This window comes from Rhyacophila brunnea, unplaced genomic scaffold, assembly GCF_057557595.1.
Source record: "Rhyacophila brunnea isolate RB1 unplaced genomic scaffold, BYU_Rbru_1.0 scaffold_23, whole genome shotgun sequence".
NCBI lineage: Eukaryota > Metazoa > Arthropoda > Insecta > Trichoptera > Rhyacophilidae > Rhyacophila > Rhyacophila brunnea.
Window position 1 is genome coordinate 12,059,448 of NW_028232893.1, and position 70,851 is coordinate 12,130,298.

At 34.2% G+C, this 70,851-nt stretch overlaps 3 protein-coding genes and 1 pseudogene across 3 annotated transcripts; all 4 read right to left on the reverse strand.

Annotated features, from left to right (window-relative positions):
• Positions 1 to 14,824: 14,824 nt before the first annotated feature.
• Positions 14,825 to 21,447, reverse strand: LOC147069499 (glucose dehydrogenase [FAD, quinone]-like). The gene is made up of 4 exons (XM_085950819.1): positions 21,294 to 21,447; positions 17,209 to 17,342; positions 15,556 to 16,411; positions 14,825 to 15,144 (listed from the first exon to the last, which is right to left on the reverse strand). Exons 1-4 carry the CDS (start codon positions 21,445 to 21,447, stop codon positions 14,825 to 14,827), a joined length of 1,464 nt encoding a protein of 487 aa, XP_085806945.1.
• Positions 21,448 to 35,442: 13,995 nt separating this feature from the next.
• Positions 35,443 to 42,407, reverse strand: LOC147069500 (glucose dehydrogenase [FAD, quinone]-like). Its single transcript, XM_085950275.1, has 4 exons — positions 42,341 to 42,407; positions 40,620 to 40,857; positions 38,701 to 38,834; positions 35,443 to 37,101 (listed from the first exon to the last, which is right to left on the reverse strand). Exons 2-4 carry the CDS (start codon positions 40,771 to 40,773, stop codon positions 35,515 to 35,517), a joined length of 1,875 nt encoding a protein of 624 aa, XP_085806401.1. The 5' UTR covers positions 40,774 to 40,857; positions 42,341 to 42,407; the 3' UTR covers positions 35,443 to 35,514.
• An 8,854-nt stretch (positions 42,408 to 51,261) lies between these two features.
• LOC147069501 (glucose dehydrogenase [FAD, quinone]-like) lies at positions 51,262 to 56,596 on the reverse strand. Its single transcript, XM_085950820.1, has 4 exons — positions 56,363 to 56,596; positions 54,748 to 54,881; positions 52,002 to 52,857; positions 51,262 to 51,455 (listed from the first exon to the last, which is right to left on the reverse strand). Exons 1-4 carry the CDS (start codon positions 56,514 to 56,516, stop codon positions 51,262 to 51,264), a joined length of 1,338 nt encoding a protein of 445 aa, XP_085806946.1. The 5' UTR covers positions 56,517 to 56,596.
• Positions 56,597 to 66,127: 9,531 nt separating this feature from the next.
• LOC147069502 (glucose dehydrogenase [FAD, quinone] pseudogene) lies at positions 66,128 to 70,537 on the reverse strand (annotated as a pseudogene).
• Positions 70,538 to 70,851: the final 314 nt, after the last annotated feature.

The window sequence follows — 70,851 nt, forward strand, 5'->3', positions numbered from 1 at the left end:
TGCAACTTTACAGGAGAGCCAAAAATCGTTATTTTAGATTCTTGTAACTCAACAAGGGAAATGTTTATTTAAACCTAATGTTAATATTTTATAATTTATTGTGTATTGTACATTTATCGTGCTTATGATGATGCTAAAATTTATAGGGATAGTTTTTAAAAAATATGAAAAGAAGGGTAACTTATGTAGCTAGCGTTAAACTTTACTGACGATTTAATAAGAAATTAGAAAAGATTGACATAACGTTGTTTGACTATCATGTAGCCGTAAATGTAAAATAACGTTATCTCAAAAAAAAAAAAAACACTTTTTTGTAGATAACGTTGTCTGACTTTAAGCACTCGATATTAGAGATGGTGTTGGTTAGTTTTTTTTAAATTGATTAAGCCCTAGTTAAACCGAACCATAATTGATAATAAATAATATTCTACCTATAAAATATCCAAAGTTATATATGGTTTAATTGCATATTTTTAGATATTTTATAGATTGACGAGTATTTTTTGACTATTATTTATTATGGCTTGGTTTTGCAGGGTTTTATTGAATTTTAAAAACGAACAAACACTATCTACACACTGTAATCTTAGTTCAATGAAAACCAATACGTGAGACTGAAAAAGTTTAGTGTTCCCTAATTATGTTGGATATTAACAGCCCACCTCTACCCTTCGCCATTGTATACTAGTATTACCTCACTCTCAGTTGTTGGATTCCCGCCAGCCTCCACCAGAAGAACTTTCCACTCGTCCACATCCGTTAGTCTGTTCGCTATCACAGAACCCGCTGAGCCAGCTCCAACTACCACAAAATCAAACTCTTGAAGCCCTGGAAGAATTTAAATATACTTTTTATTATTTGGGTAAAATAATTTGTATTGTTGCATCTAAGAAGCATTCAATCCTATATCGATTTGTCAAAATTACAAGCGACTTAACGGCCCACATGCTCAGCGTACGTCAAAATGGAGCTTTTATGCTATTTACAAAGCACGATCCTGGACATTCCTTAAACGCTGTAGATAATCTATTTACATAATTTTGAAGCCTTGTTATCATTTATATTTATTTTAAACATTTGATGACTGCATAAAGTATTTTTATTACATAAAATAGTATTCTTTTAAACCTCTCGCTCTAATGTTTTAGAATATAGTCATATTTCAGTACGTCCATGTGAAGTGGTGTTAAGATTTTTTTATATTTATTATTTTTTAAAAGCATTTATAAAACCATTAGTAAAATTCATGTCGACGTTATTATAGTGAAATATTTACAATAAAAAATTAAATTGATAATCTCTGTGACCCCAAATTTGACAAGAATTAGGCATTATATTATTAAAAAAATGGGCAAGATTTACACATTTAAAGATACTGATTATAAGCTATGTCTTTGACTATTCAAATGTTATAAACATCATACGAATAATGTTAGCTTTATAATAATTATTGACTTCAGAATAAGGTAGTATTTTTTTGAAATACGCCATTTCTATTGGCATTTCCCAGTGGCTAAGCTACAACATACGGCCGTAGCCATAAATTGACAATCGATTCACTCACACGTCATTTGACAAGATCATGGTAACGCGCGTGTTTTACGTACTGAAATATGACTATATTCTAAAACATTAGAGCGAGAGGTTTAAAAGAATACTATTTTATGTAATAAAAATACTTTATGCAGTCATCAAATGCTTAAAATTAATATAAAGCATAATAAGCCTTCAAAATTATGTAAATAGATTATCTACAACGTTTAAGGAATGTCCAGGATCATGCTTTGAAAATAGCATAAAAGCTCCATTTTGACGTACGCTGAGCATGTCCCCCCTTTTCTTATCCTGTTGTATCTATATCAAGATTCAACTGTTCGGTAGACATTTAACATTGTCTTCAAACAGTTTGAAAGTTGTATCAATATAATAATTATTTATGAGCATTTAACATATTCCGATAATATAATTGTGTATGTATTTTTATTTTCTGACGATGCCGTAAAACATTTTCGCGTAACAGATCAGTGTGGATTACATGAATAAACTTTATCGACATTCTGTCTCATTCTCTTTACCTTTCCCAATATATTATTCAAACTATCTAAACGAGGGGTTGACAAGGCTTGGCATACGGGCCGCATTAATTTTACCACGTTTTTCTTAGCTCGTATTCTTGTTTGTCCGGTGGTTGTTTATCCAGTACAAATCTTGCAATCGATTTTTAACTAACTTCCCGACTAGCTAGACATTTGAAACATTTAGAATATATCAGAACACGATGCCATAGCATTCTTTTAATACTTGTAGCCATATTTAAGTAGAATTGAATTCATTTTTAGTTAATTCTGTTTTGTATGAAAATTTATTTCGGAAGAAATCCGTAATCCAATCCACTATTATTGGTTGCTAAGAGGGTGGTCCCAGCAACTAAATTATTAATATATACGTGCGTTACTATTGAAATCAAAATGACATTTCTGTATTCTATATTTGTTTTTTAGTTGCAAAATACTAAAAAAAAATTTTTGTTGACAATTGCCTTTTTGTCCTAAATTATTAATACATAGAATTGTCAAGTTTATAATATGATTCAAAGAATATTTAAAAACGTGGTATATAAAAAGGTCTTTTTATCTTGTAATTATTTGTATTAATTAATAATAGGGCTGCTGATATTTATGAGAAGACAGAAACTTTAAAACAATACATAACATTTTGTAATTAGTTAGTATTAATATACAGATATAATTTATAAAAACAAAACCGAATGAAAAATATTATTTTTTAAAAACAAAACGGTAGATTAAATTATTATTAGTCCGGACATTACCGCCCAGGCATTGCCGCCAAAACAATTTAGAAATGAGACATTTTTTTTATATATCTAATATATTTAAGATACATACACAAATAAAAAGAAAACATAGGAACAAAGATAATATAAAAAAAATATTAATTATTTAAAATTTAATTTCAATATTGTGTGCTAACCTTTTTAAATATTCTAAATTAGAAATACATACTACCATACAAAGGCATTAACTAAGTGTTGAAAGCTGATGATTTTAAGTTATTACTCTACTAACAACTGCAACGGATTACATCTCAAATTACACTATTATCGTAAGTATGTAAATTTCTATCGATTCGCAATAAAATTCTAAAAACTAAAAAAGCGCTTGTTTTATACATTTTTGAATTTTTGCGGGCGGTTTTGTCAAGACGGATTTGTCCGGGCGATATTGACGAGCACTGGTACGGGCGCATTTGGTTTGGCGGCAATTCCGGGTGGTTTTGTCGGGTTTACTTGTCTAATAATTGCACTATTCAATTGTTTGCGATGATATTTATTTTAAGATAATATAATATGATCGAAAACTGTTTATTTATTATAATAGTAACACAGCGTATCCTATGGATTAATAAACTAATCGTCAATGCAATCGAATTGTTAGCTGAATCGTTACGTGTAATTGGTATTTAGGACTTAGTAGTCGGAACGTGTAATTGCTGATTTAGTATTACCGTCTCCGAGAAGCTGGTTAGTGTAATCCTCCGGCCACTTATCCGGGTTGAGGATGTCGCACTGCGCCGCGAGGAGTGCGCTGAACGTCGTCATCATCATCGAGGAGAATGCTCCAGGTGCTGCACAGGATCCAGCCAAAGTCACCACGTTCATTTTAACTTAGTTTCCTTAGTAAGATGTCTGCAATATTGATGTTTAATTATTTTTTACGTGTATTTCTTGGCGTGCAGTGAAGTTTCGTGATATTATATCTTCTCAATCGCGATTTACGAAAAAGGACGGCAGTGGTGCTCGAGTTCTGGGAGCGGGGGTGTTTCCTGTATATAAATATTCCACATAACTGTTCTACATAACTTGTTACTTAGTAACATGTAGGTACCCTCACAAAGATGAATTTATACGAATAATAAAAGTATGTATTTATGATTTCGAATTCGATTTTATTTACTTACACGATACCTAATTTGTTTTTAAAAAAAACCATGCTTTTGCTTTTTCGTACAAGGATCACTATTGATTTAACTTATAATCTCATGGTGCTGATCTGTCCTGCCATTGGTAATGCCATTTTGAACAATAACTCAAATGAACCAAATCGCTTCAGATGATGACACATTCCATCTACATGAGCATGGGTATTTATAGGTGGATATTATTTGATATTTTTTGTTAAATAAGGTGTACTTAGCTCAATCGGTGTTTACTTGTATCTATTTTCTTTATTTATTTTTTACTCTTTCTACTGTTTAATTACTTAATACTGCATCTATTTGTTTTATATAAATTATACTGTTTTAATACAATTTCTTTGTTTTTAAATACCATGTTGTGAACTCCTTAAATTTCACTAATTATGGAAAATAATTAAAATTTGATTTGATCGACTACGACTACATTATTCCTACAATAATCTTGATATCGAAAATAATATACTTGCAACAAACAATTCATCCCGAGTAGTTAAAGTGATGACATTATAGCAACGGTTGAGTGGTTAGGTGAGATGCGAATATACGGGTCCGCGCCTATATTCAAGCGTTGCCGACCGCGTTGGGTCGGTAGAGCTCTCAGTTAATAAAAATCAGTCTATATTATCTTTATTGTGTATACTTTGTGTTTCCATATTTCACGCGGACCAAGTCGTGGGCGATCGCTACACGATCATAAAATACAATATTTTAAAATAATTAACGCTTTACAGCATTTTATAATATTATATAATTGGAATATGCCAATAATTTTTTACATATTTTAGACGGTTGCCCACAATAGACGGATCAATGACATTAATATGGACGAAGCATCTGGAAAAAATAATGACACTCACTTTTTTGTCGGGTCTGCCGAATGGCATAATCAGTTCTAACGCCATTACAATAAAGGTGATATTGCTATAAATTCCCAATACTTGTCGGGTCTGCCGAATGGTTCGGTTCGAACGGGTTCGCTCAAATGAACATTGACACTAGAAACACTGTTCTAACGCCATTACAATAAAGGTGATATTGCTATAAATTCCCGAAGCGTGATATCGCATAATGGAAATTGCGTCACGTCTACTTAAACATGTGCGAATATCAATATGCACGAATTTACTTGCTAGCTACTGTATTGAGCGCGTTGTCCATTAATAATGTCATTGAAACGGATATCATGGCGGGCCGCGTGTTGTGCACCACTGATCTAAAACAAAGTTTCAATTCAATATACCAAGAAAAATTCCAATTTGCATTACAAGTATTTTATTGATTTTAAATGTATAACATTACATATAATAATATAACCACTGCAATTGGTTTTACAGATTAATTTTCTATTGAAATGCAGTAATAAAATAGAGATTTTATAACAGTTTTAATTATATTTTTTTTATTCAAACGTTAAATATATTTATTTTTATTATTAAAAGAGTTATAATTATTATTATAATAAAGTATACTGCCATCTTCGGGCGAAGTGCACTACTACTGTAGATTCACTGACGGCATCTAGTGACAACATACGAAAGATGTTATTTAACACAATTGATAAAAAAAATCGTCATGCCGTATTGAAAAACATTTTATTTATGGGTTATTTTTATTATTCCATTCTCTTTAATGTGTTACCTACATAGATTTTTGATAATTCATTGTTTTAATTTAACGCTACCGGAGAGGTAACGTGTCGGTTTATAATAATGTAGCTCGAATTCTGGGCCTGGAAAATTCATGTTTTTTTCAATGTTTCTTTGGACCCAGTGTATAATTACTATTGATATAAGTAATAGGTTATCAAGAAGTGGCTAACATTCATTTTTCGTATGTGTTTTTTTCTGTCAAAAATATCTAGCCTCACGCTAACCTGGTATTTTAAACACTTAACAATGAAAATGGCCAGGACACAAATCGTAAACGTCCGAAAGTTTGAGATCTAAATCAGTGCTTTCCAAACTCATGTGTCACGGCCAATGACATATTGTCACGGCGCAGGGATTCTACGGGGGCTGCGAAATGTTTCAGTAGAACTGCAAGTATTTTTTATAAATATTTTTTACAATACGTAGTTACTTAGTAACTAAAAGTAATATTATCAAAGGCATAATTGAATGCATGGAATGCGGCTCTCGTGGTGAAGTGCGTAAGGCGCAGGCCTTTCACCCAAGAACTCCGGGTTCGACCTGGTGAGGTCACAATTCACAATATATTTATGTGATTTTCTCAAAACCTACATGTTTGTAATTATTTCCCTTCTATTCTTAAATACATTACTGTTTCACTATACTACTGTCATTGGACCTCTTGATCTGTTGTAGTGTTATGTAATATATCGATACCTACCCCATTTCAATAATAAACAACTCAAATTTTTGAGTTAATAATGCCATTCAATGTAGAACGGTCTTCTCTTTACAATTCAGCAAAAAAAATTCAATATTTTCTTTAATGTGTTATAAAATCGACAAACGCTTTCTGAGATTAATTTTTAATTCAGTTATATACTGGAATTTCTTGGTTAATTCTTTATTAAATTGTAAAATTTCATTCTGCAATGCTGAACTCCACTACACTAAATATTAAAAAAAAACATACATTTTCCCCAAAATCCAGGCTTTAAAATGGAAAATTCAAACGCCATTATCTTGGAACAAGGTTTTTTGAGTTGTTAGGAAATAAGTATGTACATAAGTAATAATTTAAAAAAAAATGTCAAAATTAAGAGTCAATTAATATTTAGGATTAAACAGAGTGAGATCTTTGCAATTCATCTACATGAATCTACTGATATTACACATGTGCACATAATATTTATAAAGATTTTTATAAGATATCAGTATGACTTTATGACGATTTGCTTTTCTGTAGGATTATTTTTTTTCGAGATTCCAAAATGTTTGAGAATACGAACATGATTCTGAAGTTCTTTGAAACACAACGCACAGAGCCGAGATGAATGGAATCTGCTCGAAGATCGAAGCTACTTCATGCAGTAGTGTATTAATAGAAAAACTGATAAGTGATAATACTTACATTATTGTATTTTGTTTGTTATGTTATAACACTATTATTTTTGGTCACGTTTTTCACTTGTAAGATAATAATTAAAATATTAGATTTACTTATAATTGATAATTAGATTGATAATCCTTTTTTCGCACAATCAATACCACTGCAGACTATCCTGAAGTATCTGAAATTGGTGCGATACAATATGTGCTTATATATTAAAATATACGGAAATAATTGCTTAGTTTTATGTGGCGTATACGTTATGTTAATTTTATACCTACTTTATTTTTTAATAAGAAGGGTTCATGGAATATACGAGGATAATGCTCTTTCAATTCTTTTAATATCAAAAAATATTGAGAGGTTAACCACCTGCGATCCATTAGTTCTGTAGCTTGTCTGATTTGATTATTAACTTCTCGATTCTGACGGAGAATTTCATTTAAGTGTAATCTGTTGCGGCTGCCATGGAACAAACAAGTCCTCATGCGACCCGTGTCCGGAAACTTGTACGTATGCAGTTTGCCGTATCACACTTCACCGTGAAAATTTGTATCGAAAATATATGGCCGTATATTAAACACCGTCCAGGCTCAAGGTCGTATAGTTCTGACTAGGGATTGCAATACCGGTATTTCAAAACCGGTATTCCATTATTTATCAATACCGAAATACCGGTTTTAAAAATCCAAAATACCGGAATTTTAGGTATTAAGAAAGCATAATCGTTTATGTTTTTGATAATGAATAATAAGTTATGTGCTGCTAAAATGAAAATATATTCAGTAAATCCAACAAGGGTGAAAAATAAAAAAACGAATGTCATCAAATATATTTATACTAGTATTTGTCGCGATGACTTATCATAATATTATTTCGAAATAAAAAACATCCGTGACAAAAATGTGCAATTATTCTATAATTATTGATGCCTGTACAAGCGTTGAATTTAACAAGCTTTTCCTGCAGCCGGACTTATTTGCACTTAATGAAGTTTTGAGGGCTTTTGTTAAAATTATCAAATTATTCAAATTATCTGTAAAAAATCACTAGTTCTACAATTATGATCAATACATATTTTTTAATGTCAACATAATAAATGTAGGTACTTGTGTAGGTTTTTGCTATATAATAATATTTTAAAAAGATTTTAAAAACTATTTTTTTAATGATAAGCACCTACCTCTGTTTTTTTAATGTTTAATAAATACCGGCATTAATACCGGTATTCTATAAGAAATACCGAAAAACCGGTATTGAAATTTTCATTCGTTATTGCAATCCCTAGTTCTGACATAAAATTCACGTCTAAATAAAATACTGTTCTAGTCGTTTTAAAGGAAGCCAGCAGCAAACAAATTTTGAAAATAGCTGATATACTAGATTATTTTTTAGGTGTGGTCGGGTTAGATTAGGTTAGGTTAGGTTACGTTTTCATTCTTGAATTCATGAATTTTTCCAAAATCAGCTATGAAAATTGAATTAATTTTCATTTTGAATCAAAACAAAATTGGAGACCGTTTTCTATCTTTCCGACAGAAAGCTCACGGTGAAATGTTTTACGTACAATTTACATGTAACCCACGCGACCATGCTCCAGTTCAGTGTCATAATAAATGTTGCACAACCAAGACAAAAAAAATATTCCTATACGTTTATCTATTTCCCCCTATACGCTGGTGTGGAGGCTGCTTTTTCACTAAAGAAAAATTAATTTGGGGCGGGTTCATTTTGAAAAATTGTCCAAAATATTTTTTTATTGATTTTTAAGGCGGGGGGAGGTGGCGGAAAATCTAGCATATGCCACTGACTTCCACATTGACCCGCCTACTACTTATAGATTATGGTCTCTTCAACCACGGAATACTGCACTTTTCCATGTATATTCATCATACTCAGACACTCCACATTTTAAGTGTAGCTATGAACACCTGACTTGCAGGTATATTTAAGGGTGTTATTGCGAGCTGTCACAGCCACTGATGTTGTCAGACACAGAATTTGAAACCGGGACCCACGACATTATAGGCCGAGCCGTCCAGCTGCTCGACTATCGCAATATCGCCGACGAAAATAATAAAAGTATTTATACTTATACCTACATTATTTTCTTTAACATTGACCACTAAATAAAAAATTTGAACTTTTGTGACAATGAAAACCTGTATTTGCAAGGTTGGTATCTAAAAGTTCAACGGCGTATTGCAAAAGTCAATCAATTGATTTGATCAGCGATTTTCAAAATGTACGCCTCTATATCCAAGCTCTTCATCACTACATCAAGCCTATTGTATCACTGTCGGCCCTATTCGACTATGCCTTGTTTCATGCCATAACCATAGAACCTAGATCTTGTGATAGAAAAATCTCATCTCATGAATTCTCATTTCTTGAATTTTAAACGGTAAAACAAAGCAACCGAATTTCAAATGAAATGGAAATTCTTCAATTCCATAACAATCTAATTTATTAAAAAGTTCTCGAATTTTAGCTCAAATGGATTTAATCGGTAGAAAATTTAGGCAAAATGACTTTAAAAAATAGATACCTATATCTCGAGAAATCAATTAACCTACGCCTGAAAATAAAAATTAATTCGAGAATTGTCGACTCTCGAGAAACGATAAAAGTCTAGAAATCACAAGCTGAACCTCACGGTAATGTTATTTTATTCAAGTTGCAAGCATGGGATCCTTGACATCATTAGCACCACGAGATGCGACCAAGCAAATCTATTTTTGACTAATATGACCCAATTATGCGCCCAACCCACAACAACCGCGCCTCACCGTTTCCACCACATACTACGGACTGCATTTTCATACTGTTTGTATATGACGTTCGACAGTGGCGAAGGGTGGAGGTAGGCTGTTAATATCTGATATAAATAGTGTACACTAAACTTTGTCAGTAAATCCCATTTGTTTTCATTAAAATAAGAGTATAATTTGTTTAAATAGTGTTTGTTAGTTTTTAAATTTCTATTAAATCCTGCTTAATCGAAGCCGTAGTAGATAATAGTCAAAAACTACTCTTTTATCTATAAAATATCTAAAATTATACCAATGAACCATACCTAATTTTAGATATTTTATAGATAGAAGTATATTTTTTAATTAATTCCACGAAAACAATTAATTATGACTGAAAAAGTGTGCACTGTTTTTATCGGATCGTCCGGAGCATACCTAAACTATTATGATTTGATTTATTCCACTTACGTGAAGATGAGTATGGTTGAGTGTAATATGTAGATCATATATCATCCTGATGCGGGCCCCCCACCTATCGCTTAAGATAATGGCAGTTTGACGCTCTGCAGTAGCGTTTTCCAAATAGTGTACGCGGTAAAATTATTGTATATATTTAGTGTTTTTTTGTATATTTTAATACATCCATTTGAATTATAGAGTTATACACAATTAAAAATTGTATTGTACAACCACATAATTTTAAATAATAACATTAAAGAAAGAAAATAGCACCGCAGGCGACTTTTTTAACTATTAGAGAAAATTTGTAAAACGTGTATCTGGTCGACTCTTCACGCCGGGCCCATCGTAAGGCCGTGCCCCCAGGCTAGAGCCCTGCCAGCCCCAACCCTTTGTGGGTGCCATATATTTCTATCCAAATATACTCACCTATAATGCTTTACTCGAATCATTCAACTATGGCACCTTGTGCGATTCGCAGGTGTATTCAGTGCACATGTGCAACAATCCTGGCACCTAGAATTTTCATTGAGTTAGCGTATTTTGATTTGTTTTTGAAATATTTATAATAGTAAATTTACCCCCTTAATATTAGCACAAACTGTTTAGAGACTCTTCAGGACTGCGAACTCAAAAAAGGGGAAAAGGTTGTGCGTACTAGAACCCCTATTTTAATAAATATAATAACCCATTTTGTAAAAATTCTACGAGTTTTAAGCAAGTTCTCGAAGAAAATAACCCTATCCTTGGAACATAGTACATACATGCCGTAGAAATATTAGTAGTCATTGATATAGTATATAATTTGACAAAGTTAATATAACGATGTACAGTAGCCATATTTTATTCTTGGCGTTGTCGACGCTGTTTATATGAGGCGTGCGGCACTTAATCAATTACTTCTGTCTCTCTTCTTTTACTGTCGAACAAGAACGTCTTGTCCACGTGTTAAAACCTTGAACTAACAATCCCCGCCAGTTAATCGAACTACCGTTTTCAAATGAGGAACGCCCCAATTTATCATTTCATTTTTCGTTGGTGTACGGATCTATGAATTTACGTTATTTGAAGCTTTTTCTTATAAAACTATGTCAAAACGATCAGGAGTGATGTTAGATTTTTTATTAGTATTTTTGTTAGTTTATTGCGAAAAAAAGGAGTCCCATTTAAAAAGAGAGCCATTATATTATTTAAATACGCATCTTGAGTGCGTTGCCGCCATGACAGGTACGTCACTAAAAGTCATATACGTACGATAATCAGTGTAATGAGTTAATGCCTTTATATAGTAGTATTTCTAATTTCTAATATTCAAGAAGGTTAGCACATACTATTAAAATTTAATTTTAAATAATTTATATTTTTTACAACGTTTTTATTAGCTCGTATTCTTGTTTGTCCGGTGGTTGTTTGTCTAGTGCAAATCTTGCAATCGATTTTTAACTAACTTCCCGACTAGCTAGACATTTGAAACTTTTAGAATATATCAGAACACGATGCCAATGCATTCTTTTAATACTTTTAGCCATCTTTAAGCAGAATTGATTTCATTTTCAGTTAGGTACTTAATTCTGTTTTGTATGAAAAGTTATTTCGGAAGTAGTCCGTAATCCAATCCACTATTATTGGTTGCTAAGACGGTGGACTAGCAACTAAAATATTAATATTGACGTGCATTACTATGGAAATCAAAATGACATTTCAGTATTCTATATTTATTTTGTTTGTTGCAAAATAGTAAAAAAATGATTTGTTGACAATTGCCTCATCTGTCCTAAATTAATAATACATAGAATTGTCAAGTTTGTATGATTCAACAGAAAATTTAAAAATGTGGTAAGTATAAAAAGTTCTTTTTGTCTTGTATTGTTTTGTTTTTCTATTTTGATTTTGGAAGATATTGTTCATATGCAGACTTTCTTGGTCATGACTAAAAGCAAGAAGCTGCAATATTTTGTCAGTGTAAACTAAATGTATGTATCTCTGTATATTAAAAGGGATATATAAAGCGTCAATTACATTGAGCTACTTTACGAGCTGTTTGTTGGCGAATTTACAATCTGCCTATAAAGTCCCCCAAGTGTAATCACCGAGCAAGCTAACAAGCAAATTGTAAACACTACCGAGAAAAGTTGAAAGCCGGTCAACTTTACACGCTACACGCCGGCGTGTGGGGCTTACTGCGTCTGCGCAGTAGAGCGCAGTAGCAACCTCCCGGTAAAAAAACGAACTACGTTCTGTCAAAATAGTCGCTGGCTTGTGGCTTCTCAGCGAATGGAAAGTTTTGTGTGTCATCATCATAATCGCAGTAGCTGAATCGCCCGCTATTAAATTCGCCAACAAACAGCTCGTAAAGTAGCTCAATGTAATTGACGCTTAAGACACGGCCCATTCCCGTATTGCGGGATTGTGTGCGATACAGTTCCGCCACTGATTACTAGTTAAGAGCATACATAAGTAAAACGGCGAATAATTTTCAACAGTAGGTGGGACGAAATTTTTCACTCGTCGCCAATCGGAGACCGATAGTCGAGCTGTAAGCACGTCAAAGATGACTAAAAAACGTTACCCATGTACTTGAAAAAGTAAACATGTCAATGAATAGGTATACCATTATTATTACTAATATAACAATAACATAACATTAAATGGACGTGTGTTGAATTTTTATGACAAATTACACTTCGTTCGGCTCGCGTCATTTACACAATCCGCGCATCGCCTAGTCATGATCTTTTTAGACCATGCGTCAACTGATGTACTCACTTAAATGCTGTTGAGTACTAGCCTGTGAACATGTGAGAAAGTGTATTGTTTGGGTAGGTGGGGCGGGGCTAATTTGATTATTGTTACGGTTGCCATCGTCGAATGTAGTTGAATTCATAATAATTATTGCATCTCATACACATACAAAATGATAATATAAATTATATTCAGTTCCACACCTCTTTTTTAACTCCATAGCTATTTCGGATATAACACCAATAAACGACTTGTCTAGTATTTCTTGAATGGTTATAGTGAATAAGAGTTCATCCCGTCTCATTCTATGAGTGTTGTAATTAATCATATACAACTCCTTTGTTATTGTAGTCTTGATAATGGTATTGCAGCCAAAACAGCTATCGACTTGATAAAATACCTGTAGATTTGTATGTAATTTATATTCTCATGACTCAATTGGTAGTAGGTACATACACTGTGATTGTAGTAAAATTAATATAGTACATATATTATAATTATAGTGAATTGGCAACAGTCATTATTGCAAAATTGATTTGTTTATTTATTTATAAACGCATATTTTTCAAGTATCATAGATTTTAATCGCGACCAAATTATTGTCATCAATCCTTTTTTGCGAAACACAGTTATCAAAATATTCAGCTTGGCGTTTAAACGAAAAAGGCAAATACAAAAAAATAGTTTTTAATATTGCAGTTTCTAGCTAAGATATATTTTTTATATTGCAGCTTGTTAATGACTGGGATAATTCTCTAGAAATTTGATAATTTAGGCATTGGGCAAAATTTGTGATTTTTTTTTTAAATAATCTGTTTCTGAGGCGGCGTAGTAATATTTCAGACGCAACTAATAAAAAAAATGTTACAAAAATAGATAAATAGCTACGTAGCTATATATTTTTTATAGTAACTTACTCAGCTAGTTGCATTTTCAGCATTTTACTAATTAAACTTATTGCATTTATTAATTTGTTTTGAATATTTATACGAAATAGGCCCACTTAATTCTTTATAAGTATATATAGAAGAAACTATTTCGAAGGGAAGCAGTGGACTGTATTGGTAAGTTTGGATGGTTTATCTATTTCAATGTTGATTACCGAACGTTTAATTTTACACTTGAGTCGGTCATTATCACCCGGGGTCGATCCACTGCTAGATGAGCTCTACTACTAGCTCCTTCCACTCTTATCGGTCCCTAGTTCTTTGCTGCCATGTACAAATACTGAACTTTAAGTTCATCTATGCAGCGAGTTATAGGGTGTCCATGTGGACGGTTAGTTTCCGTTGCAGGTATACGCACGATAAGACAAAGAAGATAGACAAGACATAACATAGCTCATATGTTAAATAAATTTAAACAACACATCCATTATTATTATATTTTATTGCATTTTTTCTCAGTGATATTTATTATGTTAAAAAGTATTTCTCACCGGCAGCATGGGATACTCAGTGTCAGCATTATTCAATAAAAAGAATATCACGATTAAATGAAAATCTCACTCTGTTTTTATTTTGATCGTATAGCAGTCACTCCACTACAGTCACCGAGTATCGCCAAGCCTTGGGCTATATATGTCACTTGTTTTTATCTTATATTAATGGCTAAACTGTACTTGTCAATTCGGAAAACAACTCGCTATCTCCACCAGCAATCACCAGTCTTCATACTGCGCTAATTTCATCTCACCTCCACACACGTTTCACTCCAAACTATATTATATATTTTTTTGCAAAAATCATAACCCGTTTCGAACTTGAATACATTTTTAGCTAATCTGTATACAAAAATAAATTACATTTTCCGAGAATATTCAACAAAATTATATTGTATGCTCAAAATAATTCTAATTACATATCAAAAATGTCGTCATCTGCTTCATTCTGCCAATCATCTTTGATCATATCGGCAGCCTTTTCTCCGATCATAATGCACGGCGCGTTGGTGTTTCCGCTTACAATCTCTGGCATAATACTTGCATCAGCCACTCTTAAACCTTTGATTCCGATAACTTTCAGAGTTGGACTGACAACAGCTGTTACATCATCAGACGGTCCCATTTTGACAGATCCTGCTGGATGACACGTACTCGTCGATGTATGGGCCATATAACACGTCCAGTATTCTCTACTTTTAAATGTGTATTTGCTACACTCCGGTAATACTATTTCTTCAAGTTTTATATTATCGTTTTTTAATGCTGATGTATTCTCTATTTTTATTATTTCTTGAATTCCTCTCAATAATGTTTCCACATCTTCATTTTCATGGAAGTAATTGGGAAATATGCGCGGACTGTCGAGTGGATTCGTGCTATTTTATAAAATTTTGCCCTTGGACTTCGGTTGTAGCAGGCAGACCATCGGTACAAAAACGTTGGCGTTCGTATACAGGAACGCATTTGAACGTCGGAACTCTTCACTGATATTAATAACAGTTCCATTTGTGGGTGGTCTAACATATAAGAGGTACTGTATGTCCGGATATGGTGAATCTTTGTTTGTATTTATAAATCCTATAGTATTAAATTCTCCAATGGATGAGAGTCTTCCTCTACGCTGTGTTAAATATGTTGCTAAACTCAACGCAGTGTCTTTGTCGCTTTCCGCTTGAGCTCTTCCTTTGTTAAATGTAAAAAATAATCTAATGTTTAAGTGATCTTGCAAATTTTCTCCCACTGGTAAATCAGCGATTGTTTTTATTCCCATGTCTGTTAAATGTTGTGAGGGTCCAATGCCTGATAACATTAACAATTGGGGAGAGTTGACAGCACCGCCTGAGACTATTATTTCTTTCTTTGCTTTTATCTCCACGGATTGACCGTTTACCAATTGAACGACAACCCCGACGGCTTTTTTATTCTTCTCATCAATGTTTATTTTTGTTACTAATGCATTTTTCAAAACGAAAAGATTTCTCCGTTTTTTTATTGGTGAAAGAAACGCCCTTGCAGATGACATACGTTGGCCATTTACTAAAGTTCCTTGAACTTTTGTGAATCCTAAGTAATTCTCACCGGAATTTATATCGACAATATTATCATGCCCAAGTTCTTTAACCGCTGCTAGTATCTTGTCTCCCCACAATCCTGTATCGTTAAATGCCCCCACATTTAAATATCCACCAACTCCGTGTGATTGTGGATAGTTTTCGTTCGCTAGAATGTTCGGATCTTCTAAATTCTCGCTCTTTTTGAAGTACTGAAGAACATTCTTGTACCCCCACCCAGTGTTACCTTTCCTCTCCCATTCGTCGTAGTCTCTCGGGTTTCCTCTCACATACAGCATTGCGTTGATCGCGCTGGTTCCTCCCAAGGCTTTCCCTCTTGGCCAGCGGCACTGACGGTCTTCCATTATCAAACAGAATCCTGGATCTTTTTCGGCCTTATACTTCCAATCCATATCGGTATCGAAAGCGAACGGAAACAAAGCTGGCACCTAGAAAATGATTCAAGTTGGTATACTGTTATTTTTTTAACAACATTGTTTTTTACCGTATTTTAATCAATATTAGTACCTTTTATTGGTTAATACCTTAATTTAAAAATAATTACAAGATAAAAAGAACTTTTCATGTACAACGTTTTTAAATTTTCTGTTGAATTATTATGCTCAATATGTTCAAACTTGTACTTATTATGAAGTAAATAAAAAAGAAACAAACAAATAAATATAGAATACTGAAATGTCATTTTGATTTCCATAGTAACGCACGTATATATTAATAATTTAGTTGGTTGGACCAACCCCTTAGCAACCAATAATAGTCTTTTCTTTTTACGGATTTTTCTGAAATAACTTTCCATACAAAACAGAATTAACTGAAGAAGAATGCATTGGCATCGTGTTCTGATATATTCTGAAAGTTTCAAATGTCTAGCTAGTCGGGAAGGCAAGTTAGTTAAAAATCGATTGCAAGATTTGTACTGGACAAACAACCACCGGACAAAGAAGAAAACGAGCTAATAAAAATGATGTTCTCTACTCTATGGAGGCTCACATGATCTTCTTAGGATCGATCATGTTTTTTGAAAAAAATATAATTGACGAATAACTTTACTCATAAGATTTAAAAATGTAACATTATTTTTTAAATATGCTAAAGAAGTTCAACCCTAGGCACAATGGCAGGCTGACCAACTCTTCCCTTCCAGCTAACATGGATATAGGTACACCTAATAGATGTAATCGCTAACCATTTTAAGATCTTTTATTTATTATGAGATTTATCTTACCTCGCTTTCAGCTTTTGGATTTCCACCGGCTTCCACCAGCAGGACGTTCCAGCTTGGAATTTCCGTCAGTCTGTTTGCTATGACCGATCCGGAGGATCCTGCGCCAACCACAATAAAATCAAACACCTGGAGGCCTGAAAATCGTGGGATTGTTTTATAAATTGCTAGTTAATGACTAGTCGCAAAATGATCCGTATTGCAGCGGCAGCACAAATAGGGGAAGGTGTTGTACCTGTGGACAATTTTTCGTTTTTTTATTTCCAAATCGTCAAATATACAATATTATGCAATGTTTTAGAGGTCATCAATAAAAGTGATTTGGGCTTATAATTGCAAAATAAAAACATATTTGGTGCAGAGTTTTGATTTATTGACAAATAATCGAAAACCGGGAACTTGTCCATCGGTTAATAAGATATTTTTTTTCATCAAATTAAATTAATCTGTTAAAAAATGTGTAAAATGGACATACCAAAGATGGTTGTAACTAGGGACGGCTCTTGTATAGGAGCAAATGTGCACTGATCTCCCAAATTATTATGTAATAATATGTACGTATTCAAAAAATAACTACATTTATTGTAATAATTAATTATTGTAAAATATCTTTAATTTGTCGCCCGTCCGCTAAGCGCATCCACGTACTTATTTCTGGCGTATTTTTAACCAGCCGCTGAGCTGGAGATGTGTATGCATACATGTACGTTTTTCATAGGATTTGTTGAATGTTCGAATTTGAATGTCGAGTGCCCGACCGTAGACGATTTTTTTGCATGCTGCCGAAATGTAACCTCACTGAACGTACAATTTTTACCTTGCTTTGAGCAATGTCCTCCCTCCTAGTGCTTTAAGTATAACCGATAGATGTCGCGTTTTACTGGCGCGTTTATAATAATATTATTGTACGTATGAAGTAGGTAAAAGGTTCCCGCGCAGTATTTTAAAATACTAGGTATATTATAATTTCATACGTTATGACGTTATGAGGTAAATGCTCTGTTGTTTGATGCGCCATATTAATATTGAATCAATCAACATATCGATTATAGTAATATTGTGATAATTAAGTTAGGTAGAGCCATCTCACCATACAAATACGATTTTATAATTATTTTACATTTCAAAATTAAACACTAAATAATTTTAATATAAATAATTCTACAGAAAAGTAAGTCAGTAACATAATACATACAATATACCTACTTATACTTACTATTATTTTTGATGTTGAATGTCTTTCAAATCAGTCCCATTTGGAGTGCAATTTTGGAGTGGAGGTGTACAAAAGTGGCAAATTTTTAATACAAGTGATATCCCGTTGGAAAATTAATGATCCATGCCCAGTATTTATAAAAATGTTACAACGCGCATATGAGAATGATGTGGGATGACAAATGAGGAATTTACGGCTTTTTCTCAATGACACACGTCTAAAATACTTACATCAGTTACGATTTACGGAAGTTACGAGTGACAAACATGGTAACTATGTCAGCACATATGAAGTGTAATTAGGTACAATAAAAATCGAAGAATGTGTGTACCTATTGCCTTTTGCATCATACTTATCATACCAGAGGCTTGAACTTTGTAACTTTGACAACAAATAAATGCTGTTCGTAAATGTAAGCGTCGTTTAGCATACGCCTACCTCCACCACGAAGGCTATTGCCGTTTTTTTTTCAATACCATGAAAATAAAAATGCATGTCTTTATTTGCACTCCCTAATTTTATTATCACCGGCCGCCACTGGTTGTAACATTAATAACTAATTATCTAAAAAATATGCTTTTATTAGCTTAAAATCATGTAAATATCAATAAATCTATGCATGTTGTACCTTTGGACGCGTCCACAGGTACAACCAGCAACATGTTCAAAGGTACTACAAATCAAAATTTTACATTAAATGTGTGCTGAAGTTTTTTGAGTACCTATACATTTTGACAAAATGCATTCCTTTAACTTAAGGGGGGACATGCTCGTCGTAGGTCAAAATTGAGTTTTTATTGTATTTTCAAACCATGATCCTGGACACTCCTTAAACGTTGTAGATAATCTATTTATATAATTTTGAAGCCTTGTTATCCTTTATATTTATTTTAAACATTTTATGACTGCATAAAGTATTTTTGTTACATAAAATAGTATTCTTTTAAACCTCTCGCTCTAATGTTTTAGAATATAGTCATATTTCGGTACATGAATGTGCAGTGGTGTTAAGATTTTTTCATTTATTAATTTTTATACGCATTTATAAAACCATTAGTATAATTTATGACGAGATAATTTTAGTAAAATATTCACGATAAAAAATTGTATTGATAATCTCTGTGATCCCAAATTTGACAAGAATTAGGCATTTTATTATTCAAAAAATCGGCAAGATTAACACATTTGAAAATAATTCTAAAGATACTTATTATAAGCTATGTCTTTGACCATTCAAGTGTGATAAACATCCTACGAATAATGATTGCTTTATAATAATTATTAACCTAAGAATAAGGTAGTGTTTTTTTGAAATACGCCATTTCTTTTGGCATTCCCCAGTGGTTAAGCTACAACATACGGCCGTAGCCATAAATTGACAATCTATAATTAAAGTAGGAAGTAAAATTATGTTAACGCGTGTGTTTGAACATGTACCTAACAATTTAACTAAAATTTTCTTCAGTAAAATAAAAATCGTATTTTTTTTTAAATTTATTTATTATCATAAAACCTTATACATTAGAATGATTCGAACATAAGTTTTGTCTTCTCTTCATCTAATAGACAAATGATTATTAAAATAAAATCAAAAAAATATTAACATGGTTAGGTAACTTTAAAAGATTTTTCAGGTAAGTGATAGTAGAAAAAGATACACAAATGTAATTACCGTTTTCGCTTCTAAGCAGAGCATATGAACCTCCACAGAGTGAAGGTTATATTAACAGACCTTTTTTTTCGAGGAATGGTTGTTTGCCATTCGCCCAACCCATTGGGCCCTTGCACTGGATCAAGCATACATTGAAAAAACAACATGCACTTTTATACAAATGTACCTATTATGTATAATATTGACACTTATTTACTATCAATAATGTAATCACAATAATTTTTTTTAAATAAACGTAGTCCGAGTAATTTTTAACAGAAAAAAATGTTATAAAAAAATCTTATTAAAAAACCATTATTTGAAACGAGGGAAGTTTACATTCACACAGATTTTATTTTGTGCAGGTAGAACAATTACAAAAAAGTACGGAAATAACTAAAATAAAAACAATTGTTTAATTCGAGAGAAATTCTCAATCGCCCAGTATTTGCCAACATTTAATGCAAAATAGTCGTATTTTAAATACCTTTCCCGATGATCCACGTTCTTTTTCATAATTCCTAATTGATGAATCGTTTCCTTGATGTATTTCCTTCCACTTTAGCAACATTCTGGGTAAGATCAGACATTATTTCGTTGTATTTCTACTAAAAACTTGAGACACTTTTGATAACGCGAACTGCTACAACGGCCATGTTAATGTTAACAAATGCTCGATGCTAATTGGCTGTCTACAAGGTCGCATGGACTTATCGGCCTTTGGAACAAACCGCACCGTGAATTTATCGCCGATAGGAATTCATCGTGATTTTGAAACTCCCTTTTCATATGAATTTATAGCCTTTAGGAACCGATCAACTGAACCAAATTGTGGAGCGCTGGCGGTAGAAAAAAATGTCATCATTATCTCAATTTTGACCAAAAGTGGACTTATCGTATATAGGAACTACATATACGACTCAAATTTGATCGGCGCCGCTTTTTACATATGTGAGAAGTAATGCGCGGCAAGAGGCGTGTGATTATGGTTATGTATATACGCTTCTCATGCCGACTGCGCGATATGAAGCTTCTTCAATCATGATTTTTCGTTCACTAATTTCAAACTAATCGCAGTTTCTTGTCATTATTTCTGTGTTACTTTCCATTATGACTTTCGAAATTATTAATTACATCAATCCAACACCGTTGTAGTCTACCTATATTACGAGCTTTACCTCATAGATGAATTACAACTTTAAATGGTAAGAAAGATCCTACCTCCATTAAGAAGTTTCTCGGTGTAGTCCGGCGGCCATGATGCGTCATCATTCAGCTCACATCGGGCGGCCAGAAGTGTGCTGAAGCCAGCCAATATGAGAGAAGACATTGCCCCCGGCAATTCGCAGGATCCAGTCGAGTTGGGTATATCCATGGTTTTCACCGTTCACCGTCGTTTTCGAAGATCAAGTCGATAAAAATAAAATTCGCCTGCGACACTAGTCTCGTAAATATTAACCTTGAATAAAGATTTAAAAAAAATGAAATAGTGTATCGTCGATAATTTTCTACAAACATGTATCTCAAAAAACACAACTTTTCAGGAGAGGCAAATAACATCTTCATTCTCTCAGTTTTTATTCAGAAATAAATTTTCTTCTATGAAATATCCATTTAGTGTTTAGGATGAAAAAATGTTATATCTCTTCAATCTATCGCACTATCCTTTCGAACGATCATAATATTGTCTGAGCTACGAGAATGCGTTGCTACTTTACTGTGAATCGTTCCACAATATCACTGCAGTAAACACGTATCTTGACTTACGAGAAAGAACTTCACTATAATCATCTGTCGGAGTTCAGTATTCTGTGTACTTACTAACGCGTAACTCAAGATACGAGTTTATAATGTTTATAAAAGCCTTTTATTGTGATACATGTTAGTGGAATATTTGCATATTGAAATTCTGAATTCATTTCATCAAACAACTCAAAACTGACAAAAATTGAGATACGTGTGTGTAGAAAATTAACAACGATATCTCTCTGTTTCTATTACTATGATTCTGATCTTAATCTTTACCCGGGGGGCATAGGACATCATGTCTATTTTTGCCAAAAATGACTTCAACACAGGAATACCTAAGTTTTTTTCCTCTATCTAGGGGTATATAACAGTATCTCCAATTCGGTATATTAACAGAAATAGTAGTGTATGAAACAACACTATATCCATTTACATTCCGGGGCATATAACACTATGTGCCTCTATTATATGCCTCTAATTATTTATTTTTCCAATGACATCATATCCACATATCGTTGTATGCCTCTAAGAACTTTTTCACTTTTAATCTATGGTTACTGATATTGGATAATTATTGAGTGTCAATTTCACGAAATATAGCAGCTACTTACATATGAAAGACCCATATTTTTGTAATTTAGTATTATTGGTGTGGGAACTATATTTTTTATAGTTTTTCATTTTTAAGTTTATAAGGAAATAATGAGTTCGCGTGAAAAATGGATAATGTTGTTGGCGTCAACATCAGCTAAAAATCCTAGAGAATGTCTACCACCAGGTAAACAATAATAATAAATAGGTATGAACCTATCTACAGTAGATAATATGCTCTGTGAAATTATATATTTTTTAGTAAGTACTGAAGTGTTAGAATGAGTTGTTTGGTTTAAATTTATAGTCATATAATTTCACACAAGTTTATTCTCCATACATAATTTACATGTTATTATTACCACCAATTATTTTATTACAGTAACGATTAGGGATCATTTGAATGATACCCTAAATTTTTCAATAGTGGGAAATACATTGTTACATGCAGAGAGCTTCGATTAATCTTCGATCAACAGCTTGTTGAAGGAGAGATGGCACGGAGAGTTGTAGCTTTCGAGATCTGGCTGTATAGACGCAATCTCAAAATTCCTTATGGTACGTTTACATCTGACACTTATACTGTTATACTTATTTTATGTGTCTGACATAAAATTTCACTTACTGTTTACACCTGCATGGATCTGACATAAAATTCTGGTATACTTCTCGTTGAAATAAAGTCTCGACACTTTATTCAATAGCAACATTGGAATAAATATATGTGGTGTTTACATATGGTATTGTAATTTATTCGGACACTTATTTTGTATACTTCTCAAAAACGTTATGTCAGTTGTCAATATGGGAATGTTAAAAAAGAAAGCAGCGAGTGTTATTATTTTAAGTCTTTTGGCAACAAAAAGGAGGAAAAAATGGTCTAGATGGGTGCGGGAATGGATTCAGCGACGAGAAGAATTAGGTGCTTTCCGTTTAATATCAGAGTTTAAAATCGAAGATCGAACTCAATTTGTGAACCTTAGTTTGCAAGATTGGACCTTTTGCCAAAAAACAAGACACACAATTCAGAAATGCAATAAAGTGTAGAAGAACGATTAACAGTAACATTGCGATATCTAGCACTTGATCGTCATTGCATATTCATGCATATTCAATATAATATTATCGTAATACAAGTGCAGGTGTGGGCCAAAATGAATTAGGTAATACTATTTGAAGCGCATTTTTTCTTCACAGAGTGCATCAGAATTAATCGTATGTGCCGAGAACAAGCGATATTTTATTTTCGAACAAAATCCATAGAACACGGCACATCCGATTTATTTCTCACTGTCTATGATTTTTGACAGATCGCTACAGTAGGTACATTTATTAACGTAGACGTTGGGCATACATTCATGGTGTACCTATGATAATTGATTGTCCGTTGTTTTAGAAATATACCTATGCAATTCACTAGGTACCTGTCAAACTACGAATAATGTGTCAGGTACTTGATATAAAAGTAGACGGTAGTCCAACTTCGGTGATATATCGCGGCAAGTTCGGAATTGTCGAATACGCGGTGTTTACATTTGCGTATATAAGTAGATTGAACAAGTGACAGGTGAGTGTCGACACACGCAAAATAAGTGGCTGGTACAAATATATTTACTGTTTACACTTGGTGAATATGGTGTCATACATAAATATGACGATATTAGTGTCAAATGTAAACGTACCATTAGACTGACCGGGTGACATAATATGTTAAAGTTCTCAATCGAATGGGAAAGGACCAAGAAGTTCTGCGTATTCATTGTTATTCAACATTTGCGACGCATGCTGTTCGAAAAAATATTATTAATTCAGTGCCAACGCACGATTTCAATGATAGAATAATATGCTTTTGACAAATTTCTTCAAACGATTAAAAAATTGCAAATTACACCGACATTTCGTCATTTATTACTATCGAGCAGATTCCTTTTATTTCAATTCTGCACTCGTTAAAAAGCGGCCTTCATAGTCCAGTACGTAAGGCGCGTGTTTGTGATTATTTCTCTTTTATTACTAAATATACTACTGTTTCACTACATTACTATCATTGAGCCTCATGGCCTGTTGTAGTGTTATAAAAAATACACATACATACATATTTACATTTTAATTTACTTAAATATGTATACCTTAGTAGTTTTCTTTCACTATTCCGAACTCGGTATTTGATTTTCAAATAGTAATCAATCTACAAAAAAAAGTTTTTAACTGAAGTAAGCGCGCAGAAAAAAATATTAAGTTAGTCTTTTTCTCAGCTCTAGAAATGGAAAATTTTACCAACCAGAGCGCTCAATAATGTTCTGAAACAAATATTTGTTTTTATATTATAGATATTATAAAAACAGGTGTCTTATATTATGGCCATCTAATTCAGATGGTCAAATTAATTTTTCCACGAAACAGATATGCTAATTTCAAGGATTTCATGAACAGGAACGTCGCTCCGGTGCGCTTTATTCCATTTCAAGCCCTACTTTTTCTGATATGTAGACTTTTGATTGAAAAGCTAAAAGTAACCTCCCTGATTTGGTTCTGAGGTTTGAAATTTTTAAATAAGATATTCTCAATATTTGTTTAAAGCGACATGTAAATATTTGAGAACCGCTTGTGCGTGGCCTCCGCTCTATCCGCGATAGAAGTGACACGTATTTGCTATTAGTGTGTGGATAGCAAGCGCTTCTTAGAAATTTGATATATCACATAACACTTTCTTTCTATTTTTATTATCAGTGACATAATTGTAAAAAAAATAAGTTCGATGAAAGGGAAGATAAAATGTCGATCGATTTACGTATTAACTCATTTTAAGTAAATCAAACAAGACGCCATTTTTTATTTTATCATTTCACTAAATAATAAAAAAATGTGTGAGATAATTTTTTTACCTTGTCTGTAAAAGTTGAAAATTAATTGAATAATGCACCTTGCGGCAATACAGCTTATTTGCGACGTAACGTATATTTTTAACAATCTTATTTATATATTTTTTTTAATAAAATGTACCTTGGTGTCAAACCTTTTGACGTAGGACTTTCTTTGCGGTGCGTATGGGATGCCATGATCGGCGAGACTATTACGAAATTGAAAGTAATTTAAAACGCTGATATTTTCAAAATTATTTCAGATAACTATAGGCGTAGGGTTTATTCAGTGGCAGATACGTCTAATAACGCACCCTTCACTGACAGTGGTACGGGGAATGCAATGGATGGCTTAGTAACATCTATCGATGAAAAAGATAACTAAAACTCGCTGTCGATAAAACAGATCACTGCAGCAAAACTCACTGAGTTGACGTTGCAAAGTTAGTCGTATTTGATTTTGAACAATCAAATAATAAACAACAATGAAAGTCAATTTTGTGTAATTATTTAATCTTATCCACATAATGTAGTTGTGAAAACGACAAAAAATGGGAAACAACAAATTGGGGATAATTATAGGATTGGTGTTGATTCAGTGACAGATACGTTTTCTAATTTAATTACTTACTTGCGTATTTTCTACTGCCATTTCCTTTTATTTCGGTAGTTTTTATTACGTGTTTTCGGTACAAGTCGGTTTACGGGAAGCCGAACTAACCTAACCTAACCTAACCTAACAAAACAAATAATTCAATACGTCGACTAAGTGTATTTTTAAAATTTGTTTGCCGCTGGCCTTCCTGTAAAACGACAAGAACCGTGTTTTATTTAGATATGAATTTTATCTCATTACTATAATATCCAAAGAGGTTGAACGGTTTTTAATATACGACTTTATATTTCCGATACAACATTTCACGGTAAAGTGTAATGCGGAAATTTGTACGTATGCACGCACCTATGGGCGGCAGGTTATATGAAAGTATGGTGAAGCAGTTAGTATGGTGAGGCGGGCTGGTAATCAATTTGTGGCAAAATTTCCACGTTAACATTTGTAATAGGTGACATAAGTTGTCGACTATTGTTGGCTTGCTTCATTAACTTGTATGAGAAAGCCGATTTCTTGCCCCTCTTTTTATTTCATACCTCTATGGTATGCATGTACAAATATCCGGACACGGTAGAAGCCAACCGGCAAGGTACGCCTGAAGCAACGACATTATTAATGGACAACGCACTCAATACAGTAGCTACCAAGTAAATTCGCGCATAGCGACATTCTCACATGTATAGGTAGACGTCATGTGACAAATTCCATTATGCGATATCACGCATCGGGAATTTATAGCAATATCACCTTTATTGTAATGGCGTTAGAACAGATTATGCCATTCGTCAGACCCGATAAAAAAGTGAGTGCTTCTCCATATTAATGTCATTGGCTTGAACGCATAGAGGAAAACACTACGCCTAATGATTGTCTGTGGCAAAGAAGTTTCACTTAAAAAAAAAAAAAACAATTGACCACGACTGTAACTGTGCATATTTGCAATAAAATATACGTTTTATGCACACTCATTATTTTTTTCTAATCACTATCTCAGGCCAATATCCTAAAGTAAAAAAAAATATATTTTGCGTAATATATTATGATATACGAAGCTAATCACCATATGGCCCACGCACCTTTATCAAATATGGAAAGCAAACTATGATTGTCATTATAAAATGGTAATAAAAAAAACACTACATAACCCTGACTACCTTAAAATTGCGCAGATGCGATTTCTTCACGTACGCAGAAATTAAGCAGAGCTAATGTGGTAATACTGGTAATGGTTGCTAACGTAGACTGGTTACATGTAAGTTGTACGTATGCAATTAATCGTGGGACACTTATTCTTACTTACTTAGGATAATGGCATAAATTTATGGGGCGCCGACTAATGGCTAGCCATCCCCGTTATATCGAGTGTGAATCGGAGCTGGTGCCTTGTGGGTTTTTTAAACCACTTCTGAGTTTATTGAGCCTCGGTGGCTTGGCGACCAGTCCGAGGCCCAATTTATGGTCTGGGGTTGTTTATCTCGTGGTTTAGGTTATATGCTTGACGTATTCTTCATTCGTCCGTTGATTCCGATCGACTTCCGCACCTACGCAGTTGGGTAGGGAACCCTCTTCGTCGTTGCTTCAGCTGCTGTCGTCTTCGCCTCTCGGTAGGCTGGTTATGTGTTTCTTCTGTGGCTGCGTGCAGCACAGGTGCTCAGGGTCTCGGCTATTGAATGATTGATGCAGTTCCCTCGAGTAGCAATTTATCTTTTTTGCTTTGCCCTTGGTCTTTGTGATTTGGTATTTATTATTTTTTAATACCTAGAGTGGGTGGGTTCTGAGACTTGTACTTAGGTCAAGTGGCAGACTGACCACCATCTTTTGTTATTTATATTATAATTTCTTTTATTTTGTTAACTGTCAATTCATGGTGGAACTGCATTGTATTGTTGTTTTTATTTAATAAAACGCATTTTTTTATAGTACTTATTCCACTTTTAATTAATATATTAGGACCGGTTTCGTCCGCCTCAGTGGGACATGTCCTTATTTTTTAGTGTTTAGTTAAAAGAAACATTTTTTTAACTTAACCAAAAAAAAAATTTTTTTTGAGACGTTTTTTGTTTCCCCTGAAAATTTTAATTAATTGTCTTCCGCGGTGTTGTTTCTTAAGCGACGATATGTAGATATTTCCATCCAAAAAATACTCACCTATAATGCTTTATTGGAATCATTCTAATGTGGCACCGTGTGCGATTCTCAGGTGTATTGGTTTATTTTCTACAATTCCTGTTTCAATGCTAGCAAACATATCAATACGACTACGAATCGGGTTTGCTGTAACCATGGTGCCAATCTATAATGATTCGAATATTCCCCGTCGATTTTATGGTTGCGTTTAGTAGTAGACAATAAACTACTCATCACTGTTAATTAACTAGTTAATTTTTTTTTAAATAAATATTAGCTCTTTATTTATTTTTAATTGTATCTTTTTTACATATTATTTGTAAATTATTAATCACTACCATTTATTTTATGTTTTAAGACATTGATCGCTATCTATGGTTTGGAACCAAACACATAATACAATAAAATATTAAAACATGTCAAAGAATGTCATATTATTATTATTATCTAGAATTTTAAAAAAAATTACTTGGTAGATGAAGGTCGTTTATAATGTAAGTAGAATGGGTTCCAAAGTATAGTGCCTGAGATATATACAATAAGTTGTACAAATATACAGTGATAAATAAATGATAACTTCAAATGGTATATTATACTAAACATTGGGTTCTAAATAAACCTCGTTATAGACAACAACCTTGATCACCCGCTTTATGCTTCCAATCGTATTTGATCATATCTGTTTTTTCTCCTATCATGATACATGTGCATTGGGGTTTCCGCTAACGATTTCTGGCACAATACTTGCATCAGCCACTCTTAAGCCTCTGATACGATTGACTTTAAGTGTTGAGCTGACAACAGCTGTTGCATCATTGGATGGTCCCATTTTGACAGTTCCTACTGGATGGTACATAGTGGTGGATGTATGGGCCATTAAACATTTACAATAATAATTACTTTTAAATGTGTATCTGTCACAAGCTGGTAGTGCTATTTTGTCCAATTTTACTAAAAATATTTGCACTATTGATTTAACTTATAATCTCATGGTGCTGAACTGTCCTGCCATTGGTAATGCCATTTTGAACAATAACTCAAATGAACCAAATCGCTTCAGATGATGACACCTTCCATCTACGTGAGGATGGGTATTTATAGGTGGATATTATTTTATATATTTATTTAAATAAGGTGTACATTAGCTCAATCGGTGTTTACTTGTATCTATTTTTTTTATTAATTTTTTACACTTTCTACTGTTTAATTATTTAATACTGCATCTATTTGTTTTATATAAATTATACTGTTTTAATACAATTTCTTTGTTTTTAAATACCATGTTGTGCACGCCTTAAATTTCACTAATTATGTAAAATAATTAAAATTTGATTTGATCGACTACGACTACACTATTCCTACAATAATCTCGATATCGATAAAATAATATACTTGCAACAAACAATTCATCACGAGTAGTTAAAGTGATCACATTATAGCAACGGTTTAGTGGTTATGTGAGGTGCGAATATACGGCTCCGCGCCTATATTCAACCGTTGCCGATCGCGTTAGGTCGGTAGAGCTCTCAGTCAATAAAAATCAGTCTATATTATCTCTCTTTAGTGTGTATACTTTTTATTTCCATATTTCACGCGGACCAAGTCGTGGGCGATCGCTACACGATCATAAAAATACACTATTTTAAAATAATTAACGCTTTAAAGCATTTTTTTATTATTTAGAGTATGCGAAGAATTTTTCGCATATTGTAGACCGTGAGCCACAATAGATGGATAGCATGACGGGCCGGGGGTTGTGCACCGCTGATCTAAAACAAAGATTCAATATAATATACCAAGAAAAATGCCAATTTGGATTACACGTATTTTATTGATTTTAAATGTATATCATACAGACATCAAATGCAATAAATTGTAATAATATAACCACTGCAATTGGTTTTACACAGGGAACTCAGAAATAATGGGAACTGAAATACACAACGGGTAAGGCGATAGCAGGTAACCGACTCGAGTAAGGATGAATCCGGGTTAAACTTACACACGTGTCTAGAATACGTTTAAGTCGAATACTGAAAACTGCTCTCGGTTTATGCATTTACGCTCATTTAATGTTGGTGTATTACACACACTATTGCACGTGCATAATGCGTGCTTCATTTTCGTAGGACACTCACACATTCAAAAGCCTGCTTCACCATATGGCGTATTGAATAATAGCCTATTGGTATTCTATTTATTATCTGTTCTGTGGTTTTACACTATAACTTTCTATTGAGATGCTGTAATAAAATAGCGTTTTTATTACAGTTTTAATTATATTTTTTTATTCACGAGTAGATTACATAGGTTTCATTTATTAATTTATCTATTTATTTTTCATTAAAAAAAGTAATACACTAAAAATATCAAATAATTATTATAATAATGTACACCGCCATCTTTGGGCGGAGTGCACTACTACTACTTCAGATGTATTGACGACATCTAGTGACAAAATACGAAAGATGTAATTTAATACAATGTTTTTATTTGAAAAACACACGATTCTAGTCGATTATGTAGAATACAGCGGCAAACACATTTTGAAAATACCCTATATACTGGATTATTTCATAGTTTGGGTTAGGTTAGGTTTGGTTAGGTTAACCTAACAAATAATCCAGTATATAGGCTATTTTCGATTATTTTTCTTATTCCGTACTATTGAATGTATTACATAGATTTTTTTGATAACACATTGTTTTTATATAACGCTGCCCGAGAAGTAATATGTCGGTTTATGATATCTTAAGTCCCGGGGTTTGTGAAAATTCACAATTTTTTTTCAATGGGTCTTTGGACTTGGTGTATATTTATATATCTAATGGGTTAACAAATGGCTAACATTCTTTTTTCGTTTGTGTATCATTGTGTCATAACTGTCTAACTTTACGCTAATCTGGTATGTTTATAAACACTTATATAAAACAGTCAGGACTCAGGACACAGATCGAAAACGTTAGTTTGACAACTAGATCAGTGATTCCTAAAGTCATGGCACGCAGCTCCTCCGGGTGCCGCAGAGCCTCTGGCCGCGGATAGTTTCTATAGAACTGCAAGTATTTTTTACAATACGTAGTATTTTTCTTTGTCAGATATGAACTCATTATGCAAACTGTTTATAAAAATATTTCTATTGACTGAAAATAATACTATCAAAAAAAGAATTTAATGCATGGAATGCGGCTCTCGTGGTGAAATGCGTAAGCGATAGTGCCCATAGAACGCGTCGAGCGGGCGAAGTCGGCGTATGAAGCGTTTATTCATAACCATAACCACACGTCTCTTGCCGCGCATTACCCGTCACCTATGTTATAAGCGGCCCAAGCAGCACAAAATAATTATTATTACAGCGTCTCTCATAACAAAGCAATAAAAATATTATATTATTTCGGGGCTTGTAATTAATATTTACGACGACATTATTCAACCAGCGAAATATAGGACACGGAATAAAATTAAACAAAGAGTTCTCTGTTATTAAATAATGACTTCTCGCCCGTCGAACGACGACGCTTCCAGAGCGTGATTTCGCTCGCTGTGTTCAATGAATGGACTCAATTGTATTTTCTTTTATTCGTATCGCCGAGAAGCCAAAAACGATGATTCATGCGGCGGGCGCTCATAATGCGTCGTCAAATCCAGTGGGCGCTGGCGTATTTGATTACGTTGTATTTTCGTTGATTTACGCGCCACTTGTGAAATTTTGCGCGAGAGCCACACTTGCTGCGTTAAGTGGGTTTTACGCCTAAGGCGCAGGCCTTTCACCCGAGAGCTCCGAGTTCGACCTGGCGAGGTCACAATATATTTATGTGAGTTACTCAGATGTTAGTGATTATTTCCCTTCTATTCCTAAATACATTATTGTTTCACTATACTTCTGCCATTGGGCCTCTTCATCTGTTGTAGTGTTATAAATAATATGTATATATCAATACCTACCCCATTTCAATAAGAAAACAACTCAATTTTTTTTAGTTAATAATGCAATTCAACGTATAACGGTCTTCTCTTTACAATTCAGCAAAAAAAATCAGCTGAGGCATGGTCTAAAAAGGTCGTGACTAGGCGATGCGCGGATTGTGCAAATGACGCGTGCCGAACGAAATATAATTTGTCATAAAAATTCAACATGCGTTCATTTAATGTTATGTTTATTATCATATTAGTAATATTCATAGTATATTCATTGACATGTTTTCTTTTTCAAGTACATGCATAATGTTTTTAGTCATCTTTACACGATTTAAAATATATTCCTCGGACGCCATCACAAAACAAATTTACGTGCTCACACCTCGCCTGTCGGTCTCCGATTGGCGACGAGTGCAAAATTTCGTCCCACCTACTGTTGAAAATTATTTGCCGTTTCACTTATATATGCTCTTAACTAGTAATCAGTGGCGGAACTGTATCGCACAAGATCCCGCAGTACGGGAAGGGGCCGTATCTTATACGGCCCTTTTAATATACAGGGATACATAAATTTAGTTTACATTGACATAATATTGCAGCTCCTTGCTATTAGTCAAGACCACGAACCTCTGCATATGTACAATGTATTCCATCCTAGGCAAAAAACAAAAATACAAGGACATTCATATTAGAACTTTCGAATAGTTTGTGGACAATGTTCAATGTTCACCAAACTGATGTATCTTCGTCTGGACTTTACAAGTACCCTAAAGTAGCACAACAAACCAAAGACGTGATGTCGCATTATTAATATTAATTTTCCAAATCGTTACAGCAAAATTGATTTGTTTATTTATTTATAAACGCATATTTTTCAAATGTCATCAATCGTTTTTTGCAAAACACAGTTATCAAATTATTCATCTTGGCGTTTAAACGAAAAATGCAAATACAAAAAAATAGTTTTTAATATTGCAGTTTCTAGCTAAGGTATATTTTTTTATATTGCAGCTTGTTAATGACTATGATAATTCTCTAGAAATTTGATAATTTAGGCATAGGGCAAAGTTTGTGATTTTTTTTTAAAAAATCTCTCTTAGAGGCGGCTTATTAATATTTCAGACGCAACTAATAAAAAAATATATTACAAATAATTACAAGATAAAAAGAACCACGTTTTTAAATTTTCTGTTGAATCTAATAAAGATCGAAGCGATCAAATATATATTGTTTAATGTATCAAATTATTCTGCAATAATATATTCCCAGCGAATCAATTTCCAGTAAACAAATCTTATTTAGATCAGCAAGTTGATTGGCGATATTAGATACGGTATATTATTACATCATATCACAGCACATTATATCATTACGGTGTATTAGCCGAATAATCATTTTTTATGGTATCATATTTTCTTACGACGGTAATAATGAATAATATTTCACAAGCTACTCGATTTGAAACGCTGACTCTATAATTAGTCCAATATGATTATGTACCAGAATTTAATGTTAATGTATTACTTTTTATTGTATAAATAACGAAGAATAATTTATCTAAATGTCACTCGAATCCAAGTACCTAGCTCGTAACTACCTCAGTAGATTATATGTATTATCATTCTATAATATACTATTGTACCGATACGCTGCTAATAAATCTCACCCTGCTACATCGTAGACTTCATTATCATTATCCTCAACCCACACATCGAATACCATAGTAGTGACTCAACAAATCATATAAACTTGACAATTCTATGTATTAATAAATACTTTTTTTTGTACTTGATAGAAATACTGAATAAATATAGAATACTGAAATGTCATTTTGACATTTCATATTGATTTCCATAGTAACGCAAGTATATATTAATAATTTAGTTGCTAGGACCCCTTGAGCAACCAATAATAGTGTTTTACTTTTAACGATTTTTTTCCGAAACATACAAAATAGAATTAACTGAAAATGAATTCAATTCTGATTAAAGATGGCCCAAAGTATTTAAAAAATTCATTGTCGTTGTGTTCTTATATATTCTAAAAGTATGAAATGCCTAGCTAGACGGGAAGTTAGTTAAAAATCTTCAATCGTCCAATACAAATCTTGGACAAACAAGAAAAAATTTGTACTGTACCGGACAAAGAAGAACACGAACTAATAAAAACGTGGTAAAATAGATAAATAGCTACGAAAGCTATAATTTTTTTTATAGTAACTTACTCAGCTAGTTGCATTTTCAGCATTTTACTAATTAAAATTATTGCATTTATTAATTTGTTTTGAATATTTATACGAAATAGGCCCACTTAATTCTTTTTAAGTATAAATAGAAGAAACTATTTCGAAGGGAAGCAGTGGACTGTATTGGTAAGTTTGGATGGTAATTGCAAACTACTGTGGGGTTGTTTAAGTGTGGAGTAACGAATAGACGATGCAGTGTCATTGACCTTGAATATGAATGGTAGCTTTCGTAGATGGCGATTGTATGCCCAGGATGTGCACATCAACTTGATAGGTGAAATATCTGTTTCAATGCTGATTATTGAACGTTTTGTTTTACACTTGAGCCGGTCATCATCTCCCGGGGTCGATCTACTGCTAGATGAGCTCTACTACTAGCTCCTTCCACTCTTCTCGGTCACTAGCTCCTTGCTGCGATGTACAAATACCGAACTTTAATTTCATCTATGCAGCGAGTTTTAGGGTGTCCATGTGGACGGTTGGTTTCCGTTGGGTATAGGTAAATCTTTCTACAGTGACACCATGGATACGGAAAAAGTGACTCGCAGTTGTAGTGGTACTGTTTGTTAGCATTAAACCAGGCATTGCAGCAAGCAATTCCAATACATACGCGCAACGCCTATGGTGCCGCTGTAGAATAATTTTCCTATACCACTGTATGACGCCATTTGTCTAGCGGTTGTCCACTCGCCGATCGATATGAGTGCCATTGATGAGGATTGCTTTTGAATTTTGTTTACTCGAGCAGTTATACCCACGATAAGACAAAGAAGATAGACAGGACATAACATAGCTCTTATGTTGAATAAATTTAAACAACACATTCATTATTATTATATTTTATTGCATTTTTCTCAGTGATATTTATTATTTAAAAGTATTTCTCACTGGCATGGGATACTGAGTGTCAGCACTATTCAATCGTGAGGTGTTCAATAAATAGAATATCACGATTGAATGAAAATCTTACTCCGTTTTTATACTGATCGTATAACAGTCACGCGACTACACTCACCCGGTATCGCCAAGCCTTGGGCTATATATCTCACTTTGTTTTTATATCTTATATTATTGGCTAAACTGTACTCTTCAATTCGGAAAACAACTCGCTATCTCCACCAACAACTACCAGTCTTCATACTCCGCTAATCACATCTCACATCATCAATCCTCACCTCCACACACGTTTCACTTCAAACTATATTATATTTTTTTTTTACAAAAATCGTAAACCGGTTTCCTACTTTAATACATTTTTAGTTAATCTGTATACAAAAATAAATTACATTTTCCGAGAATATTCAACGAAATTATATTGTATGCTCAAAATAATTCTAATTACAGATCAAAAATGTCTCTATCTGTTTCATACTGCCAATCATCTTTGATCATATCGGCAGCCTTTTCTCCGATCATAATGCACGGCGCGTTGGTGTTTCCGCTTACAATCTCTGGCATAATACTTGCATCAGCCACTCTTAAACCTTTGATTCCGATAACTTTCAGAGTTGGACTGACAACAGATGTTACATCATCAGACGGTCCCATTTTGACAGTTCCTACTGGATGATACATAGTCGTGGATGTATGGGCCATATAACACGTCCAGTATTCTCTACTTTTAAATGTGTATTTGCTACACTCCGGTAATACTATTTCTTCAAGTTTTATATTATCTTTTTTTAATGCTGTTGTATTCTCTAGTTTTATTATTTCTTGAATTCCTCTTAATAATGTCTCCACATCTTCATTTTCATGGAAGTAGTTGGGAAATATGCGCGGACTGTCGTGTGGGTTCGTGCTATTTAATAAAATTTTGCCTCTGGACTTCGGTTGTAGCAGGCAGACCATCGGTACAAAAATGTTGGCGTTCGTAAAGAAGAACGCATTTAAGCGTCGGAACTCTTCACTGATATGAATAAGAGTTCCATTTGTGGGTGGTCTAACATATAAGTGGTACTCTACGTCCGGATATGGTGAATCTTTTTTTGTATTTATAAATCCTATAGTATTAGATTCTCCAACAGATGACAGTCTACCTCTACGCTGTGTTAAATATGTTGCCAAACTCAACGCAATGTCTTTGTCGCTTTGCGTTTGAGCTCTTCCTTTGTTAAATGTAAAAAATAATCTGATGTTTGAGTGATCTTGCAAATTTTCTCCCACAGGTAAATCAGCGATTGTTTTTATTCCCATGTCTGTTAAATGTTGTGAGGGTCCAATGCCTGATAACATTAACAATTGGGGAGAGTTGACAGCACCGCCTGAGACTATTATTTCTTTCTTTGCTTTTATCTCCACGGATTGACCGTTTGCCAATTGAACGACAACCCCAACGGCTTTTTTATTCTTCTCATCAATGTTTATTTTTGTTACTAATGCATTTTTCAAAACGAAAAGATTTCTACGGCTTTTTATTGGCGATAGAAACGCTCTTGCAGATGACATACGTTGACCATTTACTAAATTGCCTTGAACTTTTGTAAATCCTAAGTAATCCTCACCGGAATTTATATCGACAATATTACCATGCCCAAGTTCTTTAACCGCTGCTAGTATCTTGTCTCCCCACAATCCTGTATCGTTAAATTCTCCCACATTTAAATATCCACCAACTCCGTGTGATTGTGTAAAGTTTTCATTCGCTAGAATGTTTGGATCTTCCAAATTCTCGCTCTTTTTGAAGTACTGAAGAACATTCTGGTATCCCCACCCCGTGTTACCTTTCCTCTCCCATTCGTCGTAGTCTCTCGAGTTTCCTCTGACATACAGCATTGAGTTGATCGCACTGGTTCCTCCCAAAGCTTTCCCTCTTGGCCAGCTGCACCGACGGTCTTCCATTATCAAACAGAATCCTGGATCTTTTTCGGGCTTATAATTCCAATCCATATCGGTATTGAAAGCGAACGGAAACAAAGCTGGCACCTAGAAAATGATTCAAGTTAGTATACCTACTGTTATTTTTTAACAACATTGTTGCCATATAATTAAACTATACGTAGTATCACTTCCCTCCATTTTCGAATGTGAATACCACGCTGTCACTTTTATTTTTAGTATGGTTTTTCGTCTGGATTTTAGGACTTGAAGGTGGACAATTAACACACCGGAATTATGATGGAAACGACGAGTTTGATTGATGATAATATATACTAGATTACTACATTTTATATAATTTATTTTACGGATGGCGAAATGTGCGTAGCGCGAGCGAACAGTGTTTTCTGTCTGTTCGCCGCCCACGTTCTGATGCGCTAAAAACAAAACAAAAAAGCCGTTCGCGAACCAACACAATGCGGAGTTCTTCAATATGAAATTTCGCCGGCAACCATATACAACGTTGCCGGTTTATTAATATTTATTTTCGTAATGAACCCACTATTTGTTGGTTTGATATCGATTTGGTCCTCTTCAGATTCACAGAAACATCCCCAAATGGGGGACCATTTGGGAATGTAACAGTAGGTACTTGGCTTATATAATTATATTGATTTATAAAATGGGTTATCACTATACATTCACCCCATTGTACCATAGTTTTTCTTCTTTTTCGTTCACAACCTAAGCTTTTTCAGGTATAAGTGACATTTTTGATCGAGTTCGCTTTCATCTTATGATATTTTCAAAATCCAAAGTTTTCCAATGTAAAGAATGAAAACTATTTTTTTGAGATCTTGACACCGTCTTTTAATCAAAGTTAGTACCTACCATCGGTTAATGTTTCAGACGCAACTAATAAAAATATATTTTCAAGATAAAAAGAACTTTTCATATACCTACAACGTTTTTTGATTTTCTATTGAATTATTATGCTCAATATGCTCAAACTTGTACTTGATATGAAATAAATAAATAAAAAACAAACAAATACAGAATATTGAAATGCCATTTTGACATTTCATTTTGATTTCCATAGTAACGCACGTATATATTAATAATTTAGTTGCTTAGACCACCCCCTTCGCAACCAATAATAGTATTTTACTTTTTACGGAATTTTCTGAAATAACTTTCCATACAAAACAGAATTCACTGAAATTGAATTCAATTCTGCTTAAAGGTCGCTAAAAGTATTGAAAGAATGCATTGGCATCGTGTTCTGATTCTAAAACATTCAAATGTCTAACTAGTCGGGAAGTTAGTTAAAAATCGATTGCAAGATTTGTACTGGACAAACAACCACCGGACAATGAAGAATACGAGCTAATAAAAACGTTGTAATAATTAAATGCTAGAGATATTCTAATATTATATTATAAATATTGATGTTCTCTACTCTATGGAGTCCTATATGATTTTCTTAGGATCGATCATGTTTTTTCTGTTTAAATATAATTGACGAATAACTTTACTCATAAGATTTAAGAATGTAACATTATTTTTTAAATATGCTAAAGAAGTTCAACCCTAGGCACAATGGCAGGCTGACCAACTCTTCCCTTCCATCTAACATGGATATACACCTAATAGATTTAATCGCTAACCATTTGAAGAATCTTTTATTTATCATGCGATTTATCTTACCTCGCTTTCAGCTTTTGGATTTCCACCGGCTTCCACCAACAGGACGTTCCACTTTGAAATTTCTGTCAGTCTGTTTGCTATGACCGATCCAGAGGATCCTGCGCCAACCACAATGAAATCAAACACCTGGAGGCCTGAAAATAGTTGGATTATTTTAAAAATTGCTAGTTTATTACTTGTCGCAAAATTATCCGTATTCCAACGGCAGCACAATTTTTTACTAAATATAATATATTAAATATACTTATTATAATTCATATTTTATATTATTATTAAAATAAAAGTTTATTCAATAAATTGTAGTCAGTGTTTTTTTTACTTGTTATTTAAGGGGGAGACGCATGCGACCAGAGAACCTAGCCGAAAAATACGAAGCTTGCAATTTGAGATTTTTTTTTGATAATTTACAATTTTAACTGTATTAATTAATAAATAGGTATCTGAAAACATTAAAAAGTTTTTTTTTAATTAAAAGATAAACTTACAATTGTAAAAAAAATGTAACAAAATTTGAATTCGTTGCAGGGTCACATCTTATTATTACATTACATTTTATGTTCATATTTATTATTAAAATTTAGTTTATTAAGTTTTCAATTTTTCGTCGTTTAGATTGTTGACTGATTCATCGTTTGAATATTTTTTATATTTATTTTAAAAAACATCGATTTTTATAAAAATATGAATGTGTATAACTTGAAATCATCTTTATTTTTACCAAATTTTATTTTAGTTATTGTCCCAATATTGAATCTCGATTTGGCCTAAAATATTTACATGTTGACCCTTTTCAAAAAATAAATGGTGACCGCTGCATTAGATCATCTAATATGACCATTGACGGTACGCAAGCCTCAGTTTTCTCGATTTCCATGTTGAATACTGAGCGTAAAGCATTTTTGGTACTCGCGCGCGCAAAAACGCACCATGTTGATAGACTCTTAGGTGTTGTACCTGTGGACAATTTTTCGTTTTTCATTTCTAAATCGTCAAATACATAATATTATGCAATGTTTTTGATGTCATCAATAAAGGTGATTATCTGGGCTTATAATTACAAAATAAAAAAACATATTCAGTGCAAAGGGTTTTGATTTTTTGACAAAAAATCGAATATCGGGAACTTGTTCACGGGTTAATAAGATAATTTTTTTCATCAAATTAAATAAATCTGTGAAAAAATGTGTTAAATGGACATACTAAAGATGTTTGTAACATTAATAACTAATTCTCTAAAAAATATGCTTTTATTAGCTTAAAATCATGTAAATATCAACAAACCTATTCATGTTGTATCTTTGGATATGTTCAGCGATATATGGACCAGCGATATGTCCAAAGGTACAAAAAATCAAAATTTTACATTAAAAGTGTGCTGAAGTTTTTTGAGTATACATTTTGACAAAATGCATTCCTTTAACTTAACAATTAATTATTCACAAATCAAATTAAATTTATAAGTTGTATCCAATGATCTCTCAATAATTATGTCAAAATAAACAGTAAATAGTCAAATGCTTAGTTTTAGGTCTAAAAAACACAAATTCAAAATAATTCATAATTTGGCAGCTTTCCTGGACTGAAAATTGGATTGGGTGTTGCCAGAGTTATATGTGCGTAAATCCCTAGAACACTGTATTGCAAAAATATGAATACCTACTGAAATAAAGCCCCTATCCACAGGTACAACACTCTTCCCTATATGAATGTTAAAATGCGAAGCTTCTTCAACCGTGATTTTTCATTCACTAATTTCAAACAAATGCAGTTTCTTGTCATTATTTTTGTGTTACTTTATATTACGACTTTCGCAAAACTTAAATATTAATTACACTAATCCAACAGCGTTGAAGTCCACCTATATTACGAGTTTTACCTCATAGATGAATTACAACTTTAAATGGTAAGAAAGGTCCTACCTCCATTAAGAAGTTTCTCGGTGTAATCCGGCGGCCATGATGTGTCATCATTCAGCTCACATCGGGCGGCCAGAAGTGTGCTGAAACTAGCCAATATGAGAGAAGACATCGCCCCCGGCAATTCGCAGGATCCAGTCGAGTTGAATATATCCATGGTCTTCACCGTTCACCGTAGTTTTCTTAGTACAGGCCAATACAAAAAAAAATCGCCTGCGACACTAGTCTCGTAAATATTTAGCTGAAATAAAAATTAAAAAGTATAATAGTAAATCTTCTCCTTGTCCTAAACATGTGTTGCAAAGTGTCAGCTGGTTGCTTCGCAAAGAAATTATAGATTTACTATCATAAATCGTCAAGTGTTCGATATTAGAACGACGCTCACCTTAGTATAAAACGAATTGAATGATATGCCAAATGTTAGCATGTGGCACCCTCACTCAGCGGATAACTTATACTGGTGGAGCTGTAGTAATTTTGATTTAAAAATAATGATTCTGATCTTAAATATGCATGAACTACGATTTCAGTGTGAATACCTATGTTAAGGTTTATATCAAATGTAAGGTTAGTTCAGTGTTATTCAAAATGTGCGATGCATGCTGTTCGGTAAAAAATATTATTAATTCAGTGCCAATGAACGACTTCAATGATAGATTAATATGCTTTTGACAAATTTCTTCAAACGATAACAAAATTAATATTACACTGACATTTCGTCATTTATTACTATCCAGCAGATTCCTTTTATTTTAATACTGCACTCTTTATACAGCGGCTCTCTATCTATTCTAAATATACTACTGTTACACTACATTACTGTCATTGAGCCTCATGGCCTGTTGTAGTGTTATAATTAATATATATACATATTTACATTTTAATTTATTTAAATATGAATACTTCATTAGTTTTCTTTCACTATTCCGAATTCTGTATTTGATTTTCAAATAGTAATCAATCTACGAAAAAAAGTTTTTAACTGAAGTAGGCACGCAGAAAAAAATATTAAGATTGTCTTTTTCTCAGCTCTAGAAATGGAAAATTTTACCAACCGCTCGATAATGTTTTGAAAATATTAACTTAGTTATCTAATTTTATATATTATATTATAAAAACAACTGTGTTATATTATGGCCCATCTATTACAGATGGTCAAATTAATTTTTCCACGAAACAAATCGCTAATTTTAAGGATTTCGTGAACAGAAACGTGGCTCCGGTGCGGTCTATTCCATTTCAAGCCCTGCTTTTTTGATATACGTACACTTTTGATTGAAGGCTACAAATAACCTCCCTAATTTGGTTCTGAGTTTTGAAAATTTTCAATAGGATATTCTCATACTTGTTTAAAGCGACATGTAAGTTTGGTTTTACACAGAGGGCTCCGTGAAATGAAAATATTTAAAAACCGCTTGTGCGTTGCCTCCCCTATATCCGCGATAACAATGACACGTATTTGCTATTAATGTGTGGATAGCAAGCGGTTCTTAGAAATTTGATATATCACATAACACTTTCTTTCTATTTATGAAAAATGTCTTCAGATTATCAGTGATATAATTATTGTAAAAAAATTGGTTAGATCAAAGGGAAGATAAAATGTCGACTGATTTACGTATTTCAGCAAGTCTAATTAAATTCTAATTAAATCAAAGAAGACACCATTTAAAATTTTATCACTTCACTAAATAATCAGAAAATGTGTGAAATAATTTTTTCACCTTGTCTGTTAGAACAGAAAATTAATTAATTAATGCACCTTACAGCAATACTGCTTATTTGCGACGTAACGTATATTTTTAACAATCTTATTTATATATTTTTTTTAATTAAGTGTACATTGGTGTCAAACCTTTTGACGTAGGACTTCGGCTTTCTTTGCGGTGCGTATGGGGTGCTATGACCATTACGAAATTGAAAGTAATTTGAATCGCTGATATTTTGGTATTCTGATATTTTCAGGACGTGTAGATGCCGGTTACATGTAAATTGTACGTACTACATTTCACCGTAGCACAGTTCGCCGTGAGTTTTCTTTTCCGAAAGTGATGACCGTATAGTATACGGTCATCTCTATAGCACCAAGATGAAAAAATTAGGCGTTGTTATATTTTTCTAATTTAATTACATACCTATTTTCTACTGCCTTTTCCTTTTATTTCGGTAGTTTTTATTACGTGTTTTTGGTACAAGTCGGTTTACGGGAAACCAGGAGGCAACAGCGCCAATTTTCATAGCCGATGTTGGCAAAATTCATGAATTCAAGAACGAAAACCTAACCCAACCTAACAACTAATTCAATATGTCGACTAAATGTATTTTCAAAATTTGTTTGCCGCTGGCTTCCTGTAAAACGACAAGAACCGTGTTTTATTTAGATATGAATTTTATCTCAGTACTATATTATATTTCTGGCACCCAACTCGAGCAAGTCAGCAGCTACGTCTATCTCGGACAGCAGGTGTCCATAGACGGAAGCATGCACGATGAAATTGCTCGAAGAACAAAGCTGGGATGGAGTGCTTTCGGACGTCTGAATAGTATCTTCAAGATTGACCTACCATTATGTCTTAAGCGTAGGGTGTTCAACCAATGTGTGCTACCTGTGCTCACGTTTGGCTGCGAGACGTGGACCCTGAACACGAGAGGTGTCCAAAGGCTAAGAGTCACTCAGCGAGGCATGAAGAGGTGTTTGTTGGGCATCACGCGAAAGGACCGTAAGAGAAACGAATGGGTTAGGAAGCAGACAAGAGTACGCGATGTAATAGACGTTGCCAAACAGCTGAAATGGAGATGGGCGGGGCACATTGCTCGCCGAAAGGACGGCCGCTGGACAAATGCCGTCATCAAGGGGCACGAAACGGCCACAGGGTTGCCCTAAAAGCCGCTGGATTGACGAACTGGTAAAGTTCGGCCGAAATGCGTGGCAGCGAACGACACAGGACCGAGAGAGTTGGAGAAAGCTTGGGGAGGCCTTCATCCAGCAGTGGACTGACCCCGGCTGATGATGATGATGATGACTATACAGACGGTTTTTAATATACGAATTTATATTTCCGATACAAAATTTCACGGTAAAGTGTGATACTGAAATTTGTACGTATGCACCTAGGGGCGGCAGGTTATATGAAAGTATGGTGAGGTTGGCTGGTAATCAATTTATGGCAAAATATTAAATCATTATATTATATGGATACGTTATAATGATGAAGTCAATCCTCCGTGATGTCCTGAATTTTTTTATCGCGTCGCTATTTCTCGTAAGTTGTCGGCTATTGTTGGCCTGCTTCATTCGGTTGTATGAGAAAGCCGATTTTTTGCCCCTCTTTTTATTTCATACCTCTATGGTATGCATGTACAAATTTTCGGACACGGTAAAAACCAGCCGGCAAAGTACGCCTGAACCAATGACATTATTACATTTATATATATATTATTAGAACAGATTATGCCATTCGTCAGACCCGACAAAAAAGTGAGTGTATTTTTTTTCCAGATGCTTCGTCCATATTAATGTCATTTGGCTTGAACGCATAGAGGGAAATACTACGCCTAATGGTTGTCTGTGGCAAAGAAGTTTCACTTAAAAAAAAAAAATTTGATCAGATAATTGACCACGACTGTAACTGCATATTTGCGATAAAATATACGTTGTATGCACACTCATTGTTTTTTTCTTATCGCTATCTCAGGCCAGTTTCCTAAAATTAAAAAAAAAATATATATTTTGCGAGATGATTTTATGATATACGAAGCTAATCACCTTATGGCCAACGCACCCTTATCAAATATGGAAAAAAACCAGGATTGTCATTATAAAATGGTAATTAAAAAAACTCTACAAAACAGTGACTATCTTAAATTTGTGGAGATGCGATTTCTTCACGTACGATGGAATCAAGTAGAGCCAATGTATTGTTTTTATTTAATAAAACGCATTTTTTTTAGTACTTATTCCACTTTTAATCAATAGATTAGGACCGGTTTCGTCCGCCTCAGAGGGACATTTTCAACTCAAGTTGAAAATGTCCCTCTGAGGCGGACTATTATATTTATATTGATGAATCTATTGATTAAAAGTGGAATAAGTACTATAAAAAAAATGCGTTTTATTAAATAAAAACAACAATACAATGCAGTTCCACCATGAATTGACAGTTAACAAAATAAAAGAAATTAGAGCCAATGTGGTAATACTGGTAATGGTTGTTATGGTAGACTGTACTGTCAAACAAGATCTTCTTGGCTACGTGTTAAAACTGTGAACTAACAAGCTCCTCCCATTTTTAACCGCACTTCGATTATAGCACCTTCCGGTTAGCGACGACTTGTCCACGTGTTAAAACTGTGAACTAAGAAGCTCCTCCTATTTAGTCGACGACAGCGACTTCCGGCTGATGTCTAAATCTTCTTGTTGGACAGTACTCACATCAAGCCTATTGTATCACTGTCCGCCCTTATCCGACTATGCCTTGTTTCGTGCCATAACTATAGAACCTAGATCTTGTGATCGAAAAATGTCATCTCTTGAATTCTCATTTCTTGAATTTGAAACGGTAAAATAAAGCAGCCGAATTTCAAATGAAATGGAAATTCTTCAATTCCATGAAAATCTGATTTATTAAAAAGGTCTCGAATTTGAGCTCAAATGGATTCAATCGGTAGAAAATTTAGGCAAAATGAGTTTAAAAAAAAGATACCTATCTCTCGAGAAATCAATGAATCTACCTGAAAATAAAAATTAATTCGAGAATTGTCGTCTCTCGAGAAACGATAAAAGTCTAGAAATCACAAGCTTTTATCGAACCTCACGGTAATGTTATTTTATTCTAGTTGCAATCATGGGATCCTTGATATCATTAGCACCACGAGATGCGACCAATGTTCTGTTTTGTCCGGTCACCGTTTTCGTTATAGATGTTAAGGTTTCTAATGCTTAAGTTTGGGTGGTTTTCCATAAGCTGGCCATATACGTACAGTTTTGGTAACCGGTTGAACATGTCAGTTAATACGTAATGGCGGCTATACAGTTATCTTTGGTAGATAATCTGCTGCGCCCATAGACGGACAGTTTTCGACCTGCCAGATGTGTGCCAGGTTCAAACTGCCAGCGACCCCCACTCCCGTGTTTTTGTAAAACTGTTGGAATTTCAACTCACCGAAAGTTCTCGGGTGACGTTAGATGTTGGTAACGTAAAGTATAATATACCGCGCGATACAACTGCGGCTGGTGTTGCTTGTTATAAAATACAAATTCATTTATTATTAAAAATGTAATAATATTATGTACGCGGAGATCGCAAATATTATATTTTATTTATTTTTACGAGAGTAAAACAAATTTATAGTTATTTTTATGTAAACATATTATTTTATACAATATAATATAAATGTTAAAATTTTAGAGAGCATTATAAATATTAAGTTATTGTGAAAATATAGACTAATAACTCAGTACTCAAATTTTATTTATTGTATGTAGTGAATATTACAAATTATTAATTTAAGACGTTCACAACATAAATTAACACACCTAATTGTGAATAACAATGTCGGTAAATCTAAATAAAATTTAAGTATATATTTTTATAATATCATAGTAATTAATTATTATACTGATGATTGATGTAAATATAATTTTGTGGCATGTTTAAATTTATTGTATATAAAATCAATACCTTTATAAATATTACCGTTTTCTGAAAATATGACAAAATAGATAATTAATACTGCCCATTAAAGGGATAATGTATTCAAAAGAAAAGATTATATTTTATATTTACACGAATGTGTATAATATTGTTTCGGTGAATCGATAAAATACACAATCCAATAGCGAAATCATGATTTATTTTACCAACTTCATAGGTGTGTATTTTATGTCAATTTGTTTCTAATAAAAACCATTATAACCATAATAAATTCAAAGTAAAATTATTCGTGTATCAATATCGTTCAAGTATACCCTACCCAAAACTAATTTAAACAATACCCTTGTGTAATATCTCCGCGAATCTAACCTCCATAGTTTTTGACACTTGCTCTGCCACAGACAATAACTGTACATATATGGGCACGTCTGTTGACAGTCCGACAGATTTAAATGGGGTAGTTAAACTGATCTGTGGTGTGCCCACTTATTGAACAGTTATTGTCTGTGCCATGTTCAACCTGTTACGAAAACTGTACGTCTGTGGCCAACTATAGAGTCGAAGAAGTTAATTGCAAGTTTTAGGATGTGGTCGTCTATTTCTTCTATTTCGAAGTCCCTGCGTATCACAGAATTGCGGACGTATTTGGGGGCGTTTGTAATCATTCTGAGTGTCGTGCTTTGTATTCTTTGGAGCTTTTTTAAGTGGTTGGAGCTGCTATGGGCCCATATGGGGCAGTCGTATGTCAGTACTGGTCTTATTATCGCTGTGTATAATACGAGTAGGAGTTGCTTGCTTCTGAGAGAGAGATTTCTTCTTTTGCCTATCATTGGGGTTAATCTAGCTCTAATGGATCTGGCTTGTTTGATTTTGTCGTCGATATGGATGACAAAGTTCAGTCTGGTATCTAGGTGCAGTCCTAGGTATTTGACTGAGTTCGACCATGGAATTAATATGTTATGCATTTGGAGTTTACGTCTTTTTGGGTAGTGTCTATTGTTGCGTCTAACGAATGCGACTGCTGCGCTTTTGCCTGCATTTATTTTGATGCGCCAAATGTCGCACCATGCAGATGTACTGTGTGCAGCGTGTTAGACTATTTTTACGGCTTGGTTATAATTCATTGATCTGGCGAGAATGGCAGTGTCGTCAGCGTATTGAGCTATGATGCATGATTTTTCGGTGCTGTTATCTGAAATTGGAATGTCCATGGTATACAGATTATATAGTGTGAGAGCTAGGACGGAGCCTTGCGGGACTCCAGCTTTGGTAGTCCGTATGGTGGAGCTAGTGCCGTGATATTTTACAGAAAACTGCCTTTTTGTGAGGAAGGAGTTGAGAATTTTAATCATCGGGAGTTCAATTTATGCTCTGGAGAGCTTGACTATAAGTCCTTTGATCCAGACTTTGTTGAAGGCTTAGGCTATATCTAAGAACAGTCTTATGGCAAATTTGTGTTGGTTGTAAGTTTCTGTTATGTATTCAGTGGTGCGGAGCAACTGATGGTTCGTGGAGTGTCCTAGTCTAAATCCGTGTTGCTCATCTGGTATGAGTTTTTTGTCGTATATCATGATGTTAAGTCTGGAGCTTATGGCTCTTTCAAGTATTTTGCTCATTGTAGGGAGCAAGCTAATTGGTCTATGGTTTTGTGGAATTTTTAGGTTTTTTCCTGGTTTCGGCAGGAGTATTATGTCTGCAATTTTCCAGGCATCTGGGAAGTAGTGTTGCTCGAGATAGGCATTGATGATGTGTGTTAGTTCTTCTACGCTATTGTCTGGGAGCTTTTTAAGAGTGAGATTGCTGATCCCATCGTTGCCTGGTGCTTTGCGATTCTTTAGTCGCTTAATTATGTATCCTATTTCTGATGAAGTGACGGCTGTTAGTGGCTGTGGTGGTGGACTAGGTCTTGAGTTTAATATTGCACCGGCCTCTCTATTGATTGAATTAACGTGTCGTTTGGTTAGCGTGTCTTTGGAGTCTATCGGGTTAGGTGTGAATTGGTCTACTAAGTTATCTGCAAAAAGTTCGCCTTTATCTGTTGTGGTGAAGACTGGGCCTCTTGGGCCGACTGGGACATTTTTTTGTCATTAGAATTTTAGTAAGTGCCCAGTAAGGGTTGGTGCCCTTCACTAGGTCTTTGAGTTTATTAATCCATCTATTGTTTTGGTAATCGGAGATTTCTCTGTCGATTCGTTTTTAAGCTCTTTGGCTCTCGCAAATGTGGCCAGATCGCCTGTGCGTTGTCCGGGTTTTCTGTAACGGTTTATGTCCGTTATGAGTAATCTGATGTGCTTAGGTAAGTCTTGTCTGTGTTTGGGTGTTGAGCTTGTTGGGGTAGAGGCGGATTTAATTGCGTCTTGAATTGTGGTTGTTAAGTATGCAATTGCGTCGTTGATCTGTTGTTCGTTAGTGAGTAGTGTTTGAGGTGTTTTTCTAGATAGGATCCGAAATCTTCCCAAGATATTTTGTATTTAGTGTCATTTGGTAGTGTGGCGAATGGATCTACTGGATCTCCTAGATACAGTAGAACGGGTCTGTGGTTTGAGTTGAGTTCGTTTGTTACCCGGATTATGGGTATGTAGCTGGTGTTCCGAAGGATAGCAAAGTCTAAGATGTTTGACAATTTTGATAATAGAGGTAATTAAGTTTGACACCCAAATCACCAAGTCTAAGGTTTTACTTGTACTTTTTAGCAATACACATAGTTATTATTTTCATACCATTTTTACTATGCTATTATCGTACAACATGTAAACAAAATAATTTTAGCTATTTCTATATATCATATTTAAATATATTCCAAATGATTCTCCCCGATTTGCCGCCCATCGAGTAAATGCCGTCCCCAAGCGACGCTCAATCTGCCTACCCCTACGGGACGTCACTGAAAAGGGCCCTATAAGATACGGCCCCTTCCCGTATGCGGGATCTTGTGCGATATAGTTCCGCCACTGATTACTAGTTAAGTGAAGTTAACTACTAGCAGTGGCGACCGGTGAATTATTTTACTGGAAGTTCACTTTTTTTAAGTACTTTCATATTATTATTATTTATTTGAATGAGGAATCCATTCTTTTGTTTTTCATCGACACAAATTTTTCAATCACGAGACATGTAAAACAGAATAGTGCATTTAATTTGTCACATCCACAATACACATAGCCAAAAAATTTGTTCATATTGTTTTATTTTGAATGTTCTTTCGTACTTTTTAGTTTTTGAAACTCATTGTTGTTTTAATTTTAGGTTAGGTGCAGGTCTATCGCTATTTTTAATATGAAGACGTTCTTCAAAAGTATTAAGTAGAATGTTTTTTTATGTATTCGAAATCAAACGGTGCTATTTTAAAACAAAAACTAATGTACACAATAACTAAAAATATGATATTGAAAAATAATCACGAAAGCACTCATTAATTATTTACAGCTAGCAGACGAAACTTATTAATATGTGCAGAAACCATTTTTCGTCCCGTGCTATTTTTTCTAATTTTCTAATTTTTAAATGATTTTCATTTGTTATTATATTGAATAATAGGACATTCACTTTAAAATATTATATTATATTTCCATTTCCTATTTCTGAAAAAAAATCTTTTACCAGTCAAGTTATTTTTTGTGGGAAAAAAAGATTCCATGTGCCTTTGTTGTGGTCAGATCACTAAGAGTAAATTTATTATTATTAATCCTAGACTTCTCAATTTGCAAATAAAAATAATGGACAATCATGTCTAGATGTACCTACTTTGTTCCAAAAGTGTATTTACGGATAAAAATCTATGTATTATGCAAAGTTAAAAAGTTCACATTGGTCAAAAAATGCTATATTTCAATTGTTTATTATTTAATTATTATATTTTATTGAGATACAATATTATTATTATGATACACTAATCTTCATCAATTGTTAGGTAACATAAAAATATGATTAATAAACACTACATTTATTTGAAAATGTTACTCAATTGACAAAAATACAATACATATTACCCAGTATTCATGCACATGGAATGATCTTTCCCTGACTACCTGTACTAGAAACACACTTTTATAGGACAAAGTTTTTTTTTGCAAAAATGTTTATACACAGAAAAATACGTTAAGAAATTCTCCACAAGTTGGCATTAATAGTTAACTGTATACAAAAAATAGAGTTGGAATAATATTTGCTTGTGGTCTCCACGTGTAATACAGGCAGTCTTGTTTTGACGCCGACGAAGATTAACGACAATATACGAATCCGAATTCGAACGTGAGAGCGCCGCTCCCAATCAGCAAATTAACGTATATAATATTATTTGGCTATTGCTATTTCACTCACTCTCATTATCTCAAATCAGGATTACTGGTTCGCTTTGAAAATTCGCTCCTATAGACATTGAATATAGGATTTAAAATAGGCGGTTAAAACACATATTAGAAATTGTTTTTGTATATTATGAATTAACGACTACGGTAATAGATCAGAACACTGTCTTTTAATAAATGAAATATTTAAAAAAAAAATCTTTTCTTATAAATTGGGTGTTCAGCGCTCTCTCGCGTTCAAGGGCGCATCGCCACTGACTACTAGCCTTTGAACATGTTAATGTTTTTTTGGGGAGTGTCAGCATTATTCATTAAATAGAATATCACGATTGAATGAAATTTTCACTCCGTTTTTATCTTGATCGTATAACAGTCACTCCACTACAGTAACTCAGTATCGCCAAGCCTTGGGCTATATATCTCACTTGTTTATATATCTTATATTATTGGCTAAACTGTACTTGTCAATTTGGAAAACAACTCGCTATCTCCACTAGCAACTACCAGTCTTCATACTCCGCTAATCACATCTCACATCACCAATCCTCACCTCCACACACGTTTCACTCCAGACTATATTATATTTTTTTTCCCAAAAATCATAAACCGGTTTCGTACTTTAATACATTTTTAGCTAATCTGTACACGAAAATAAATTTCATTTTCCTAGAATATTCAACGAAATTATATTGAATACATATCAAAAATGTCTTCATCTATTTCATACTGCCAATCATCTTTGATCATATCAGCAGCCTTTTCTCCGATCATAATGCACGGCGCGTTGGTGTTTCCGCTTACAATCTCTGGCATAATACTTGCATCAGCCACTCTTAAACCTTTGATTCCGATAACTTTCAGAGTTGGACTGACAACAGCTGTTACATCATCAGACGGTCCCATTTTAACAGTTCCTACTGGATGAAACACAGTCGTGGATGTATGGGCCATATAACACATCCAGTATTTTCTACTTTTAAATGTGTATTTGCTACACTCCGGTAATACTATTTCTTCAAGTTTTATATTATCTTTTTTTAATGCTGTTGTATTCTCTATTTTTATTATTTCTTGAATTCCTCTCATTAATGTCTCCACATCTTCATTTTTATGGAAGTAGTTGGGAAATATGCGCGGACTGTCGTGAGGGTTCGTGCTATTTAATAAAATTTTGCCTCTGGACTTCGGTTGTAGCAGGCAGACCATCGGTACAAAAGTGTTGGCGTTCGTATACAAGAACGGATTTGAGCGTCGGAACTCTTCACTGATATGAATAACAGTTCCATTTGTGGGTGGACTAACATATAAGTGGTACTGTACGTCCGGATATGGTGAATCTTTTTTTGTATTTATAAATCCTATAGTATTAGATTCTCCAACCGATGACAGTCTACCTCTACGCTGTGTTAAATATGTTGCCAAACTCAACGCAGTGTTTTTGTCGCTTTCCGCTTGAGCTCTTCCTTTGTTAAATGTAAAAAATAATCTGATGTTTGAGTGATCTTGCAAATTTTCTCCCACTGGTAAATCAGCGATTGTTTTTATTCCCATGTCTGTTAAATGTTGTGAGGGTCCAATGCCTGATAACATTAACAATTGGGGAGAGTTGACAGCACCGCCTGAGACTATTATTTCTTTCTTTGCTTTTATCTCCACGGATTGACCGTTTACCAATTGAACGACAACCCCAACGGCTTTTTTATTCTTCTCATCAATGTTTATTTTTGTTACTAATGCATTTTTCAAAACGAAAAGATTTCTCCGGCTTTTTATTGGCGAAAGAAATGCCCTTGCAGATGACATACGTTGGCCATTTACTAAAGTGCCTTGAACTTTGGTGAATCCTAAGTAATTCTCACCGGAATTTATATCGACAATATTATCATGCCCAAGTTCTTTAACCGCTGCTAGTATCTTGTCTCCCCACAATCCTGTATCGTTAAATTCTCCCACATTTAAATATCCACCAACTCCGTGTGATTGTGTAAAGTTTTCATTCGCTAGAATGTTTGGATCTTCCATATTCTCGCTCTTTTTGAAGTACTGAAGAACATTCTGGTATCCCCACCCCGTGTTACCTTTCCTCTCCCATTCGTCGTAGTCTCTCGAGTTTCCTCTGACATACAGCATTGAGTTGATCGCGCTGGTTCCTCCTAAGGCTTTCCCTCTTGGCCAGCGGCACTGACGGTCTTCCATTATCAAACAGAATCCTGGATCTTTTTCGGGCTTATACTTCCAATCCATATCGGTATCGAAAGCGAACCGAAACAAAGCTGGCACCTAGAAAATGATTCAAGTTAGTATACCTACTGTTATTTTTTAACAACATTGTTGCCATATAATTAAACTATACGTAGGTACTTGGCTTATATAATTCTATTGATTTATAAAATGGGTTATCACTATACATTCACCACATTGTAACATAGTTTTTTTTCTTTTTCCTCACAACCTGAGCTTTTTCAGGTATGAGTGACATTTCTGATCGAGTTCGCTTTCATCTTATGATATTTTCAAAATCCAAAGTTTTCCAATGAAAGTTTTTGAGGGAGACCCGCCTTGGATTTTAATGTCATAAAACTATTTTTTTGAGATCTTGACACCGTCTTTTAATAAAAGTTAGTACCTACCATTGTTTAATACCTTAATTCATAAATAATTACAAGATAAAAAGACCTTTTTAAATACAACGTTTTTAAATGTTATGTTGAATTATTATGCTCAATGTGCTCAAACCTGTACTTGATATGAAGTAAATAAAAAACAAACAAATATATAATACTGAAATGTCATTTTGATTTCCATAGTAACGCACGTATATATTAATAATTTAGTTGCTAGGACCATCCCCTTAGCAACCAATAATTGTCTTTTACTTATTACGGATTTTTCTGAAATAAGTTTCAATACAAAATAGAATTAACTGAATTTGAATTCAATTCTGCTTAAAGATGGCTAAAAGTATTAAAAGAATGCACTATTGCACGTGCACAATGCGTGCTTCATTTTCGTAGGACACTCACACAGTCAAAATCCCTGCATTAACATGCGCCGTATTGAATATAGCCTATCGGTATTCAATTTATTATCTGTTCTGTGATATTAGGTCTGCGTGACTTCATGAGTGAGGATTGTGACTGTGGTGAATGGAATATACGTCTTAGCGGGTTGACCCCTCTTCCCTTGTAATTATACGGCACGCCATACCCGTGCCTAAGGAACTCATGAATAGGCGAAACAATCTGAGGGATCCAATGTTTTTTATAATTTCACGACAAAAAGCAAGATAGCGCGGACGACACAAACGGACACTAATGATCCTAATATTTATGATCATTAAGCGAGACGCATTTGATAACCTCTTATGGTAGACACTGGTCGATAGGTAGGTATAATGTAGATTAAAAATAATTACAAGATAAAAAGAACTTATTATAAACGTTTTTTAAATTTTTTTGTTTAAATTTTTGCCCAATATGCTCAAAATTGTACTTGATGTGAAATAGAAAACAAACAAACAGATATAGAATACTGAAGTGTCATTTTGACATTTCATTTTGATTTCCATAGTAACGCTCGTATATATTAATGATTTAGTTGCTAGGACCACCCCCTTAGCAACCAATAATAGTTTTTTTCTTTTAACGGATTTTTCTGAAATAACTTTCCATACAAAACAGAATTAACTGAAATTGAATTCAATTCTGCTTAAAGATGGCTAAAAGTTTTAAAATAATGCATTGGCATCGTGTTCTGATTCTAAAACATTCAAATGTCTAACTAGTCGTTAAGTTAGTTAAAAATCGATTGCAAGATTTGTACTGGACAAATAACCACCGGACAAAGACGAATACGAGCTAATAAAAACGCTGTAATAACTAAATGCTAGAGATATTCTAATATTATATTAAAAATATTAATGTTCTCTACTCTATGGAGGCCCTTCCTAAGATCGATCATGTTTTTTTAAAATAAATATAATTGACAAATAACTTTACTCATAAGATTTAAGAATGTAACATTATTTTTTAAATATGCTAAAGAAGTTCAACCCTAGGCACAATAGCAGGCTGACCAACTCTTCCCTTCCAGCTAACATGGATATACACCTAATAGATGTAATCGCTAACCATTTGAAGAATCTTTTATTTTTTATGAGTTTAATCTTACCTCGCTTTCAGCTTTTGGATTTCCACCGGCTTCCACCAGCAGGACGTTCCACTTTGGAATTTCTGTCAGTCTGTTTGCTATGACCGATCCAGAGGATCCTGCGCCAACCACAATGAAATCAAACACCTGTAGGCCTGAAAATCGTGGGATTGTTTAAAAAATTGCTAGTTAATCACTACTCGCAAAATGATCCGTTTTCCAACGGTAGCACAAATACGGGGTTTGGGTAGAAATCCCGAAGGCCAGAATCCCAAAGGCCGAAATCTCGAATGCTGAAATCCCGAATGGCCGAAATCCCGAAAGCCTAAATCCTGAAAGCCGAAATCCCGAAAGCTGAAATCCCGAATACCGAAATCCCGAACGCTGAAATCCCGAAAGGTCGAAAATAAAAAAATATAAACACCAATAATTGCGCAATCTTGAATTGCGCAATTTTCGCAAGAGAGACAAAACCCATTTTTTCCGGAAAATGGGTTTTGCAGATTGCGCATTTTATTTTGCAGGAGAGACAATTTTGTAGAACAAAATGGATTTTGCCTCTCTCGCAAAATCATTGATGTTTATATTTTTTATTTTTATATATTTCCACAAAAAATGGGTTTTCGTCTCTCTTGTAAAAAATTGCGCAATTTATGAATGCGCAATTATTGGAGTTTATATTTGTTTATTTTTCGGGATTTCCGCCTTCGGGATTCCGGCCATTCGGGATTTCGGCCATTCGGGATTTCAGCGTTCGGTATTCGGGATTTCGGCTTTCGGGATTTAGACTTTCGGGATTTTGGCCATTCGGGATCTCAGCATTCGGGATTTCGGCCTTCGGGATTTCGTCCGGCACCCCAAATAGGGGAAGGTGTTGTACCTGTGGACAATTTTTCGTTTTTCATTTCCAAATCGTCATGTATATAATATTATGCAATGTTTTTGCTGTCATCAATAATGGTGATTATCTGGGCTTATAATTATTACAAAATAAAAAAACATATTCAGTGCAAAGGGTTTTGATTTATTGACAAAAAATCGAATATCGGGAACTTGTCCACGGGTTAATAAGATAATTTTTTTCATCAAATTAAATAAATCTGTGAAAAAATATGTTAAATGGACATTCAAAAAATGTTTGTAACATTAATAACTAATTCTATAAAAAATATGCTTTTATTAGCTAAAAATCATGTAAATATCAAAAATCTATGCAAGTTGTACCTTTGGATGCGTCCACAAGTACAACCAGCAATATTTCTAAAGGTACAACAAATCAAAATTTTGCATTAAAAGTGTGCTGAAGTTTTTTAAGTATACATTTTGACAAAATGCATTACTTTAACTTAACAATTAATAATTCACAAATCAAATTACATTTATAAGTTGTATCCAATGATCTCTAAATAATTATGATAAAATAAACAGTAAATGGTCAAATGCTTACTTTTGGATGTAAAAAACACAAATTCAAAATAATTCATAATTTGGCAGCTTTCCTGGACTGAAAATTTGATTGGGTGTTGCCAGAGTTATATGTGCGTAATGCGCGATATAAAGCTTCTTCACTCGTGATTTTTCGTTTACTAATTTCAAACTAATCGTAGTTTTTTGTCATTATTAAGACAGATCCTACCTCCATTAAGAAGTTTCTCGGTGTAATCCGGCGGCCATGATGTGTCATCATTCAGCTCACATCGGGCGGCCAGAAGTGTGCTGAAACTAGCCAAAATGAGAGAAGACATCGCCCCAGGCAATTCGCAGGATTCAGTCGAGTTGGATATATCCATGGTTTTCACCGTTCACCGTCGTTTTCGACGTACAGGTCGATATAAATAAAATTCGCCTGCGATACTAGTCTCGTAATTATTAAGCTGAAATAAAGATTAAAAAATGAAATAGTAAATCTCCCAGTCCTAAACAGGTTTGATCCATGTGTTGCAAAGTGTCAGCTGGTTGCTTCGCAAAGAAATTATAAATTTACTATCATAAATCGTCAAGTGTTCGATATTAGAACGATGCTCACCATAGTATAAAACGAATTGAATGATATGCCAAATGTTAGCATGTGGCACCCTCACTTAGCGGACAATTTATACTCGTGGAGCTGTAGTAATTTTGATTTAAAAATAATGATTCTAATTTTAAATTTTCAATATGCATGAACTACGATTTCAGTGTGAGGTTATTTCAGTATTATTCAAAATGTGCGATGCATGCTGTTCGGTAACAAATATTATTAATTCAGTGCCAATGCACGATTTCAATAATAGATTAATATGCTTTTGACAAATTTCCTCAAACGATAACAAAATTCAAATTACACTGACATTTCGTCATTTATTACTATCGAGAGGATTCCTTTTATTTAAAAACTGCACTCTTTATAATGCGGCCCTCAGAGTCCAGTACGTAAGGCGCGTGTTTATGATTGTTTCTTTTATATTACTTAATATACTACTGTTTCACTACATTACTGTCATTGAGCCTCATGGTTTGTTGTAGTGTTATAAAAAATATATATATACATACATATTTACATTCCAATTTATTTAAATATGAATACTTAATTAGTTTTCATTCACTATTCCATACTCTGTATTTGATTTTCAAATAGTAATCAATCTACAAAAAAAAGTTTTTAACTGAAGTAGTACGCAGAAAAAAATATTAAGATTGTCTTTTTCTCAGCGCTAGAAATGGAAAATTTTACGAACCGGAGCGCTCGATAATGTTCTGAAAATATTAACATAGTTATCTAATTTTATATATTATATTATAAAAACAAGTGTGTTATATTATGGCCCATCTATTTCAGATGGTCAAATTAATAAAATTAATTAAAAGGATTTCGTGAACAGAAACGTCGCTCCGGTGCGGTCTATTCCATTTCAAGTCCTGCTTTTTTGATATACGTACACTTTTGATTGAAAAGCTACAAATAACCTCCCTAATTTGGTTCTGAGTTTTGAAAATTTTCAATAAGATGTTCTCATATTTGTTTAAAGCGACATGTAAGTTTGGTTTTACACAGAGGGCTCCGTGAAATGAAAATATTTAAAAACCGCTTGTGCGTTGCCTCCCCTATATCCGCGATAACAATGACACGTATTTGCTATTAATGTGTGGATAGCAAGCGGTTCTTAGAAATTTGATATATCACATAACACTTTCTTTCTATTTATGAAAAATGTCTTCGGATTATCAGTGATGTAATTAAAAAAAAAAATAGGTTCGATCAAAGGGAAGATAAAATGTCGACTGATTTACGTATTCCAGCAAGTCTAATTAAATTCTAATTAAATCAAAGAAGACACAATTTTAAATTTTATCACTTCACTAAATAATCAGAAAATGTGTGAAATAATTTTTTCACCTTGTCTGTTAGAACAGAAAATTAATTAATTAATGCACCTTACAGCAATACTGCTTATTTGCGACGTTACGTATATTTTTAACAATCTTATTTATATATTTTTTTTAATAAAGTGTACATTGGTGTCAAACCTTTTGACGTAGGACTTCGGCTTTCTTTGCGGTGCGTATGGGGTGCTATGGCCATTACGAAATTGAAAGTAATTTGAATCACTGATATTCTCAAAATTATTTCAGATAATTATAGGCTTGGGGTTGATTCAGTGACAGATACGTCTAATCATAGATGTTCTTAATATAGAGATAGGCAACGAAGCGGGTTACTCATGCAACCAAATGAAGCATGTCGACGACAGCCGACAACTTACGAGAAAAAGCAACGCGATAAAAAAACGCAGGGCATCACTGAGGATTTACGTTGGCCCTTTGACCGTAGTACCTTACGTAGTTACTACGTACTCATATAATATAATAATGTTCAGCGAAGGAAGGTTTAAAATAACAACACTGTTAGGATTTTAGTATAATTATATTTTAATGTTGGGAATTTATGAAAAGATAGGTAGGTTATTTAGGTACTTACTCTATATGTCTTTCAAAAGTAATACAAGTAATAAAGTAATTATAATAATAGGAATAAAGTAATTAAAGTAAATAAAATTATAAAAGGTTATTAATATATATTATGTCATATTATATTAATCAAAAATAAAGTTTACATAAAGATATAGAAAACACATTATTAAATTCTTGCAAATATCCCATCACTGTAATTAATTCAGCCTTAATTAAGTTTAACTTACACATTTGTAATTAGTTCGGGTTTAATTAAGTTATACTACAATATAATATATATACCTACAATATATATAATATATAAACAACTTTCCTTTCCTAACTTATATAATATATAGTACGTACATATCGTTAGGTAGGTATATGGATTATAAATATCTGAACACAAACACGTCTCATAATCAATTAATATTGTAAACAAAATAAATAAATAAATATATATCACGTTATTCACAAATTTTAAAAAGTGAATAATATCAAAGTATCATTGCAACGCATACAATGATATAACAATGCTCAAATATACGATACAATCAAAATGTGTTACTTATATTCAATTATAATATTAATAATCAATGCGTTCACTTAAATGCGGTCCTGAGCAATACAAACACGACTGCTGTGTAATGGTATGTAAACAGAGTAATTCGGAACGAATTTAAGCATGCGTTATGCAGCCGAGTTTATTTTAGATTATTATTTTAACATGTATAAAATTAATTAAATATACTCATTTGTGATACGTCACGGCTCCTAAGCGTTTATTCTTTTCATTACTGTCGTTTTTACAATTTAACACACTACACACAACCATTTTTACTGAATATTACCTAGCTCAGGTGAACCTTCCACGTTGATTTACCAATGCAAACTGAACGTCAATGTGACGCACGTTGAAGTGCTACCATAACTTGATTACCAGCCTGCCTCACCATACTTTCATATACGTTGCCGTCCCTAGCGTCTAATAATGCATCCTTCACTGACAGTGGTACGGGGAATGCAATTGATGGCTTAGTAACATCTATCGTCGAAAAAGAAAACTAAAACTCGTAGTCGATAAAACAGATCACTGCAGCAAAACTCACTTAGTTGACATTCCAAAGTTAGTCGCATTTGTACAATCAAATAATAAACAACAAGTAAAGTCAATTTTGTGTAATTATTTAATCTTATCGATATAATGTAGTTGTGAAAACGACAAAAAATGGGAAACAACAAATTGGGGACCCCTTCGATAAATAAACAGATACAATGGCATGAATATTGTCATTCGCCCAACATCAGTACCTACCGTGTATTGCAACCATTGCCGACTCAAGTAGAAAGCCGATACCTTCAGAATGACTGGTCCTACCTTTTCCGCCCCTCCTGTTGTTGTCTATGGATGACCTGACATTGTTCTATATAGTGTTCATACTGACGCGTCTGTCGTGTTCACACAGGGAATGGTTTGATTTGAATAGATGAGTTACATGATAAATAATACACTAGCATTAACACACCTTCTATAAAATGTAATGCATAGATTAATGCTACATGTTTTTTTGGAAATCGATATTACCACCGGTTTTTGTATGAAGGACTTGTCTGACTTTGACAGCTGATGAATAACAGAAATGTATAGTATTTATAAATAACACTGATAGTTAATATATTTGCTTTGAGATTTTTTTATAATTCAATTTGAAACAAGAAAGAGCGAATCAATATGTCAAGCAATCTGGGATCTGATTTTGACAACTGAACAGTGGACCACTCGTTGCTTGTGCAAAAAGATATACTCAGGCTTTATTAATCTAAAGATCGCGCTCGCCTAGATTGCCTACCAACTACCAAACGTTTCGTGTGACCTCATCGCACACCTATTTTCCCTTCCGCCGTAGGACGTGTAGAGGCCGGTTACATGTAAATTGTACGTATAATATTTCACCGTAGCACAGTTCGCCGTGAGTTTTCGTTTCCTATACGGTCATTTCTATAACACCAAGATGAAAAAAATTAGGTGTTATTATGTTTTTCTAATTTAATTACATACCTATTTTCTAATGTCTTTTTCTTTAATTTGGGTAGTTTTTATTACGTGTTTTTGGTACAGGTCGGTTTACGAGAAGTCATGCTAATTTTCATAGCCGATGTTGGCAAAATTCATGAATTCAAGAACGAAAATCTAACCTAACCTAACAAATAATTCAATATGTCGACTAAATGTATTTTCAAAATTTGTTTGCCGCTGGCTTCCTGTAAAACGACAAGAACCATGTTTTATTTAGATATGAATTGTATCTCAGTACTATACGACCCAAAGAGGTCGGACGGTTTTTGATATATGACTTTATATTTCCGATACAAAATTTCACGGTAAAATGTGCACGTGCAAATTTCCGGACACGGTAGAAGCAAGGTACGCCTGAACGCATAGAGGGAAATACTACGCCTAATGGTTGTCTGTGGCAAAGAAGTTTCACTTTAAAAAAAAAATAGAATTGACCAGGTAATTTACCACGACTGTAACTGTGCATATTTGCGTTAAAATACGTTTCATGCACACTCATTGTTTTTTTCTTATCGCTATTTCAGGCCAATTTCCTTAAATAAAAAAAATAATAAGAGATATAGTATGATATACGAAGCCAATCACCTTATGGCCAACGCACCCTTATCAAATATGGAAAAAAACGTGACTATCATAAATTTGCGGAGATGCGATTTCTTCACGTACGCAGGAATTAAGCAGAACCAATGTGGTAATACTGGTAAAGGTTGCTATCGTAGACTGTACTGTCGAACAAGATCTTCTTGGCTACGTGTTAAAACTGTGAACTAACAAACTCCTCCCATTTTTAACCGCACTTCGATTATAGTACCTTCCGGTTAGCGACGAATTGTCCAACTGTGAACTAACAAGCTTCTCCCATTTTTAACCGCACTTCGATTATAGCGCCTTCCTGTTAGCGACGAATTGTCCAACTGTGAACTAAGAAGCTCCTCCTATTTATTCGACGACAGCGACTTCTGGCTGATGCCTAAATCTTCTGTGAATTCTCATTTCTTGAATTTGAAACGGTGAAATAAAGCAGCCGAATTTATTCCATATCTAATATATTAAAAAGGTCTCGAATTTGAGCTCAAATGGATTCCATCGGTAGAAAATTTAGGCAAAATGAGTTTAAAAAAAAGATACCTATATCTCGAGAAATCAATGAATCTACCTCAAATAAAAATTAATTCGAGAATTGTCGACTCTCGAGAAACGATAAAAGTCTAGAAATCACAAGCTATTATCGAACCTCTTCTTCTTTTGCCATATCCGCCCCTTAACTGGAGCATATGGACACCACGCGGCGCCTCCAAGAATCCCTGTCGCTCGCCAGTCTTTTTGCTTCATTCCATATCAAACCAGCATCCCGTAGCTCCGCCTTATACACTCTGTAGATTGTATTTAGCGGCCTTCCAGGACGCCGGAATCCGGTTGGCTTGAAGAACAGGCAAGCCAGGTTGAAAGAGGCTGCTTGGTGCGTTCTCTTATCTCCTAAAGTCGTACCACCGCACACCCAGTATTCGTCGCAAACATCTGTTTTTGAAGCTCAGTATACGGTTGGTCTGAGCCTTCGTAATGTGCTATGATTCGCTACCGTAAAGCAGCACCGTCAAAATGCAAGCGTCGAATAGGCGGCATTTAGTTTTGACCGAGTACAATCGTGAGTCCCAGACTTTCCGCATCGAGTTTAATGTTGCTCCAGCCATTCCCATTCGGATAGCGAGCTCTTTCTGCGAAATGCCACATCCCGTGATGTGTACCCCCAGGTACTTGAAGCTGTCAACCTTGCGGTAATGTTATTTTATTCTAGTTGCAAGCATGGGATCCTTGACATCATTAGCACCACGAGATGCGACCAAGCAAATCTATTTTTGACTAATATGACCCAATTATGCGCTCAACCCACAACAACCGCGCCTCACCGCTTCCACCACATACTACGGACTGCATTTTTCATACTGTTTGTATATGACGTTCGACAGTGGCGAAGGGTGGAGGTAGGCTGTTGATATCTGATATAAATAGTGCACACTTAACTTTGTCAGTCAAGCCCATTTGTTTTCATTAAACTAAGGCTATAATTTGTTTAAATAGTGTTTGTTAGTTTTTAAATTTCTATTAAACCCTGCTTAATCGAAGCCATAGTAGATAATAGTCAAAAACTACTCGTTTATCTATAAAATATCTAAAATTATACCAATGAACCTTACCAATTTTTAGATATTTTATAGATAGTAGAATATTTTTAAAATAATTCAACGAATTCGATTCATCAAATAATTATGACTGAAAATCTGTGCACTATATTTATCGGATCGCCCAGAGCATACCTAAACTATTATGATTTGATTTATTCCACTTACGTGAATATGAGAATGGTTGAGTGTAATATGTAGATCATAGCCCCCACATACTGATGCGGGCCCCCCCACCTATCGCTTAAGATAATGGCAGTTTGACGCTATGCAGTAGTGTTTTCCAAATAGTGTACGTGGTAAAATTATTGTGTATATTTTTTTTTTTGTATATTCTAATACATCCATTTGAATTATGGAGTTGTCGAGTATCGATACACAATTAAAAATTGTATTGTACAACTACATAATTTTAAATAATAAGATTAAAGAAAGAAAATAGCACCGCAGGCGACTTTTGTTAACTATTTGAGAGAATTTGTGATACGTGTATCTGGTCGACTCGACACGCCGGGCCCATCCTAAACCCGGGCCCCCAGGCTAGAGCCCTGTCAGCCAGCCCCCCCCCCCCTTTGTGGAGGCCATATATTTCCATCCAAAGATAGTCATCTATAATGCTTTACTGGAATCATTCCACTATGGCACCGTGTGCGATTCGCAGGTGTATTCAGTGCGCAGGTGCAACAAATCCTGGCACCTAGAATTTTCGTTGAGTTAGCGTATTTTGATATTGTTTGTTTTTGAAATACTTATAATAGTAAAGTTAGCCCTTTAATATTGGCACAAACTGCTTAGAGACTCTTCAGGACTGCGAACTCAAAGAAGGGAAATGGGTTGTGCGTACTGGGAACCCTATTTTAATAAATATATTAACCCATTTTGTAAAAATTCTACGACTTTTAAGCAAGTTCTCGAAGAAAATCATCCTATACTTGGAACATAGTACATACATGCCGTAGAAATATTAGTACAGTCATTGATATAATATATCATTTGACAAAGTTAATATACATGTACGATATACAGTAGCCATATTTATTCTTGGCGTTGTCGACGTCATTTATATGAGACGTGCGGCACTTAATCAATTACTTCTGTCTCCCTTCTTCTACTGTCGAACAAGAACGTCTTGTCCACGTGTTAAAACCGTGAACTAGCAATCCCCGCCAGTGCAGTTAATCGAACTACCGTTTTCAAATGAGGAACGCCCCAAATTTATCATTTCATTTTACGCTCACGTAGTGTACGGATCTATCAATTTACGTTATTTGAAGCTTTTTCTTATAAAACTATGTAAAAAACGGTCAGGAGTGATGTTAGAATTCTTATTAGTATTTTTGTTAGTTTATTGCGATAAAAAGGAGTCCCATCTAGAAAGAGAGCCGTTATATTATTTAAATACGCATCTTGAGTGCGTTGCCGCCATGACAGGTACATCACTGAGAAGTCATCTATATGCGACTAGAGCAACTTTTGTCAACGACCTGTTATCGCCGATTTCTTATTGTCGGACTGTACTATCTATTGAATTTGCTAGCTACACCCACATTATAACGTATATTTCGCTATATCTAGGGGTGCGCATCTTTTCTTGTACCTCATCCAATATCATTGCAATGTCTTCAAAGAGTCTACCAAATTGATACCAATAATGTATGATTCTATGAAGTTTCGTTAATGTCCAGTTGTTTTTTAGTTATAACTAAACAATCATACAGATACCATAATTTTATTATTAGTATAAATATGGTCTCTACATCGCTCTCGGCAACATTTGTTTACATTTTTTGCAATAAGTAAAATAACCAATAAGTAAAATAATAATAATAAATTTGCAATAAGTAAAATAATAATAATAAATAATAAGTATATGATTCGTGCGATACCATGCGGCACCCCGACAATTAAAGCGCCCGGACATTGCCGCCAAACCAAATGAGCCCGTCCCAGTGCTCGTCAATACCGCCCGGACAAATCCGCCAAGACAAAACCTCCCGCAAAAATACAAAAATATAAAAACAAATGCTTTTTGATTTTTCGAATTGCGTATCGATTGAAATTTACATACTTACGATAATTAATGTAATAAAATTATTGCATTAATTAATTTGTTTTGAATATTTATACGAATTAGGCTCACTTAATTCTTTATAATTATATATAGAAGAAACTATTTCGAAGGGAAGCAGTGGACTGTATTGGTAGGTTTGGATTGTAATTGCAAACGACTGTGAGGAGCTTGTAATGCGGAGTAACGAATAGACGATGCAGTGTCATTGACTTTGAACATGAATAGTAGCTTTCGTAGATGGCGATTGTATGCCCAGGATGTACGCACAAGTTGATATGTGAAATATCTGTTTCAATGTTGATTATTGAACGTTTTGTTTTACACTTGAGCCGGTCATCATCACCCGGGGTCGATCTACTCCTAGATGCTACTACTAGCTCCATCTACTCTTCTCGGTCCCTAGTTCTTTGCTTCCATGTACAAATACCGAACTTTACGTTCATCTATGCAGCGAGTTTTAGGGTGTCCATGTGGATGGTTAGTTTCCGTTGGGTACCACTGTATGACGCCATTTGTCCAGCGTTTGTCCACTCGCCGCTCGATTTGAGTGCCATTAATGAGGATTGCTTTTGAATTTTGTTTACTCGAGCAGGTATACCCACGATAATGGGAGGAAGATAGACAGGACATAACATAGCTCATATGTTAAATAAACATATTCATTATTATTATATTTTATTGCATTTTTTCTCAGTGATGTTTATTATGTTAAAAAGTATTTCTCGCATGGAATACTCAGTGTCAGCATTATTCAATAAATAGAATATCACGATTGAATGAACATCTCACTCCGTTTTTATCTTGATCGTATAACAGTCACTCCACTACAGTCACCCAGTATCGCTAAGCCTTGGGCTATATATCTCACTTGTTTTTATCTTATATTATTGGCTAAACTGTACTTGTAAATTCGGAAAACAACTCGCTATCTCCACCAGCAACTACCAGCCTTCATACTCCGCTAATCACATCTCACATCATCAATCCTCATCTCCACACACGTTTCACTCCAAACTATATCATATTTTTTTTTACAAAAATCATAAACCGGTTTCGTACTTTAATACATTTTTAGCTAATCTGTAGACAAAAATAAATTTGATTTTTCAAGGAAATTATATTGTATGCTCAAAATAATTCTAATTATATATCAAAAATGTCTTCATCTGTTTCATTCTGCCAATCATCTTTGATCATATCGGCAGCCTTTTCTCCGATCATAATGCACGGCGCGTTGGTGTTTCCGCTTACAATCTCTGGCATAATACTTGCATCAGCCACTCTTAAACCTTTGATTCCGATAACTTTCAGAGTTGGACTGACAACAGCTGTTACATCATCAGACGGTCCCATTTTGACAGATCCTGCTGGATGATACATAGTCGTGGATGTATGGGCCATATAGCACGTCCAGTATTCTCTACTTTTAAATGTGTATTTGCTACACTCCGGTAATACTATTTCTTCAAGTTTTATATTATCTTTTTTTAATGCTGATGTATTCTCTATTTTTATTATTTCTTGAATTCCTCTCAATAATGTTTCCACATCTTCATTTTCATGGAAGTAGTTGGGAAATATGCGCGGACTGTCGAGAGGGTTCGTGCTATTTAATAAAATTTTGCCTTTGGACTTCGGTTGTAGCAGGCAGACCATCGGTACAAAAACGTTGGCGTTCGTATACAATAACGCATTTGAGCGTCGGAACTCTTCACTGATATGAAGAACAGTTCCATTTGTGGGTGGTCTAACATATAAGTGGTACTGTACGTCCGGATATGGTGAATCTTTTTTCGTATTTATAAATCCTATAGTATTAGATTCTCCAATGGATGACAGTCTTCCTCTACGCTGTGTTAAATATGTTGCCAAACTCAACGCAGTGTCTTTGTCGCTTTCCGCTTGAGCTCTTCCTTTGTTAAATGTAAAAAATAATCTGATGTTTGAGTGATCTTGCAAATTTTCTCCCACTGGTAAATCAGCGATTGTTTTTATTCCCATGTCTGTTAAATGTTGTGAGGGTCCAATGCCTGATAACATTAACAATTGGGGAGAGTTGACAGCACCGCCTGAGACTATTATTTCTTTCTTTGCTTTTATCTCCACGGATTGACCGTTTACCAATTGAACGACAACCCCAACGGCTTTTTTATTCTTCTCATCGATGTTTATTTTTGTTACTAATGCATTTTTCAAAACGAAAAGATTTCTCCGGCTTTTTATTGGCGAAAGAAACGCCCTTGCAGATGACATACGTTGGCCATTTACTAAAGTTCCTTGAACTTTTGTGAATCCTAAGTAATTCTCACCGGAATTTATATCGACAATATTATCATGCCCAAGTTGTTGAACCGCTGCTAGTATCTTGTCTCCCCACAATCCTGTATCATTAAATGCCCCCACATTTAAATATCCACCAACTCCGTGTGATTGTGTAAAGTTTTCATTCGCTAGAATGTTCGGATCTTCTAAATTCTCGCTCTTTTTGAAGTACTGAAGAACATTCTTGTATCCCCACCCAGTGTTACCTTTCCTCTCCCATTCGTCGTAGTCTCTCGGGTTTCCTCTGACATACAGCATTGCGTTGATCGCGCTGGTTCCTCCCAAAGTTTTCCCTCTTGGCCAGCGGCACTGACGGTCTTCCATTATCAAACAGAATCTTGGATCTTTTTCGGCCTTATACTTCCAATCCATATCGGTATTGAAAGCGAACGTAAACAAAGCTGGCACCTGGAAAATGATTCAAGTTGGTATACTGTTATTTTTTAACAACATTGTTGCCATATAATTAAACTATACGTGGGTACTTGGCTTATATAATTCTATTGATTTATAAAATGGGTTATCACTATACATTCACCCTATTGTAACATAGTTTTTTTTCTTTTTCGCTCACGACCTGAGCTTTTTTAGGTATGAGTGACATTTCTAATCGAGTTCGCGGTTATCTTATGATATTTTCAAAATCCAAAGTTTTCCAATGAAAGAAAGTTTTTGAGGGAGACCAGCCTTGGCTTTTAATGTCATAAAACTATTTTTTTGAGATCTTGACATCGCCTTTTAATCAAAATTAGTACCTACCATTGGTTAATACCTTAATTTAAAAATAATTACAAGATAAAAAGAAATTTTCATATACAACGTTTTTAAATTTTCTGTTGAATTATTATGCTCAATATGCTCAAACTTGTACTTGATATGAAGTAAATAAAAAACAAACAAACAAATATAGAATACTGAAATGTCATTTTGATTTCTATAGTAACGCACGTATATGTTTATAATTTAGTTGGTTGGACCACCCCTTTAGCAACCAATGACAGTATTTTACTTTTTACTTTCCATACAAAACAGAATTAACTGAAAATGAATTCAATTCTGCTTAAAAATGGCTAAAAGTATTAAAAGAATGCATTGGCATCGTGTTCTGATATATTCTGAAAGTTTCAAATGTCTAACCAGTCGGGAAGGGAAGTTAGTTAAAAATCGATTGCAAGATTTGTACTGGACAAAAAACCACCGGACACAAGAATATGAGCTAATAAAACGTTGTAATAACTAAATGATAGATATATTCTAATATTATATTATAAATATTGATGTTCTCTACTCTATGGAAACCCATATGATCTTCTGAGGATCGATCATGTTTTTTTTTTTTTTTAAATATAATTGACGAATAACTTTATTCATAAGATTTAAGAATGTAACATTATTTTTTAAATATGCTAAAGAAGTTCAACCCTAGGCACAATGGCAGGCTGACCAACTCTTCCCTTCCATCGAACATGGATATACACCTAATAGATTTAATCGCTAACCATTTGAAGAATCTATTATTTATCATGAGATTTATCTTACCTCGCTTTCAGCTTTTGGATTTCCACCGGCTTCCACCAGCAGGACGTTCCAGCTTGGAATTTCTGTCAGTCTGTTTGCTATGACCGATCCGGAGGATCCTGCGCCAACCACAATGAAATCAAACACCTGGAGACCTGAAAATCGTGGGATTATTTTAAAAATTGCTCGTAATTACTAGTCGCAAAATGATCCGTATTCCAACGGCAGCACAAATAGGGGTCCCAGTGAAATGCCGAATGCTGAAATCCCGAATATCCGAAATCCCGAATGGCCGAAATCCCGAAAGTCTAAATCCCGAATGCTGAAATCCCGAATAGCGGAATCCCGAAGGCCGAAATCCCGAAAAATAAAAAAATACAAACATCAATAATTGCGCAATTTTTTTCAAACCCCATTTTTTGTGGAAAATGGGTTTTTGTCTCTTGTAAAATTTGCGCAATTCAAGATAAGTGTGGAGATTGCGCAATTTTTTTGCAGGAGAGACAAAAACACATTTGTTCTCCAAAAAATGGTTTTTTGTCTCTTGTAAAATTCGCGCAATTATTGATGTTTGTATTATTTTGTTTTTTGGGATTTCGACCTGCGGGATTCCGTTCATTCGGGATTTCAGCATTCGGGATTTCGGCATTCGGGATTTCGGCCTTCGGGATTTCGGCTTTCGGGATTTAGGCTTTCGGGATTTCGGCCATTCGGGATTTCGGTCATTCGGGATTTCAGCATTCGGGATTTCGGCCTTTGGGATTTTGTCCGGCACCCGTTAATAAGATAATTTTTTCCATCAAATAAATAAATCTGAAAAAATGTGTAAAATGGACATACTAAAGATGTTTGTAACATTAATAACTAATTCTCTAAAAAAATATGCTTCTATTAGCTTAAAATCATGTAAATATCAATAAATCTTAAACGTTGTACCTTTGGACGCGTCCACAGCGTACAACCAGCAATATGTCCAAAGGTATAACAAATCAAAATTTTACATTAAAAGTGTGCTGAAGTTTTTTTGAGTATACATTTTGACAAAATGCATTCCTTTAACTTAACAATTAAATAATTCACAAATCAAATTACATTTATAAGTTGTATCCAATGATCTCTCAATAATTATGATAAAATAAACAGTAAATGGTCAAATGCTTACTTTTGGATCTAAAAAACACAAATTCAAAATAATTCATAATTTGGCAGCGTTCCTGGACTGAAAATTTGATTGGGTGTTGCCAGAGTTATATGTGCGTAAATCCCTAAACACTGTTTTGCAAAAATATGAATACCTACCGAAATAAAGCCCCTGTCCACAGGTACAACACTCTCCCATATAATAATGTTAAAATGCGCGATATAAAGCTTTTTCAATCGTGATTTTTCGTTCACTAATTTCAAACTAATCGCAGTTTATTGTCTTTATTTTTGTGTTACTTTCCATTATGACTTTCGAAATTATTAATTACATCAATCCAACACCGTTGTAGTCTACCTATATTACGAGCTTTACCTCATAGATGAAATACAACTTTAAATGGTAAGAAAGATCCTACCTCCATTAAGAAGTTTCTCGGTGTAGTCCGGCGGCCATGATGCGTCATCATTCAGCTCACATCGGGCGGTCAGAAGTGTGCTGAAGCCAGCCAATATGAGAGAAGACATCGCCCCCGGCAATTCGCAGGATCCAGTCGAGTTGGATATATCCATGGTCTTTACCGTTCACCGTCGTTTTCGACGTACAGGTCGATAAAAATAAAATTCGCCTGTGACACTAGTCTCGTAAATATTAACCTTGAATAAAGATTAAAAAAAATGAAATTGTATATCGTCACTAATTTTATACAAACATAGTATCTCAAAAAACACAACTTTTCAAGAGAGGCAAACACCACCTTTTCTTCTATAAAATACCGATTTAGTGTTTAGGATGAAAACAAATGTTATATTTCTTCAAACTATCGCACTATTCTTTCGACCGATCATATTGTCTAAGAGACGAGAATGCATTGCAACTTTACTGT

Bases quoted from the DNA above. Each gene is read 5' to 3' on its own strand.
- LOC147069499 (XM_085950819.1), bottom strand. From the start codon at position 21,447: ATGGATATACCCAACTCGACTGGATCCTGCGAATTGCCGGGGGCAATG. The intron at 17,343-21,293 runs GTAGGATCTTTC...CACGATTTTCAG, and splicing joins CGAGAAACTTCTTAATGGAG to GCCTCCAGGTGTTTGATTTT. The intron at 15,145-15,555 runs GTTTAGCAACAT...TAAAACTTGAAG, and splicing joins CGACAAAGACACTGCGTTGA to AAATAGTATTACCGGAGTGT.
- LOC147069500 (XM_085950275.1), bottom strand. From the start codon at position 40,773: ATGGATATATTCAACTCGACTGGATCCTGCGAATTGCCGGGGGCGATG. The intron at 38,835-40,619 runs GTAGGACCTTTC...AACTATTTTCAG, and splicing joins CGAGAAACTTCTTAATGGAG to GCCTCCAGGTGTTTGATTTC. The intron at 37,102-38,700 runs GTAAGATAAATC...ATCATTTTCTAG, and splicing joins ATCCAAAAGCTGAAAGCGAG to GTGCCAGCTTTGTTTCCGTT.
- LOC147069501 (XM_085950820.1), bottom strand. From the start codon at position 56,516: ATGGATATATCCAACTCGACTGAATCCTGCGAATTGCCTGGGGCGATG. The intron at 52,858-54,747 runs GTAAGATTAAAC...ATCATTTTCTAG, and splicing joins ATCCAAAAGCTGAAAGCGAG to GTGCCAGCTTTGTTTCGGTT. The intron at 51,456-52,001 runs GTTTGGCAACAT...ATGATGTAACAG, and splicing joins CGACAAAAACACTGCGTTGA to CTGTTGTCAGTCCAACTCTG.